Genomic DNA, 72089 nt, shown 5'->3' with positions numbered 1-72089 from the left:
ACGGGGACTGAGCCTACCTTTCCTCTGCTTCATGAATTCTGAACTCTGATTTTACTTTAATTCAATTCAAGGACAAATGTGATTAATTTTGGATATTGTGAAACTTGAATTTTATTTCATGCATAGTTAATTAGTTGTTAAAGTTTAAATTCCATAAGTATATGTTTGCAAGCATTCATCTGAAGTAGCACGCCAAGTTTTATGCCCAATGTGTTTTTCCGCTATTAACTGCTAAAAGATTTAAATGTATTTCAAAAAAAAAAATTCCACCAATTTCGGGTTATAAAAATTGGGGTGTTACACCCGGGGCCAAAGAAGATTTGGATCATCTCCGAGATGAAGGAGTTTGTGACAGATCCTTCCAGGGAACGTTCAGATCACCGCCAAGATGAAGGCGACTGCAATGAACCTTCCGACAAACCCTAAAAGATATTTGATTTCTGCTATCATCCAGAGATTTTAACCAATGAACCAATATCATCAAGCATAATTCTTGAGAAAGAAAAAGAAGGATCAGAGCATCTCCAAGATGAAGGAGTTTGTGACGTACCCTTCTCCGAAAAAGAGAGACAAGTCAGGACATCTCCAAAATGAAGGATGATGTAATAAGCTCCTCGCCAAAACCCAAGAAAGCTCCATGACTCAAAAGTGTGCAAAAAGATCATCATGGAAAAACCTCCAGGATATCAAACTGCCCGAAACTGTCAGGAATCATCTTTATCTATGCAAAATTCTTTTATCAATATCTTTTCATTCGATTGCTTTTATGAAGCTAAAAATATTTCCTCTTTTTTCATATCTAGGAAATTGATGTCTTTCTTGAAGAAACTCAACAGTAACAAAATTTGAGTTTGATTCTTGATTCTACAGAGTTAGCCCAATTGGAGTTAATACTCTAGGTAGAAAGAGATGATATTCTCATACATATATGCATAATTCCATTATTTTGAATCAACTACAATTTTTGGCACCTTATTAGCAATATTTTCTTGTTATTCCAACATGAAGCAAGAACTTGATGTTCGTCTTGACATATCCTGATGTCATCCCTCATTAGGACTGAAAAGTCCTTTCCTTTCGTTTGATCTGAGCGCTCTCAAATCTGCACACTTCCCTGTGTTCCCCACTATCCTGCCATAGGCAGTCCCCGCTCAGGATAAGGGTTAAACCTGAACTTTCTGCAAAAGGTTTGTTATTGTCAAAAGCTATTTCAGTCTTAGCAATGAGGCACCCCTTTATCAACCCATTTTTAAGCTTTAGGGACCCCCATTTTCATCCTTTTGCAAACCCCTCTTGGACTTGTTGTGCAAAGTCTAGAGGTTCCATCACAGTTTCCTCGCTCTTCAAGGATTTTGTATCCATTCAGGCTAAGGATTAAACCTGTTACCTCACTCCTCAAGGTATCACCCAACCTTCTGCAAGAGGTCGTCTATTTTTAAAAAGCTGATTTAGTCTCAGCAATAAGGCGCCCAAGATCATCCCTTTTCCAAGCTTTAGGGAACCCCATTTTTTTTCTTCTCGCAAACCCCTTTCGGATTTGTTCGTCCAAACTCCGAAGGTCCCATCATGGTTTCTTCATTCGAGGATTCTGTATGGTCGTCCCTTTCAGGATAAGGGTTAAGCCTGAACCTCGCTTCACGAGGTACTTTCCATTCAGGTTAGGGTTAAACCTGAGTCTCATTTCGACTAGATATCCTTTCTAGTCTCACCACAGTTTCTTCATTTGAGGATTCTGTGTGGTTCCCCACACTCAGGTTAAGGGTTAAACCTGAATCTCATTTTGGCGATGTATTTCTTTCTGTCTCATCACGGTTTCTTCGTTCGAGAATTTCGTATGGTCATCCCTTTCAGGATAAGGGTTAAGCCTGAACCTCGCTCCTCGAGGTATCGTTCCTGTTAGGTTAAGGGTTAAGCATGAACCTCGCTCCACGAGGTACCCTCTGTTCAGATTTAGGTAAAACCTGAGCCTTGTTTTGACGAGGCAATCCTCCCAGTCCCATCAGAGTCTTCCTCATCAAAGAAATTCATACATTTTATATCCACCCAGGAAGGATCATACTTACGCTTCATCTCACGAGGTGTTTTTCTCAAAAATGTCCAATCAAGGTCCGCTTATACTCCTTTCCTCATTCAATTCATCATGATATATCTTCGTCCCATCCAGGTTAAGGGCCAAACCTGAGTCATTCCAAAAGTTTGATCTTGTCTCACCCATGAGACTTGACCAAAATTCTTATCTTTCATCATTTCGGGAGCTTCACCCAAAGTTCCATCATGATTTCCTCACTTTTGTTATCTAGTCATATTATTTTCAAGGATTTTGTCTCCCCAAAAACCATTCAGGATAAGGTTTTTAAGCCTGAGAAACCATGTTTTTCAAAACAATTCTTCCACACCCAGTTCAGATCTGCTGACTGGGGCATTCTTCAAAATTTGGAGTGTTTTTCTTTGCCACTAAGCTCGGCTTTCAACCGGCTTAGTAGCAAAGCGGGGCATCTGTGAACACCCCAAAATTTTCAAAATGTTATAAAAAATCCCTTTTTGTCCCTGACCCCTATTTTTTGAGTAAATCGAGTCATTCTCACTCGAAATTCCAGTTTATTTCTCAAATTTACTGAAATCAAATCAATTTTCTATATTTGATCTGGTTTCGGATTCAGATCCAATATCAAAATCCAAATCCAAATCTGAGCCTCGTTTCCCAAATGCTCAAATTAAAATTACAAAAATACCAAAATAATTTCAGAAAGGCTCAAACAGTCCATCCGGTGTTCGTCTGGATCCACTGCCTCACTTTTATCAGTTTAAGGTCAAAAACTCAAATATCTCTTCAAATTCCGGATCAAAAACTCATTTTCTGAAGAAATTTTCCAAAGAATAGCCTTGAATTCTTGAAAATTCCTTCTTTTATAAATATTTTTTAAATTCTTACAAAAATATATCAAAATACTTTGTTTTCTCATAAATTTTAGAGTCTTATTTCAAAAATAACAAAAAAAATAAAAAAATAAAATAATAATATACCAAGAAAACAAACTTGAAACTAAGTTTATGGAGTGGTTGAATAATAATATACCAAGAAGGGAAGTTTCACATCTCACTGATGCAGAAGTACAAAAAGAACGTGAAACTAAGTTTATGGAGTGGTTGAAATAACTGGTAAGGACGCTCACATAAATTGTGTACTTGTAAACAATATTAAGTTACTTAATTGGTTGTGATCACAATCATTGTTTATGTTTGTGTGTAGGTCCGCCATGGTAATGTTAAAGATCAAGAAATATGTGATTTACAAAAATGGTTCGACCAAAGTTGTGCAATGTTAAAATGGGTACATCATAAATGGTTATCGATTCTATACAAAAGATTACGGTATAAACAAATCAACGATGAATAGTGGCGTGTGTATCAAGGGTAGCAGCTACGGTGAAAATGAACATGATTACTATGGTGTTATAGAGGAAATGATGGAGTTGGCTTACTTAGGCATAAATAATAGGGTAACTTTATTCAAGTGTCATTGGTTTGATCCAACTACAATAAGAGTCGACAAAGTCTCAGGCATTGTGGAGGTGAATCATAAATCAAGGTTTGTAATATATGAACCATTCATATTAGCCTCGCAAGCTCAACAAGTTTATTATTTTTCATATCCGAGTACAAAAAAGTCAAATAGAAATGAATGGTGGGCAGTTTACAAGGTGAAATCCAAACTATACCCTGAGTATGATCAGTTACAGGAAGACAAGTTAACTGAAGAGAGTGATTACTATCAATCAAATGATATCTATGACTTCTCTTATGGTCACGATGTTGCGCATGATATGCATGTCATATCTCTATTGGTTGATGAAACATTCATAGAAGAATGTGAACCAAATGATATACCAAGTGGATGGGCAAACAATGAAGAAGAAGATAAAGAAGATGAAGAAGAAGAAGAATATGAAAGTCAAACAAGTGATGAGGAAGAATTCTCAAGCTAGTGAGCAAAATCTTATAATACAAACCTCTATTTGAATGTATTGTAATACTTGATGTGAATGATTTAAATTATTTAAATGTATTGTAATACTTGATGTGAATGATTTGAATGTATTGCAATACTTGATGTGAATGATTTGAATGTATTGCAATAATGTGAATGATTTGCAGGTATTCCAATGATTTGAATGATTCGAATGTATTGTAATACTTGATGTGAATGATTTGAATATATTGCAATACTTAATGTGAATTATATGAATGTATTGCAATGATGTGAATGATTTGCAGGTATTTCAATGATTTGAATGATTTGAATGTATTGCAATACTTGATGTGAATGATTTGAATGTATTGCAATACTTGATATGAATGATTTGAATGTATTGCAATGATGTGAATGATTTGCAAGTATTTTAATGATTTGAATGTATTGCAATACTTGATTTGAATTATTTGAATGTATTGAAATGTATTGCATTGATGTGAATGATTTGAAATAATTTGAATGTATTGCATGACATTTTTGATTTGTTAGAATATGATTTGTGGAGCTTACAATCGTCGTTCATCCAGTAGTAGCCAGGGTCAACCTTCATCTTCACGGGCTCCTTTGATAGGTATATCATTTAACTAATTGGATGCTTGATTAGTTAAAATGCGCATTCTAAGAATTTTTAACGTATTTTTTTACAGATGATGTTTCGCCTGTACATGACCCACCTACACCAGTTGATCATACAAGTCAGGAGCCAACACAAGATGCATAGTCTTCTAAGTGTTGCACAAGAAGACTCATTCGAATAGTGTATATCGATAATCAACCGTAAGTATTTCATTTTACTTATTGCATATCTTATAAATATTGTATATTGATATTTATTGTGTACCAATTCATGTGCAGCACGATGTTTGAGCCACAAGAAGTAGTACGCGATATTAAGAATTCACTACTTCAACATCTACCAGGACCGGTCGCTCAATAGAAAGAGTATCCAAAAGAGGTGATAGACAGATTGTGGTCCTCATTCACGGTATACAGTTGTTTGTCATAGTTAATGTGTTTCATATTTAATTTTTTGTTATAGTTATGTCTACTAACATTCAGAAAATATATATAGGTTTCGAATCGTCTCGCGACTATGATGGAGGAAAATGAAGCAAGAAAGGTGTGGCAAGTGGCTGTCAATCGATTTGCAGACATGCTGCACAATATGTAGACTGCAGCAAAAAAAGCATCTAGCGAAATAGATGATCCACTACAGTGGAAGGGCCATGGCCCAATTACTGTCAAGAAAGATTATTAGGAGGGAATGTGCTACAAGTGGGCGGGGGATGCATTTCGAAACCGCTCAGCGAAGGCTGCACAAAATCAAGCGAAAATGCCCGAAGCCCATCTACACACAGGTGGATTTAGGGCTTTTGAGAGCCACCTGAAGAAAATGGTAACTCATTAATATATATTGTCAATTTTATAAGTATTGTTGCAAACCTGTTAACTAAATCTTTTATCATTTCACTTCGCAGGAAGCAGAAAAAAGAGGCATTGTGTCATACAAGGATGTGTTTGTTGAAACACATAAACGTAAGTCCATGGGAGAATTCGTATCAGAGAAGGTGAGAACGACAACGATATGTATTTATTATATTAATAATCATTGTAATATACAAGTTATCATAAACATTGTAATTCTTAATTATTAATGCATACTTTAAACATTATTTTGTAGGAGGCATATGAGCAACAGATGGTAGAGCGATATGGCGATGACTCTACTCAGCATCCATCATTTGATCTTGCAATATGGGTGACCGCAGCAAGTGAACCCAAAAAGGGTCGTGTGTTCGGGTTTGGGAGTAATATGAACACCTCACCAGTCATTGCTTCCTCCAGTCACGGCTCACAGACTTCTCCCATCGACATCAACTCCAAGCATCCTATTTTTTTTGGTGACGATGTACACCAGATCGTTAAGGACACAATGCGTGACTACTTCCATGAAACAATTGTCGACGTTCTCTGAGATGAGCTCAATAGTTTTTTGTAGAACAGAGGAACTTCAATTGCAGGTGCCTCTCAGGTATGAAAGTTTCATGTGATATATTGCATGTTGTTAGATTTCATATAACTTTGATTGTCTTAACTTAGGTGCATTGAATATAATTTATTTCAGTATATTTTGTTTATCAATACCGACCTTTTATATAATATTTCAGTATAATATTTCTACTGCCTTTGAACACATATGAGCACGATAGAATCACATATACAGTTTTTTTACTACCTTAGAACACATATGAGCATGATAGAATAACATATATAGTTTTTTTACTGCCTTTAAACACACATGAGCATGATAGAATCACAAAAATAGTTTTTTTACTGCCTTTAGAATACATATGAGCATGATTAAATCACATATAAAGTTTTTTAACTGCCTTAGAACACATATGAGTATGGTAGAATCACATATACATTTTTTTGCCTGCCTTAGAATATATATGAGCATGATAGAATTACATATACATTTTTTTGATTGCCTTAGAGCATATATGAGCATGATAAAATCACATATACAGTTTTTTGACTGCCTTAAAGCACATATGAGCATGATAGAATCAAATATACAGTTTTTTTTTACTACCTTAAAGCACATATGAGCATGATATAACCACATATACAGTTTTTTGTCTGTTTTAGAACACATATGAGCATGATAGAATCACAAATACAGTTTTTTGACTACCTTAGAGCAAATATAAACATGATATAATCACATATACAGTTTTTTTCCTGCCTTAGAACACATATGAGCATGATAGAATCACATATACAGGTTTTTGACTGCCTTAGAGCACATATGAGCATGATAGAATTACATATACAGTTGTTTACTGCCTTTGAACACATATTAGCATGATAGAATCACAAAAACATTTTTTTGCCTGCCTTAGAACACATATGAGCATGATAGAATCACATATATAGTTTTTTGACTGCCTTAGAGCACATATGAGCATGATAGAATCACATATAAAGTTTTTTAGACTGCCATAGAAAACATATGAGCATGATATAATCACATATTCAGGTTTTTGCCTGCCTTAGAACACATATGAGCATGATAAAATCACATATATAGTTTTTTGACTGCCTTAGAGCACATATGAACATGGTAGAATCACATATAGAGTTTTTTTTACTGCCTTAGAACACATATGAGCATGATATAATCACATATTCAGTTTTTTTTCTGCTTTAGAACACATATAAGCATGATAGAATCACATATACAGTTTTTTGACTGCCTTAGAGCACATATGAGTATGGTAGAATCACATATAAAGTTTTTTGACTGCCTTAGAGCACATATGAGCATGATAGAATCACATATACAGTTTTTTTTACTGTCTTACAACACATATGAGCATGATATAATCACATATACAGTTTTTTGTCTGCCTTAGAACACATATGAGCATGATAGAATCACATATAAACTTTTTTTACTGCCTTAGAACACATATGAGCATGGTAGAATCACACTTAGAGTTTTTTTGACTGCCTTAGAACGCATATGAGCATGATAGAATCACATATACAATTTTTTTGACTGCCTTACAACACATATGAGCATGATATAATCACATATACAGTTTTTTGCCTGCCTTAGAACACATATGAGCATGATAGAATCACATATAAACTTTTTTTACTGCCTTAGAACACATATGAGCATGGTAGAATCACACTTAGAGTTTTTTTGACTGCCTTAGAATGCATATGAGCATGATATAATCACATATATAGTTTTTTGTCTGCCTTTAACACATATGAGCATGATAGAATCACAAAAACAGTTTTTGCCTGCCTTAGAACACATATGAGCATGATAGAATCACATATATAGTTTTTTGACTGCCTTAGCACATATGAGCATGATAGAATCACATATATAGTCTTTTTACTACCTTAGAACACATATGACGATGATAGAATCACATATAGTGTAAGACCCACAATTTTTCAGTTTAAACTCTGAATAAATTCTTGAGGCATTTTCCAGTGAAAAATAACATTTTTACCGTAAAGCGAATCGAACCGATTTCGGCGACCCAAATATACTTAGGATATTTGTATCTTCACGAATATATGCTCAAACACTCTGGAAGCCATAACTTCCTACCTGAACGAAATCAAGAGATTCATACGAGCCAACTTTCTTAGTTGCATCAATATGAAGATAATGACCTACTTAGAATTTTTTGGAAAAAAAATGCCGAAAACTTGACTTTTTTGCGGGACCCGTGAAAATATCTATGGGACCCACAAAAATATTTCTCAGAAAATATTCTAGAATATTCTAGAATATTCCAGAGCCTTCCAGCACCTTCCAGGGGATATTCTATGGAATATTCCTTCTGGATAAGATCAAACAGTCAGATGGATAAGATCGAAAGGAATTTCTGAAAAAGCTATGGACTAAAATTGAAATTCTGAAACTTGGGGCCCAAGTTTCAGAATCTGTAAATAGGGGTGCTCTTTCTCTCTAAAAATTGCCACCCCCCCTTCTCTCTAGCCCTTTCTCTCTCTAGAACCTCCCCTACCTAGCCTAGTAGGTCTGAGCCTGCCTGATCTGGTCTTAGCCTGCCTGACCTGATCCTAACCCACCTGACCTAGGTCTGAACCTACCTGACCTAGCTCAAACCCAGTTGACTTGACTTAAACCTGGTTTGGTTCAAAGTCAAAGTCCAAGTCCTTTTTCGTCTGAAGTCCGGAGTTGATCCTTTTCAAAGTCGAGCCTCGTTCGAAGCATCGAAGCACCCCGGAGTCATTTTTTTCTCAAATCGAAGTAAGTTCACTTCATTGATCCATCTCTCTCAAGTATTTGATTGTTTGTATATAGTATATACTTTCTGAAGTAGTATCTTGCTTTAGTTCTTGATTGCGCCCTTTTTGGACACTTTGGTGTTCACCCGCTCGTCTCATAACTATCGTCGAATATATATGTTTGAATACGCAGTATATGCATTCTTCAAAATAGTATCTCGCCTTAGTTTTTGGTTGATCCCTTCATAACACTTCGGTGTTCACCCGCTCACCTCGTAACTATCGTTGGATGCAGATCTAGGTGTATATTTGTTGATTCTGCTGACGCGTCCTATATCGCACAGGCTATGTAATTTACCTTTGTCGTCACGTCGTATGATGCCAAGGCTTCCTGTTTTCTTCACTTCCAATTACTGCACTTACGATTACGCATTTACTTAGGCCGTCGTGTTGAAAGACACCAAGGCTTCTGCTTTCTGCAAATATATACGTAGAATATTTCGTTCGGTTAAACACCCCAAACAATAGTATATGTCTTCCTTTACGCCGCCGCTGTATAAAGCACAAGCTTCTACTTATACTACATATATGGCACGTAAATGAGCGTTCAAATGAAGATCAAACTCCAAATCACCCATGTGATTTCCTTACCGCTCTTCGTTCAAGATTCTGCTTGACGAATGAAGCCCCTATTAAAAAGGCTTCGCTTTTGGCAAAATGCTCTTTTTGTAAAGACTAAGTCAATTACGTATGTTCTGGCTATGGCCCAAGGTTCCTGCAACCTTGATAGATACAAAGTATGCACAACAGTGCGCATCCATTTCCCAAGTTAAGCGTAGCGATTTCCCACCAAAGAGGAGAGATGCCGCTGAAATGGATAAAAGAAACGCCGCTTTCTCCGTTAAATAGATGAAGTGCTACTGAAATTTCTGAAGAAGCCAAGAATGACTCAAAAAGGACGTAGCAGGATACTCTGTCATACTGCGGAGTGCTACCCAGTTCATGGAATGCCTTCTACAACGTAGAAGGCTTCGTCACACCACTGCCGATAGAGCAGAGGAGGTGCTGACAAAATGGTTGGCAGAAGAGCTGCCGGAACCAGTTGAACGGCATAATGATGTCTATTGATGGAACGATGCCAGAACGGCTCGTATCTCTGTGCCTACAAGGGCACCTTGCTCGTAAGGGTCACTGAGTCGGAGTAGAGGTTGCGCCTTGACTAGGTTTGGACTCGTTGCGTAAAAATATGCCGAGTAGCCGATCTATTTAGATTGAGTCATATGCATGCTCATTGAGAATGGTTAAGCAACCAGACTCGTAAGAGCTGAAGAGCCAGAGTGTGTTGTTTCCACCCAAAAAAGGTGTGAAGCTCGTGGTGGTCGTGAAAGTGCACTAGGATCGAGGCAACGAGCACTAGAGGGGGGGTGAATAGTGCTTTTAAAACTTTCTGCGGAATATTGAAGGATTTTGCAAATCTCAAAGCAAACACACAAAGAACACAAGATTTTATCCTGGTTCGGTCAAACCCAACCTACATCCAGTCCCCAAGCAAAACCTGCTTGAGATTTTCCACTATCAACCTTGTAAACTACAAGATCACACAGACCATAACCGGTCCCACTTTCAGTAACAATCCCACTGAAAGCAAACAACTCCTTTACACGAAGGAGTCCTTCTTTTTACACAAAAGAAATAACAACTTACAATACAACCTATGAGCCTTCCTTTTGAATGCAAATGAGATGCAATTGGCTTTTGAGGTTGTTGAAACACTCTACTCACGAATTCACTATCTCTCAAAGTGATTTGAGTGAAAAACTGAAGTGAAAATATCACGTGAGTGAGAAAATCAATACTTGACTGAATAATAGTGAAAAGCAAGATTCAAATTGATTGAATTGTTCTTTTTTGAGTGTAAAATGCACTCATATTTATAGTTAAAAGATTCCATACGTTGAGAGTATGAAAGGGTGTCAAAACGGTCCATTTCGAACGATCAAAACGTTTGAAAAATGAAAAGACATGCCTTTTTGAAGTTTCAGGAAAACGGCAAAATTAGTCGACTGAAACATTAGTTAGTCGACTAATAGTTAGTTATTAGTAGACTGACAGTTATCGTCGGTCGACTGATCTGTTAATCGAGCCATTTGAAAATTTGAACTTTTGAAACTTAGTCGACTGGAGAAAAGTTAGTCGACTGATAATATCATCAGTAGACTGAAAAACCTTTTAGTCGACTGCTGCTAAAAACTTCTGAAAAACAAACATTATGTTCAGTCGACTGATAAAACCATTAGTCGACTGCTGCTAATTTTCCAGAAAACAGACATTCTGTCCAGTCGACTGATAAAACCTTCGGTCGACTAATTTGACAAGAATGACTTTTTAGAAAATATGGCACGAAAGGATTAGTCGACTGATAAGTCTATTGGTCGACTAATAAACATGAAATTTTAAGAAAAGAGTTTTCTAAAAAGATTTTCAAAAGAGTTTCTTTTAGAAAAGTTTTTCTAAAGACTTTTAAGGTGAAATGCAACCTAAATATGCACTCTAAGTAAGGCTCTTACAAGAATCTAAGACTTTTAATGAATTAAACATTTGCACACTAGTCTTCAAGGATTCTTCACTGAATTCTTCAATTTCTTCATAGCCTTAGCTGAAATGCAGTTGATTCCACTTGCTCATCATCAAAACCTTGTACTTGAAGTATCATGTATGGCTTCATTGTCGTAACAATCTCCCCCTTTTTGATGATGACAAACTTAATCAAAGATGAAGCATTTAGATGCATAGATGGAGATTTTACTCCCCCTATCAATATGCTGCAAAACATTAAAAGTTAGCACATTTAAAGCACATATATCACATATTGATTGGTTTGCATTTCCATTCATCATTTCTTCATGCATTTAGAAATACATTCATTCAAAGCATTTAGAAATACATTCTTTTTCTCTTAATTTTGCATTTCTCATGCAAGATCTCCTGTAATGTAATTGCTATCATCTTTTTCTCAAGATCTCCTTGCAATTTCAAAGTAATGCTATCTTTATCTTTTTCTCCCCCTTTGTCAGAATAAAAAAGAGTAAGGGCAAAAATAGCATAAGCAGAAATAGAGATAAGTTTAAAATATTACAACCCATAAAGTAAGTTTTTCAAAGATCAAAGATCAGAAAAGAGTGTTTAGCAAATCCTTAATGGCAGTTACATCCTTCTGAATTGAAGCAAGTTGTTGAGTCACATCTTCATGAAAGGTGTGTTGATGCAGCTCCAAAGCTTCCAGTCTCTGCATAACTTCATCATGGTCTTGATTTGTCGAAAATTTCTTTCTTTTTGCATAAGATGAAGGTGTCGCAGAAGGTGAAGGTTCAGAAATAGATGGTTCATTAGGATCAGATGGTTCAGTTTGATCAACATTTAAGGGAGGCAGATATTTAATTTTCATTCTTTTAAAAATTGTTTGATCAAAGAACTCTTTTTGCTCAATGTATTTTTCATTTGTTAAAGGAACTTTGAAATGTCTAAAAATACGGGTTAAATGACAACCATAAGGAAGAAATGGTTTTTGTTTCCACAAGTTTGTAAAATACACATTGGCAGTGGCCAAAATAATTAAAAAAGTAACAATTCTGTAAACTGAGCCAAAATAATCAAAAGTATCATAAAAAAGAGGATTTCGGAGTAATCTGAGTGAAAAACCATGTCTTGAAGAAGGTGTAGGAGGAGGGAACCTAAACCTTTTGCAGATGCAAACTTCGTACGAGGCATGATAAAAAATAGAGTTACCAAAAACAATGACGACTTCCAAATGATTTCTGTCAGAAGTATAACGCTGTCCGGCGATGTGAAACAGAACCAGAGGAGGATACAATGGCTGACGGTGAGTGAGAAGTCAGCCACAAGGGGATTCCGGCAATGCACTGTCACACAAGAGAGTTCCGGCGTCTCCCTGTTACGGTAAGAAAATCTCGGCGATGATGGAGTCGAACGACACTCCGAGGGTTTTTCGGAAGAGAGAGAGGCAAGAGAGAAAGAGGGGTTTAAGGGTTTCGTTTTTAAGAAAAACGAAAAGGTACGAAGTGAAACGATGCCTCTTTTGTTTTTTAAAAAAAAAACGGGTTTTAAAACAAATCCAAGGGGTGTCGGGTCCCTTCACTTAAATTTTTTTTAAAATAATTTAGTCGACTAAAACTTTATCGGTCAACTAAAAAGTGCGACTTATTCTAAAAATATCAACAGTCGACTAGAAATATATCGGTCGACTAATATGGTGCGATACATTCCAAAATTTAAAACATCAGTCGACTAGAATTTTATCGCTCGACTAATATAGTGCGATTTTGAGATTTTGTTCAAAAAACAACATTTTTATAAATCCAAAAATGAGCAAATACCTAGTTCTCTCCTAATTCTCATAAAATCTTCATTTTTAAGAGGTTTAGTGAAGATATCGGCATGTTGTTCTTTAGTGGAAATAAAATTTAACGAAATATCTCCTTTTAACACATGATCTCTTAAAAAATGATGTCTAACTTCAATATGCTTAGTTCTTGAGTGCTGAATAGGATTTTTCGAAAGATTTATAGCACTAGTGTTATCACAATAAATAGTTGTTGTGGAGTAATTCAAACCAAAATCTTTTAAGGTCTGTTTCATCCAAAGTACTTGTGAACATGCTAAACTAGCCGCTATATATTCAGCTTCAGTTGTTGAGAGTGATACTGAATTTTGCTTTTTACTAAACCAAGAGACTACGGAATTTCCCAAGAAATGACAAGTTCCACTAGTACTCTTGCGATCAGATTTACTTCCTGCAAAATCTGCATCACTATATGAAACTAAATCAAAGGAAGATGATTTTGGGTAAAACAAACCGAAATCTGAAGTATCTTTCAAATAACGAAGAATTTGTTTTACTGCAGTTAAATGAGATTCCTTTGGATAAGCTTGAAATCTTGCACACATACAAACACTAAACATAATATCAGGTCGACTAGCAGTTAAGTATAATAGAGATCCGATCATACCTCTGTAGAGCTTAGTATCTACACTTTTACCATTTTCATCTTTATCAAGAGAAGTAGTTGTACTCATAGGATTCCTTCTTGATTTTGATGAGTCCATCCCAAATCTCTTGAGAAGTTTTTTTGTATACTTACCCTGATTGATGAAGATTCCTTCTTCAGTTTGCTTTATTTGAAGTCCAAGGAAGTAGTTTAATTCGCCCATCAAGCTCATTTCAAACTCTTCCTGCATAGCCTTAGCAAATTCTTTACAAAGAGAATCATTAGTAGAACCAAATATTATGTCATCAACATAAATTTGCACAATAAGAATATCTGAATTAAAATGTTTAATAAATAAAGTAGAGTCTACCCGACCAATGGAAAAACCATATTGTTCTAGAAAATTTCGTAGTCTTTCATACCACGCTCTTGGTGCTTGTTTGAGTCCATACAAAGCTCTTTTCAATTTGTAGACTTTTTCTGGATATTTCTCATTTTCAAAGTCTGGAGGTTGCTCTACATAAACTTCTTCATTGATGTGTCCATTTAAAAATGCACTCTTAACATCAATTTGATATAACTTGAAGTTCATGTAACTAGCAAAAGCAAGCATCATACGAATTGACTCTAATCGAGCCACTGGTGCATAGGTTTCATCAAAATCTATGCCTTCTTCTTGATTATAGCCTTGTACCACTAGCCTTGCTTTGTTACGAATGACTTCACCATTTTCATCCAGCTTATTTCGGAAGACCCATCTTGTTCCAATTACTGGATGATCCTTTGGTCTATCAACTAGATCCCAAACATCATTCATAGTAAATTGGTTAAGTTCTTCAGACATGGCTAAAAGCCAAAATTCATCATCACATGCCTCATTGATATTCTTTGGTTCTAACTTAGATATGAAAGCAACATTTGCAATATATTTTTCTAACTGCCTTCTAGTTTGGACACCACTCTTTATTTCACCAATAACTTGCTCATGTGGATGATTAGGAACTTCTTTCCAAACCGGTTGAAGAGGAATATTTTCTTGAGAAGTACTCTCTATCAAGGGTTCTTCTTGAAGTATTGCTTCTTCTTCTTCGCTTAGAGGAATAACCTGCTCACAATTCTCATCAAATGCAACATGTAGAGATTCTTCAATACAAGATGTTCTTTTATTGAAAATACGATATGCTTTACTTCTAGAAGAATATCCAAGAAATATTGATTCATCTGATTTTGAATCAAACTTATCAAGATTATCTTTGGTATTTAACAAGAAACATTTACTACCAAAAATTTTGAAATATGAGATCTTTGGTATACGATCATAATACAATTCAAAACATGTTTTATGAAAAATTGGTCGAATAAGAACACGATTTAAGACATAACATGCTGTATTAATTGCTTCAGCCCAAAAATATTTTGGTAAATTTTTATCTTGAAGCATGGTTCTAGCACATTCTTGCAAGGTTCTATTCTTTCTTTCAACAACTCCATTTTGTGGAGCCGCTCTAGGAAAAGCAAAGTTGTGAGATATACCATGTAAATCACAAAACTTTAGAAAAGATTCATTTTCAAATTCACCACCATGATCACTACGAATTTTAATAATAGATGTAGATTTTTCATTTGTAATTCTTCTACAAAGTTTAGAAAATTCTGAAAAGGCATCATTTTTGCTTTTTAGAAAAATCACCCATATAAACCGAGAATAATCATCTACTATAACAAAAGCATACTTGCTACCATTCAAACTTTGAATTCTAGATGGTCCAAAAAGATCTAAATGTAAAAGTTCAAGAGGACGTTTTGTTGAAACTATATCTTTAGCTTTAAAAGAACTCTTGATTTGTTTACCCCTTTGACAAGCATCACATAAGTGATCCTTTTTATATGGTATTCTAGGTAGGCCTTTTACAAGATCATTCTTGGATAATTTTGAAATAATTTTAAAATTAACATGTCCAAGTCTCTTTTGCCATAACCATTGAATTTCATTTGAAACAATAAGACATTTTTCATTAAAAGAGGGTAATTCATTTAGATATAGTTCATACACATTGTTTCTTCTTTTACCTTTAAAAATGATCTTTTTAGATTGAAAATCAGAAATTAAGCATAAATCATTTTCAAAAGAAACATGAAAACCTTTATCACATAATTGACTAATAGATATTAAATTATGCATTAAACCATCTACTAAAAGAACATTTTCTATCAAGGGAAATTTTGGATTACCAATATTACCAATACCTATCACTTTTCCCTTGTTATTGTCACCAAAGGTGACGGTTCCTCCATCCTTATTTTGGAGGGTTGAAAATAACTCCGGCCTTCCAGTCATATGTTTGGAATAGCCGCTGTCCAATATCCATTTGCTCCTTATGTTGTGTAACTACAATAAAATCAGAAAACAGAGCATTTGACCCCTTTCTATTTTCGGGTCCATGAGAGTTAGTCTTAGGAACCCATATCCATTTGGATTTTGGTTTCCTTTGATAATAAATATTCTTTCTATAAAAGGATTTAGAATAAACATGTCTAGAATAATCATTTCTAGATGCATTTCTATTAGAACTAGAAAGTTTAGTTTTATGAACAAAAGGTTGAGAATAATGTCTTTGATTTTTCACCACATAGTTTGGTCTATTTTGAGTATCAAAGAAGCTATATCCCAATCCGGTTTTATTAACCGAGCATCTTTGAGAACCAAAAAGTTTTTCTAGATTCTCTTGACCATTCGTGAATTTGGTCACTATTGAAAGAAGATCATTTGACTTTTCTTTAAGACTAAATATTTCATTTTGTAAGAGATTGGTTCTAACTCCAATTTCTTTTATCTCAAGTGCTTGGCAAGAATTTTCCTTCTTGAGATCTTCTATTTCTTGAAGTAACACTTTATTTTGAGAGTCAAGAGTTAAATTTTCAGTTTTTAACTCTTTATTTTTAGAACTAAGACTCTTAAATTTAGCATATAAATCATTAAATGCTTCAAATAACTCATCATAGTCAAATTGACTTACCGAATCTTCTTGTGCTACAAAACACATGTTGGCGACTTCTTCATTTGATTCTTCATCAGAAGAGGAGTCACTATCATCCCAACATGCTTGAAATGCCTTTTTCTTCTTGAATTGGTCCTTGGGCTTGAATTTGAGAAGAGGACAATCTTTCTTGATATGTCCTGCCTTTTTGCAGTTAAAGCACTTTACTTCATTGGGAATGGAAGAATCTGCTTTCTTTGTCTTTCTTTGAAATCTTCCCTTTTTGATGAATCTTCTGAATTGCCTTGTGATGAGGGCAATATCTTCATCTTCATCTTTTTTAGAATCTTCTGAGTCAGAAGTAGCCTTAAAAGCAAGAGATTTCTTTTTAGGCTCTTCTTCTTGTCTGTCTTGAAGTTGGACCTCATATGCCATTAGGTTACCAACTAAGTCTTCAAGAGTGAGAGTATTGAGATCATTTGCTTCTTTAATAGCAGTGGTTTTTCTCTCCCATTCAGGAGTTAAACACCTTAGAATCTTTCTGACTAAATCCACTTGTGAATATTCTTTTCCAAAGGATTTCAAAGTGTTAGTTATATCGGTCATTCTAGTTACCATGTCCGATATAGATTCATTTTGCTTCATTTTGAACAATTCAAATTTATGAACTAAAGAAGCAATTTTAGATTCCTTTACCTTTGACGTACCTTCGTGTGTTACGAGAAGAGTATGCCAGATTTCATTAGCTGTAGAGCATTGAGAGATGCGATTGAACTCTACCTTGTCAACGCCACAATATAAGGCATTCATTGCCTTGGCATTAAGTGAAGCAGTCTTCTTTTCTTCATCGGTCCATCAGCTGAAATCAGTTGATGGAGTTTGGTACTTTTCTGAAACAACTCTCCAGATATCGAGATCCATGGATTGCAGGAATATTGTCATTCTTACTTTCCAGTATCCATAGTTTGTTCCATCAAAGAGAGGAGGACGAACAAAGGAGCTTCCTTCTTTGTGCTGAGATGTTGTAGTTGCCATGCTAGATGATGGTCAAATCAAAGTAATAGCAAACCTGTGCTCTGATACCAAATGAAAGTGCACTAGGATCGAGGCAACGAGCACTAGAGGGGGGGTGAATAGTGCTTTTAAAACTTTCTGCGGAATATTGAAGGATTTTGCAAATCTCAAAGCAAACACACAAAGAACACAAGATTTTATCCTGGTTCGGTCAAACCCGACCTACATTCAGTCCCCAAGCAAAACCCGCTTGAGATTTTCCACTATCAACCTTGTAAACTACAAGATCACACAGACCATAACCGGTCCCACTTTCAGTAACAATCCCACTGAAAGCAAACAACTCCTTTACACGAAGGAGTCCTTCTTTTTACACAAAAGAAATAACAACTTACAATACAACCTATGAGCCTTCCTTTTGAATGCAAATGAGATGCAATTGGCTTTTGAGGTTGTTGAAACACTCTACTCACGAATTCACTATCTCTCAAAGTGATTTGAGTGAAAAACTGAAGTAAAAATATCACGTGAGTGAGAAAATCAATACTTGACTTAATAAGAGTGAAAAGCAAGATTCAAATCGATTGAATTGTTCCTTTTTGAGTGTAAAATGCACTCATATTTATAGTTAAAAGATTCCATACATTGAGAGTATGAAAGGGTGTCAAAACGGTCCATTTCGAACGATCAAAACGTTTGAAAAATGAAAAGACACGCCTTTTTGAAGTTTTAGGAAAACGGCAAAATTAGTCGACTAAAACATCAGTTAGTCGACTAATAGTTAGTTATTAGTAGACTGACAGTTATCGTCGGTCGACTGATCTGTTAATCGAGTCGTTTGAAAATCTGAACTTTTGAAACTTAGTCGACTGGAGAAAAGTTAGTCGACTGATAATATCATCAGTAGACTGAAAAACCTTTTAGTCGACTGCTGCTAAAAACTTCTGAAAAACAAACATTCTGTTCAGTCGACTGATAAAACCATTAGTCGACTGCTGCTAATTTTCCAGAAAACAGACATTCTGTCCAGTCGACTGATAAAACCTTCGGTCGACTAATTTGACAAGAATGACTTTTTAGAAAATATGGCGCGAAAGGATTAGTCGACTGATAAGTCTATTGGTCGACTAATAAACATAAAATTTTAAGAAAAGAGTTTTCTAAAAAGATTTTCAAAAGAGTTTCTTTTAGAAAAGTTTTTCTAAAGACTTTTAAGGTGAAATGCAACCTAAATATGCACTCTAAGTAAGGCTCTTACAAGAATCTAAGACTTTTAATGAATTAAACATTTGCACACTAGTCTTCAAGGATTCTTCACTGAATTCTTCAATTTCTTCATAGCCTTAGCTGAAATGCAGTTGATTCCACTTGCTCATCATCAAAACCTTGTACTTGAAGTATCATGTATGGCTTCATTGTCGTAACAGGTCGTAGTGCCAAGAGCGGTGTTCTGCATGCATATGAATAAGACTTAAGGTTGCACATGCTTCGCGGTTGAAAATCGTGTTAGGGATACCCCCTCAGTTAATGACTGTGTTGGGGCAGACTGAATGGGGTCGGGTACATACTCCCGTAGTGCTGAAGCATGGGCTTCCTGAATGGCATGCTTATATTTGTCCAAATAATTGTAAGACTGGCAAACCCCTTCAGGAATTATGCTTACTGTGTAATGACAGTGATGGTACAGCCTTGAGTCACACATATTTTACTTTGAACCTGATAGAGTCCACGATGGCCTCAGTCACTCATGGTTTTTGGGGTCGTAGTTATCCTTAAGATCTAAGGATTGAACCCAACTACTGCAAGTAGAGGATGCATCCGAATATGAGCCTAGTAGGGTTCTCCCAGTTGAAACACACTGCCCTACTATGGATAGGGTCAACAGGCCTCTGGGGTATCTAAAATACATAGAATAATCAACCACCAGAACATCGCGTTGATGCCCGGACAATTGCTTCGCCTGCGTACCAAGGGTGGAAGAGGTTAAATATTGAAACAATGCATTAGCTTAGGTTCAGTGATGCTTGAATGTATGAGTGTATGGACGTTGTTGAGTCAGTCCTGCATAACCTTTGTGAAGGTGTCATGATCGGTATACGACTGGACCGACTGGGCAAAGACCCGTGTTGTATCCGCACGGCTAAGCGAAGCTTGAGGAGCTGTCCTTAGATGCGTGGGATACGGATGTGCCAAGTATGAAGACTTGAGCTAGACATCCCTTTGAGACCCGGAAGAGGTCATAGCTAAGTTGTGGAGACTTAAGCGGTTATTTAGATCAAAGCCCTGAAAAGACTTGCTCTAAGTCATGAAGACTTGAGCGGATGTTCAACTCATAGTCCTGAGGAGGCTCTTGCGATATACGCTAAGTCTTGGAGGCTTGAGCGTCGTTATTGCGAACTGCGACCCTAAGTGGTCATCGTATGTACTTGAGTTGAATGGATATGTGATTGCATGCTTACCAGACCATCAGTGGTTCTGACCCCGTTTAATGGGAATTTCAGGTGTTGGACCTACGTTGCGATATGCGGAGCAAGGCGGCATCGAGTTCCAGGGTTTCTCTAGACAGAGTTGTACTGCTTTTTTTATTGAACCTATACTGTTTTTCCAAGCAATAGTGTTGTAATAAACATGTAGTTTTCGATAAAATGGAACACTTTGGTGGTCAATGAGTTGCTTTGCCACATACTTGCAACATGCTCAAAGTTTTCTAAAACTGACCACTCATTATCGTTTGATTCTGCTGTTAAAAGTTTTTCTAAGTTCAACTGCAAAGAAAAAAAAAATCATGAAAATTTTAACTTAGCCTTGTTTTGAAAATTCGGGGCGTTACATATAGAGTATAATTTATTTCAATATATTTTGTTTATCAATACAGACCTTTCTTTTCTTGTGTAGATTGCTGGCGATAATCAGCGTAGTGGAGTTGAAGCGACAGATCAAGACAATGAACAAGAGGATGCACAAAATCTTGGTGATGATTAGATTCATGTGTTGAATATGTTCTACCTTCTTTTTGTTTCAAAAATATAAATGTTGAATTGTAAATAATTAGAACTTGCGAATTTTAAAGTGAATCGATTAATTGTTTTAGTTTCCTTTTATATGTATTTTGATGTGTACTTTATTTTTTATTCACAGGAAATATAAATTGTATAGGAAATATCAATTGTATCACGAGAAATTTTTTCTCGATATTTAATTTTCAATTTTTTTTTTATTTTTTTCCTTGTTTGCGATGGATTAGCGATGGAGATATCCGTCGCTAATCACTATTAGCGTTGAATGTAGCAACGGATTAGCGACAACTATAAATTTGTCGCCAAACCAAAGTCGACGTATAGTAACGACGGCCTTGCGATGGATGTTGGCATTCGTTATGCCGTCACAACTTAGCGACAGAACTGGCGACAGATACAATCTGTCGCTACTTAGCAATGGAATGGGAGACAGATATATTTCGTCATGAGTTAGCATCGAAAAGTTTACGATGGAAGATATTTGTCGCTAATCTGCCGCTAAGCCGTCGCTAAGCTGTTTAGCGATGGATTAGCGACGGATTTAGGTCATCGCTAATCCACAAGTTTCTTGTAGTGTTAGTGAATGGAACTGGCCAGGCTAAAGTCACCCCTGTATGTAAAACACGTCCTGTGTCATGGTCCTGATCTGAGAATGTCTGCCTGTGTCGTATCAGCAGGGCTAAGAAGTGATAACTTAAATGGTATATGCATTAATTTGGCATCGCATGCATCATCTAATTAAGAAAATATAATTTAAGATAAGAAAATATGCATGCATTGAAAGGGCTTCTGCATATGGTAAGTCATGCATATTAACTACTCATGCATTTTATGTTTCAAATATATGAATTAATGTTCCTTTGTTAAATATGTAAATCCTGAACATGCATGATTAGTTATATGATTCTTTAGTTAAATTCAATGTTAAACCATGAAATCTCTATTAAAATCTTTGCTTTGTAATTTTGTCTTACAAGCTTAGCATATTTAACTCTACCGAGACATGTGTGTCTGACCCTATATGGTTTAATATTTTTCAGATAATGAGGAGTAGCTTATATGCGAAGGCGGAAGGTTGTGATAGGAACTGACTACCTTTCCTCTGCTTCATGGATTCTGAACTCTGGTTTTACTTTAATTCAATTCAAGGACAAATGTGATTAATTTTGGATATTGTGGAACTTGATTTTATTTCATGCATGGTATAATTAGTTGTTAAATTTTAAATTCCACAATTACATGGTTGCAAGCATTCATATGTAGTAGCACGCCAAGTTTTATGCCAAATGTGTTTTTCCATTGTTAACTGCTAAAAGGTTTAAATGTATTTCAAAAAAAAAAAAAAATCTACCATTTTTTGGGTTATAAAAATCAGGGTGTTACAAACATGGTATCAGAGCATAAGGAAAGTATGGCTCAAAGCTCGTCCAACCGACCACCATCACTGTAAGTATGCTTCCATTTTTATTTGTTTTGATAATTTGTTGTAAAAATTATATGCCTATAATTATTTCTTATGATAAATGTGGCAAGAATCAGAACATAAATCTGATAGGGTCACATGAATAAGAATTTTTTATTTATGCTAAATTTATAGGCAATCTTAATCCATGTGTGTGTTTGTAGATGGCCAGACGACAACCCCCAGGTTGGACTGCTTAGAGGGACTTCATTTTTGAAGCCCTCACAAATCTGACAGCCTATTGTCAGAACCATGGCAGCAACGGGGGTAATGACAATGGCGCAGGCCATCAACATGATGGTTACATAGCGGCTCCAGTTGTCGCAACCAATGGAGCGTCATACAAGTGCTTCATGGAGTTGAGCCTTCCTGCTTTCACTGGTAAGGAGGATCCGGACGCGACGGAGGAATGGGTCCGTGCTATAGGCAAAATTTTTGAGATTCCCGCCGAGAGACAGGTTTCTTTTGCCACCTACCGGCTCCAGGGTGATGCCAAGAGCTGGTGGGAGACGGCCTGTGAGGTACACTACACGCCTGACTAGCGACGCACCCTCACATGGGAGGAGTTTACAGTGGTGTTCATGGACACCTACTTTCCCCAGTACGCACGTGATCGCAAGATGCAGGAAATTCTGGATCTTTGACAAGGGTCTATGAAGGTGGCGGAGTACACTACACGCTTCCGACACATAAAGAAGTATTGCCCACATGTTTATACCACCGACGAGGCGCAGACTAAGAAGTATGTGCATGGGTTACGTGATGGCCTGAGGACAAGAGTGTTGACCAGCCGTCCTCAAAACCTCAACCAAGCCATCGAGATGGCCACGATACTACAGGTGGGGAAAACTAGAACCTACTTTTTGGTTTTCCAAAAACAATCTCGATAAATCGTAACGATGTCTTTGTGATGTAGGATGACTGAGAGTCTTCTAAGAAGACTCAGCCTAGCCGTTTTGGCAAGTCGAAGGTCAATGGTAATAAGGCCCCTCGACCTGTTGCGGAGGGTAATAAGGCACCACCTGCAAAGAAGGCCAAGGGACAACAGGGTGTCACACAAGCGCCACAGTCTTATGCAGTATGTAAGCACTGCAACAAGAGGCATCCTGGAGTCTGCTACAGAGTCTAGGGTGCATGTCTCAGATGTGGGAAACAGGGCAACTTCATCAAAGACTACCCTATGAGACCAGCTCAGGAGGGAGTTTCCCTTGTTCCTAGAGGACCACAGCAGCCTCAGCTGCAGTGACCCCAACAGTCCCAGGCGCAAGGACAAAAGAAAGCTACTGGACGCATGTATGTGACTTCTGCAGAGGAGTTGCAAGAAGATGCCAAAATCATTGAAGGTACAATCCCTATTGCAAAGTTTGATGCTAAAGTTCTCTTTGCCACTGGTGCTACGCATTCTTTCGTGTTTGTACGTTTTGCCAAGTTGATTGGTGTCACACCGACTTCTTTGGGATACATTCTGGAAGTTATCACACCTTCGAGTGGTAGCTCTATAGCTCGTACCTATCTATCCAGAGTAGAGGTTATGATTGCAGAGCATAACCTCTCTGCCAACCTTATCCTTATGGATATGGTCGGTTATGATGTGATTCTTGGCATAGATTGGATGTACAAGCACTATGCTTGTATGCTTTGTCGTGAGCGACATATTTAATTTACTCACCCTGATCAGCCTATACTTGAGTACAAGGCATATAAAAAGAAGAGCAAAGGATGACTTATTTCAGCATTAAAGGCACATTGTTGTGTAAGAAAGGGGTGTGAGGCCTTTTTGGCCAGTGTTTTTCTGTTAGACCCCAGCACTACACCACTGAAGGACTTGGACGTAGTTTGAGAGTTTTCAGACATCTTCTTAGATGACCTGCCAGGCATACCGCCTACCAGAGAGGTGGATTTTGCGATAGAGTTGGTACCTGGAACGACCCTGATATCCAAAGCACCCTACCGTATGGCCCCAGCAGAGTTAGAGGTGCTGAAGAAGCAACTGCAAGAATTGATGGACAAAGGCTTTATTCGGCCTAGTGTTTCACCTTGGGGAGCTCCAGTGTTGTTTGTCAAAAAAAAGGATGTGTCAATGCGCATGTGCATTGACTACAGGATGTTGAATCAGGTAACAATAAGAAACAAATATCCTCTTCCTAGGATCGATGATTTGTTTGATCAACTCCGAAAGGCCAAGGTCTTCTCTAAGATTGATCTTCGATCGGAGTACCACCAACTGAAGATCAAAGAATCTGACGTACAAAAGACAGCATTCAAGATGTGGTACGACCATTACGAGTTCCTGGTGATTCCCTTCAGGTTAATCAATGCCCCTGCAACATTCATGGACCTGATGAATCAGATCTTTCAGCCTTACCTAGACCTTTTCGTGATCATATTTATAGATGATATCCTAATTTACTAAAAAAGCGAGGAAGATCACATAGAGCATTTGAGGATTGTCCTCAAGACACTTCGACAACATCAGCTATATGCTAAATTCTCGAAGTGCGAGTTTTGGCTAAATCAAGTTATGTTTTTGGGTCATGTAATCTCTAAAGATGGGGTGTCAGTTGACCCTGCCAAGGTGGAAGTAGTTATAGATTGGAGACAACCTAAGAGCGTATCAGATATATGTAGTTTGATCGGGCTTGTAGGCAATTATCATCGTTTCATCCAGGTTTTTTCGAAGATCGCTTCACCTATGACGAAGCTACTTCGTAAAGGAATTGAGTTTGTTTGGACTCAGCAGTGTGAAGAAAGATTCCAGGAGTTGAAGAAGAGGCTTAGTACAACCCCCATACTCACATTGCCTTCTGGGCAAGGAGGCTTTGTGATTTATAGTGATGCATCAGGTACTGGTTTGAGATGCGTATTGATGCAGCACGGCAAGGTGATCGCCTATGCATCGCGTCAGCTGAAAGTGCATGAGCGAAACTACCCCAATCACGACTTGGAGCTTGCTACAATAGTTTTTGCACTGAAGGTATGGCGGCATTATTTATACGGTGAGCAGTTTGAGGCCTTCTCGGATCATAAGAGCCTCAAATATATCTTCTCACAGAAGAATTTGAACATGAGGCAGAGATGATGGTTAGAAATTCTGAAAGATTATGATTTCTCAATTTCTTATCATCCAGGCAAAGCCAATGTAGTGGCTGATGCTTTGAGTAGAAAGGCTGGAAGCCTAACGAGTTTTATCAGCAGTGAGTGGAGATTACTCGAAGACCTGATAGATTAGAAGCCTTTTGGAGCAGAATCAAGTCAGATTCAGATCGCTAGCACGACAGTGCAGACAGAACTCATGGACCGGATCATCGCCCAACAGAAGGATAACCATGATTTCAATAAGATGATTGCAGCATGCAAGCAAGACTAGTCAGCATTGCACTTAGAGGAGGATGAAAGCATATGGTATGGCCAGAGGCTCTGGGTGGCCGCAGAGCCCCAATTGAGGAAAGAGTTATTGGATGAGGCGCATTGTACCGAGTTCACTATACATTGAGAGAGCACCAAGATGTATAAGAATCTTCAGAGGAATTACTGGTGGCCCGACATGAAGAGGGTCGTCGCTGAATACGTGTCAAGATACTTAATCTGCCAGCAGGTTAAGATAGAGCATCAGAGACCGGGTGGTATGATGCAATCGATTGAGATTCTGCACTGGAAGTGAGAAGACATTACCATGGACTTTGTGGTAGGTCTACCCAAGACACGCCAGCAGTATGACACCATTTGGGTGATTGTGGATTGCCTTACAAAGTCGGCACACTTCTTGCCGACCAGGGTGAATCAGACCTTGAAGAGCTTGGTTGATTTGTACGTCGATGAGATCGTCAGGTTACATGGGGTACCTGTGTCGATTATCTCAGATAGAGACCCTAGATTCACATCTAAGTTTTGGGGGCAACTTCAAAAAGCTTTGGGGACGAAGCTTAAGTTTAGTATGACTTTTCACCCCTAGACGGATGATCAGTCAGAGAGGACTATTCAGACACTCGAGGATATGTTGCGAGTGTGTGCTTTGGAGTGGAAAGGCGATTAAAGTAAGCACATGAAGCTAGTTGAGTTCACCTATAATAATAGTTATCATTCGAGTATCGACATGGCTCCGTACGAGGCATTGTACGGGTGACCCTGTAGGTCCCCTGTTTGTTGGAGCGAGGTTGGTGATCGAGTTGTCGAATCACCCATAGTTTTGCAGCATTATACGGATCAAGTACAATTGATTCGTAAAAGGCTTCAGACCGCACAGAGCCGTCAGAAGAGTTATGCAGATCCAAAGAGGCGAGAGGTTTCTTTTGAGGTTGGTAATCATGTGTTTGTCAGGGTATCGCTAACGAAGAGTGTATTTCGGTTCGGCAAGAAAGCAAAATTGAGAATGAGGTATGTAGGACCGTTCCTCATCCTTGAGAGGATAGGAGGCACCGCGTATAGATTGGCACTTCCCCTTCAGTTCTCTAACATCCACGATGTTTTTCACGTGTCGATGTTGAGGAAGTATGTGCCAGATCTCACTCATGTTATTCAGTATGACGAGGTCAAGGTTCAGAGAGATCTCACGTTTGAGGAACGCCCAATAGAGATAGTAGATCGATGAGAATAAGTATTGCGACATAAGACAATTCCACTTGTTAAAGTACGATAGCAGCACCATGGGCTTGAGGAGTGTTCTTGGGAGCCTGAGGCTAATATGAGAGCTAAATATCCACACTTGTTCGGTATGTAATGTTAACCAAATTTCGAGGATGAAATTTTCTTAAGGGGGGTTGGATGTAATATCCGAAAATTTCTAAGTTCTTTTTCTATAATATTATAAAATTCTTGAATTTTGTGCCAATATAAAATTCTAATTTCTTAAAAAAATGAATGTATGAGTATATTCGTAGGGTTTAGGAGGTTTAATCATGTTAAAATGTAGTAAATATAAACCCTACACGTTTTGAATATTAGAGAAAATCCAAAGTGATGACCAATTGAAAACGTTTCTCTTAAAAAGAAAAACTTGATTTTTCTTTAAGTAAATTTATTTAAATAATGTGAATTAACAAAAGTAGATTGAAAAAAATATACATATTAATATGCTTAATAAGTTGGAATTAGTTTATACTTAATGCCTTTACATTTTCACATGATTTGTGGTTATATAAAACAAAAACGATTTTAATTAGAATTTTACGGTGATTTAATTATAATTTAATAAAATAGATTTTTCTATAAATTAAACCCATTTTATTTGTTTAGTAGGAGCCCATAGGTGGGCCGTCCCATCCTATGTGGCATCTTACTTCAAGTTTTATTTTGAAAATAAAGGTATGGTGAATTTCAAGCTTATTTAAAGCTTGACTAGTCAAAAAGGGAGATTAAGGGCTCCCATGGGTTCTCATGTTTTGATCAAGGGCTGGGACTTATTCCATCCCATGACCTAACTTGAGAGGGGCTATAAATCCCTCTCCTAATTCACGTCCCCCTCATTTGTGCTGGATTTTTTTTAGAGCTTCTCTCTCCCCCAAAAACCCTCTTCTCTCTCTCCTTTCTTTCCCTTCCCTTTTCCCTTTTTCTTTAGGGTTTCTTTTGATTCTTGAGTGCAAGATCCAGACTTCAAGGGGTGTGTGGAGGTTATGTAAGGTCCCCACCTTGCTGGAAGAAGGAGTTGATCGGACGGATCATGCAAAAAGATTCATTAAGCCATCAAGAAACACATTTTTTCAACAAAAGGTAGGGTTTCTATGCTTTTCTTGCAAGAACGGAGTTCTTGGCATGGATCTCTATGCTTTTTCATGAGTTTAGAACATGATCAAACTCTCCTAACCATGAGTTTGACTCAGATATAATGATCCATAGCAAAAACATGTTTTCTCCTAAAGCAAACCCTTTTTGAAATTGGGTTTCTCATAAAAATCGGTTTCTCAGAAAATAGATTTGTGAAAATAGTTAGTATTCGATTTATGCCATGATTTTTTATGCAAATGTTGGTTTGGGTTGATAGAATATGTTATTATAGATATACTGTAAAAAAAAATTAGGGTTTTTTATGGTCAAAATTTAGGGATATTGTGATTTTAACAAAGATTAGGTTTCTTAGAAAAGAAAATGGTAAATTCATCAAGAAAGTAAAATTCGTGGGTTGATTCATGCAAGATTTTATAATTTATGATAGATTGTTATTTGTTTAACCCTCTGTGAATTTTATGGATTTTTTTGAATTTTATTTCATGTATTTTGCTTAAATTTTTTTAATTATTTCGGGATTCGGGTGACTCGGTTTGTTCACTCGAATGTAAATCTCGGAATTTCCTAGTCTCTGGCTTTACCTTCGTTCAGTAAAATGGTTGTTTCTTCCTCGTTCAGAGAAGTTTTAACAAACAGATTATTGCGTTGGATAGCTAACACAATTTTGCATCTACTATGAAAATTTTGGCTCGGTTCATGAACTGAGCACATCCCTGTGATAGTCGAAACAAAAACTGATAGGTCTATAGTAAAACATTCATAACTCCTTTATACGGAGGAGTTTTTATGAACAGTTTGTGGCTATAGACAGCTAACAAAATTTCTTAAATACTTTAGAAATTTCATCTCTATTCATAGAGCCAAATTTTTTTGTGAGTTCTGTACCAGTCGGGCAGAGTGAAGAAATCGGTAAAATTAGAGCAAATTCATAGAGCAAGGCTCAAAAGATGCATAGTTTATATGTCTTTATGCAATTTTTTGATTTAATTAACATGCATTATGTGAATGATTATGCAGGTCTGATTTTACGCAAATTTTATATGATTATGGCATGAATTGTTAATAAAAGTTTACACGGTTAAGATCAAGGATCTAAGGATCCAATGAATGCAAGTTATGTTTTAATTTCTGAAACTGTGTGGGCTATATGTATGCTTACTTATCATGATGATATGACTGTTTCATTGATGTGGATGTTCATATACATATTCTTTATTGGATTTGCTATGTACGTGTGCTATGTGGTGTGTAAAAATGAGTAAGATATTCATACCTCGCATGTACTAAAGTTCAGTTACAAGTCGTATTAAGTGAATCTTTAGACTGCTTTATAAAAATGCTTCCACAATCATAAAGTAGTTCAAGTTAATGTTGCATGAAAAGTAACATTGTAATCAAGTAATCATGTGACATTAAAACTCAAGGTACTTGTTGGGAGAGTAGCAAGTGATACACAACTTCGTGGGGCAAGTATGTTACGGGTACAAAAGTTTGCTCTTCCCCTCCCACGATTTTATGAGGAAAACCTTTGCATTAGACTGCAACGTAGAGGTTCTAGTACTCATAAAGAAAAACTGTTGCATCGGGTTGAAAGGTGTTGAGAATCTCTCTCGTATTAACGTCCCTCACCCCGTCTTAGTGAATGGACATGGCCAGGCTAAAGCCACCCCTGTATGTAAAGCATGTCCTGTGTCATGGTTATGATATGAGAATGTTTGCCTGTGTCATATCAGCAGGGCTAAGAAATGATAACTTAAATGGTGTGTGCATTAATTTGGCATTGCATGCATCATCTAAATAAGAAAATATAATTTAAGATAAGAAAATATGCATGCATTGAAAGGGCTTCTGCATATGGTAAGTCATGCATATTAATTGCTCATGCATTTTATGTTTCAAATGTATGAATTAATGTTCCTTTGTTAGATATGTAAATCCTAAACATGCATGATTAGTTGTATGATTCTTTAGTTAAATTCAATGTTAAACCATGAAATCTCTATTAAAATCCTTGCTTTATAATTCTGTCTTAGAAGCTTAGCATATTTAACTCTACTGAGACATGTGTGTCTGACCCTATATGGTTTAATATTTTTCAGGTAATGAGGTGTAGCTTATATGCGAAGGCGGAAGGTTGCGATGGGAACTTAGCCTACCTTTCCTCTGCTTCATGGATTCTGAACTCTGATTTTACTTTAATTCAATTCAAGGACAAATGTGATTAATTTTGGATATTGTGGAACTTGATTTTATTTCATGCATGATACAATTAGTTGTTAAATTTTAAATTCCACAATTACATGGTTGCAAGCATTCATATGTAGTAGCACGTCAAGTTTTATGCCCAATGTGTTTTTTTGTTGTTAACTGCTAAAAGGTTTAAATGTATTTCAAAAAAAAAAATCCACCATTTTTCGGGTTATAAAAATCAGGATGTTACATCTTTGGTCAGCATGTACTCGAGCACAGTCTCGAGCGTTTGGTCCAGCGGGGTGAATTTTCTATCATAGCATCATAGCTCCACCCTTCATGCTTTACTTTTTCTCAGGATTTTGGTCCCTACTCTAACTGTAGTGGTTTATTGTATTGAGGGATTGACTTTCCTTTCTGATAATTCTTGTGGGGATTTGAACCCCCTGCACCATAACAGAAGTCTCTGTTTTGCCCCTTGCGGTGATTCCATTTGTCATTTCTGACGGAGTGGGTGAAGTGAGCCTTCTTCTTTTACTCATTTTGACTGTTCTTATGTGAAGCCTTCATAGACTCCATTTTCCATGCTCAACTCGAGCCATTCGGCTCGCTTTATTAAGTCGATGAATGTTCTCGATGGTGCAGTAGAGATAAGGCCTCTCAGAGGCTATGAGAAATTACTTAAGATTATCCACAAAGTATGTCCCTCCGATATGGGATCTCTTATCTTATTACATGCTAACCTCCAGTGGTGAATAAAATCTCTGGCTTTCTTATTTTCCCTCTGCTTGAGGCCGCAGTGGTGACTAAGGGTGGGAAGTGCCTCAACATTAAACATAAATCTCTCAATGAAAAGATTCACCACTTTGTCAAACTCTTTCAGTTCGATGGGGTTAACATGCTCCGAATAACATTTTGTTGCCATACCCTTCAGACTGCGAGGGAAACAAAGGAAAAGTGCCCAATTATCTCGCTTGAATTTGGCGCATTCAGCAAAGAACATAGCCAGATGTGCCTTGGGGTCACTAGATCCATCAAATTTGATGAACTTTCTGGGGAGATTCTCAAGATTGTCATCATTATCCAAACTATAATAAAAGTCCTCACTGGTGAAGACTTTCTTGCCCTTGTCGTGGGCTTGCAGATCCTTAACCATTTTAACCACGTCCCTGAGTTGTGACTGCTCAAAATCATTGGCAGATTGTTCTCTGAACTTATGGGTTGACCCCTGCCTTTGAGTTATTTACAAAATGTCGGTTGTGTTTCAAATTCTTCATCCGTGCCCTCTACTGATTCATCTTCATCTGACATATCAGTATTCTGAATATGTTTCTTGGATAGCTTCAAAACTTTCTTGACTGCTCGACCTTTTGACTTTTGCTTGACCTGGGTCTTTTCTGTACTAGCTTCGGCTTGCTCCGCCAGCATCTTGCTCATCATCTTTTTAAACATGGCATACATTTGAGGATCAATGTCATCATCTTCTTGCTTCCTTTGACTTTTGACTGACCGTGGGGAATCCAGTTCCTCTTCTGAAGCCATTAAGTACTCAGCGGTCTTCTTTCCTGACCTTGTTTGGACCATTAGATTTTGCAAATGCTCTCTACGGGGCAAAGTTGATGGTTAGGCTTTGGAGAGAGATTTTGATTGAAAGAAAATATTTGCTGAGAATTTTGGTAGACAATTGAAAGAATATCCCATTACTAGGGATTGAGTCATCACTGGATTATGACAATTGTGTTGCCATTCCTTTACAAAAATAAACAACTGAAAATTATGCCTTGTTACCTAGGCGAGGTGGTCAAACCAAGAATGAAGAATTTGAAAGATTATTCATTGAAGGGAAAACTTGATTGCATTAATAATAAACTTGAGAAAGAGGGAGCAAACAGACAGTTTGCCACCACTCTTGATAATCAGCAGAGACACGAGGACCGGGAAAAAGAGGAAGAGTAATAAAAGAGTCTCAGCCATATCTGGCAGAATGGTATGTTCCGGACCACTATATTGATGTAAGGTCGAACTCTGGCACAACTCCTGATAGCAGCCGCATCTCCACGCACTTCTGTCTCTGGGAAAACTGTCGGACACACCGCTCCGGATGGTAGTAGGCACAGAAGAATGGGCCAAGTAGCTTAAACCGCTTGCCGTATGCATAGGTGTATCTAAGAGGTGATAGCTCTCGATCAAAGTAGTCTCACACCACTTCTTCCTGCGGATGATCAATTAGGAACCGGTACCATGCAATTGGAAGGAGCTCCTTACCGTTGTATCTGAACAAACTAGCTCTGGTCGGCACATGCTAGAGGAACCAGGACTGAAGTGCATAGGTACACCCCTCGACTAAGATGGACTCTCCAAGCACGAAGCAAGTCAACCCTCAGTAGAGAAAAGCAAGTGTGGCCATGGCTATCGAGAGGCGGCTGGATTGTCGACTTCCCCACCTTTGTAGGAGCTGAACTATTCTGACATCCACATAATTTTGTCCATCTGGGAAGAAAGCAAGTTCTATAGTGCACAGAACCATCGCATGTTGAATTCTCCCTCGAGCTGTTCTGGATAACGAGCTGACTTCTGCGAATGCCTCATACTGTCGGTAGATCTCGATCAGGTTCACATATTCATTTTCATTTTCCTCAATCAGTGACCAAGACCTATGCCTTATCATGCAAGCTAAAGCATCTTTGGGATCCAGACCCCTGACATTAATCAAAAAATGCTACTCCAATGGATCTCCAAGCTGACCGGATGGCTCAGGCAATCCCATGATCTCTGAAAACTCATCCATCAACAGGGTCATCTCGCCCCATGGGAACCAAAAAGTACAAGTGTGTGGGTTCCACCACTCTGCTAGTGCATGCATTAGATTGTCGTTGACTGTCAACTTTTCCACTGCGGATGCCAGTTCCAACCCGCAATCACTCAAGTGGTCCGGAAACATACAGGAGAAGTTCTTGAACCAAGTATAGTACCATCGGGGAAAGAAGGGTTCAGTGTTGAGAGTTCGATGCTCGGGAAGACTTTGTCGCCCCTCATAGGAGATGTAACCCTCTAGAAAGACAAAGTCAAGCTGACTAGATGCCATTGGACTGAAAGATAGGAAGATTGGAATTAGACTTAGGAAAAATACAAAAATTTTGAAAATTGCGGGCAGGATAAAATGAAAAGCTGAAAATTCGAGGTCCAGAGTTACGGAAGAATGGAAAATCACTTGGAGTTTTGAGATAAAACAGATAGTTTGGAAAATCATCCAGGGTTTTAAAAAAAAAGAGATATTTCTATAAAAGATGGAAAATGAGGTATTTTGGAAAATTGTCCAGTGTTTTATAAAAATTGGGAAAATATGGGAAAATGAATTCAATCATATTCTGCACAAACAATTATGTACATACAACATTCCCTAAGAAGCTTACTCTAAATGCATCAATTTTGAAAGAGCTGTAGGACCCTAATCCTGACTCTAGGCTCAGATCAGCTGTGTCCAATCATGCTATGCCGATATACTCGAGCGGAGGCTCGATGTACATGGCATAAAGATTCATCTCCGGTTCTAGGCTTGTGTTTTCCCAACATCCTTGAGCACCTGTCGATATACATTGGACGATGACCCTTGGTACATGGCATGGGGGTGTTAGCTCAAATAAGTGGCCCAATTGTGAGGCTCTATCCCGAACTATGGTTCTGGAAAAGAACCCAGCAACGTGAAGACCGAGTAGACATAGGTGGGGTGGTTTTTGAAATATAAACACATGCAAGCAAACAGAGGGCTCTAAAACCTAAAGAGATAGAGTTTTGAAAATTTTAAAGAAACAAACATTGTGTTCATATAAATCCTAGATTGAGGAGTGTTGTATTTCAGACCTAAGTCTATGTGAACATAGATAATTCTCCTCAATTGGTCCTACCAAACCATGCCTAGTCTATAAGCAATTCATGTCAGTTGGGTTCAAGTCTAGGCTCTTAGGTTCATATGATATCAGAAAGTAAAGTTGGCATTTCATAGAACACGATTTTGATAATTGAGCTAAGTCAAAGCACACAGTTGATCAGGCAAAGATAGGTCCCATCACGGTCGCCAAACCTGTTATCATTGCAAAAAAATTTTCCCTCCCTCTGCGAGAGAGAGAGAGAAATGATTCGGCGAGTCAAACTCGACCAAAGTTTTGAAAATGGTTTTGAAAATTACTCTCTTCCATTTTGAAAATTTGCAGAAAAATTTTGTGGAATGCGATCCGCCTGTCGGTACAAGGTTCGACCGTTCCTGGTGCCTTTACCAGGGGTAATCGAACCAAGGATCAATTGTGTGCTTTAACTTGACTCAAATGCCTAAATCACGTTCTATTTTCCTAGAATGCATAGAGAATCAGGCATGTGCTATGGAATTTTGAAAAGATACAAGTTTAAGAAATATGATGTTTGCTTTGGAAAATTTGATGTACTTGGAAAATGTTTGAGAAATACTTGGGAAAATCATTGAATTTCATTGAAAATCAGAAATTGCATTGGAAAATGAATCTTGAATAAAAAATGGGTTCTCAAGAAAACTTGAACTTTGACAAAATTGATTTTGAGATTTGGACTACTTTTCTGAGAAAATTGATTGATTTGAGAATTCTGAGAAAAATCAATTTCATAAATAGTTCAAGGACTTTGAGAAAACCGATTTTTGGGATTTGAAAATGAAATTGAGAATGTGGAAATCTTGGGAAATCATGATTTGAACTTGTAAAATACTTGGAATCTCATTTGAAAACTCAAAGTTTTTTAGAAAATCAAATCCTGAGAAAGACTTAGAAAGTTCTGAGAAAATCGATTTCTCTGAAATGGAATTGGGAAATGAGTTTGAAAATGATGCAAATTGAATAAATGAATATGAATTTGAAAGATAATTCTTTGAGGAATTGAGAAAATCCTTTTGAGCTTTGAGAAATGCAGTGCATTTATGAAATTAGCCTAAGAGTGTAGGTTGAATGTGGCTAGTACGAAGATCACAAATCTGGGTTTTCTTCGTATTCTGACTATAGCCATAAATACAAATGCCACCAAGTTTGTGAACTCCCTAAGAGCTTGTGTACGTGCCATTCGTGTCAACCATAGTGATTTTGGAAAATGTGCATGAATGATACATCAGATATTGAAATTTACAGAATTAAACTATCTGCAATGCAATCCTATTCTATGCAGGAAATGTAAATCTTATTCCAAATTATTACATCTGATATGACATTGAATTAAATAAATGAAAAGAGATAAAATAACTAAATCTTCTTTTTGAATGTTCCTGTAAAACTAGAAAACAATTTAGCACAGAAATATAGGAAACATCTAGATTTATCCAAAAATATTAAGAATTATCATATATTTTTCAGATATAAACTTAATTCATACCTCTCTGATATAAACATAAATGATGAAATTGGATTGGAAATACAAAAATGATACTTGGAAATTCAAAATTGGAGTAAAAATGACCAAAATACCCGTGATAACCTTGAAATCAGGGTTTTCTAAAAGAATTTTTATTAAATTTGGAAATTTGAGAATCAAATGAAATAAAATAAAATAAAATATGATGCAATATGATGATATGCATGAAAATTTAGAAAATTAAAGATTGGAATTTCAAAATTGATGTCTAAATGACCAAAATGCTCCTGATAGCAAGACTATGGCCTTGAAACCAGAGTTTTCTTAAATAAATTTTGTAAAAAGTTGAAATGTGAAATGCAAATAATATTAAAATTAACCCTAATATGATGCTATATGCTTATTCACATGATAAAAACCCTAAAATGGCAAAAATATCACAAAACAGTGAATTTCGCCTGTTTTTCGCCTGAGTTTCGCCTTTGATTTTAAAAATAAACTACCCAAAATGCAAATGAGCTTGGAATTGGCTCAAATTTAGTATGGACACCTAGACTAACCCTAAAAACATAATAGAACTCGAAAATATATTTTTTTGATATTTTTTTATATAAAAATCAACTAAAAATCTTAAAAATCAAGATTTTTCCTAAAACTCTAAATTTAAACTAAATTTTGGGTACTAAACTACCATAGAAATCCCCAAAATTTTATGGGGTGACAAAGGACAATTAGGCAAAGATTTTGTCCTTTTACAGATTTTGGTTTTGACCTATGGTCGCAGCTTAACAGCTCCGGCAAGTCGGATCGTAATCCGGTGACTCTAGGATTTAGGGCAGACGGACAGGTTTTTGGAAAAATTATGATAAAAATATCAAATAGTGAATAAAATGACTGAAATTTTGGGAGAATGTCCCTGACAAACAGAAGAACAGTTCTTTTTTTTACTGTCTCTATATTGTACCTACGGATTGGATGGACATAGAGGTTTATCAGACCTCTAATTCTGATAAAATCTATCTAATAGGGATTTAATTAAGAAACTTATAAAATCTGGAAAGCTAGAAATTCAAACCCTAAAAATTCTTAAATTCTGGGAAATGATAAAGGAGTTCACTAAGAACAACTCCACTGTTGAAAGTTTTGACATTCGACCTACGGATTGAAGCATCACAGCCGATTAGGGTCGGTCTAGACCCTGACAAGCAGAAATCGAGATTTTCACAGAGGCATGGGAAATTCGATTTTTAGCAAAGGCTAAATCATTATGGAAAAATCCATAAAAATACTGGAAATGATAGGATCTAGCATAAATCTATAGTATGTTTTAGAGTAGGATTTGGATCTCCCATGGAGGAGATCTCGGGTCTTCAAGTATGCTAAATGAGGATCTGGATTTTTCACAGGGTTCAAAACCTGATGTAGCATCCAATTTATTTGATGGGGTTTTGAAACCCAAATCGATCCAAACTTTTGACAGGACATCAAGAACATATAACCACAACTATCATGCAATTTTTCAGAATTTTTGAATGAAAATATTCACATAAAATCATAGCTTGACTTTACGTAAACATGAAAAACTATGGACTCTAAGCTAAATATTAATAAATCTATGTAACATGGACAAAATGACTATGAAATAATGGAATTAACCTATTGTGAACCACTGTGAAAGAAATACAACTATAGTAGTTCTTGATGAACTACTACAGAAAAGAAGGGCCACAGTGGTTCATTGTGAACCACTGTGAAAGAAATACAACTATAGTAGCTCTTGATGAACTACTATAGAAAAGAAGGGCCACAGTGGTTAATTGTGATCCACTATGAAAAATAACAACTATAGTAGTTCCTCATGAACTACTATAGAAAAGAAGGGCCACAGTGGTTCATTGTGAACTTGTGATCATTATAAAAATTCTTCTCTTTTCCTCTTTTCCTTCTCTTTGCCTTTCTAGCATCTATTCCCTTTTGAAGGGGAATAAAAGATAGAAAAGAAGAGAGAAAAAAAAAGGAAGAAGGAAGAGGAACTCTTTTGCAAAGGTCTCACTTGACCTTAGAAAGATTTTGAAAATTTTACTCGCCTCCGTTTTGAAAGTTTGCGGGAAAAATGGAGAGACGGGATTCGGTACGAGGTTCAACTGTTCCTGGCACCTTTACCAGGGGTAATCAAACCAAGGATTGAATTTATGCCTTTTGATTTACCTAAATATCATCTAAGAATTTATTCTAAGTCTAAATGCATAAAGAATCATGCTTGTGCAATGTAAATACAGAAATGTATGTTTTTTTTTTTCAGAAAATAGTTTGGAAATTTAGGATTTTTCAAGTGATTCTAAAATAATGGAGTGAAGAAATGATTCAAAGGGTTGAAGTTGATTTGAAAAAGTTAGATTTTGAATATAACTCAAAATTTGAAATAGATCTGGAAGGTGAGACTTGAAATTCCAAGTCTTGGAATAATCAGAATTTTGGAAAGATAAGTCTTCAGATGAAGAGAAAAGGAATTTAGAATTGGAATTTTGAAATAAGAATGAATTTTCAAAGTTATAATGGACTTTGGATTTGAATCGCTTTTTAAGAATCGATTTTGAAAAGGAATTTTTGAATTCAGAACATAAAACAGGATTTGACTTTGAATTTAGACTTGAAAAATAGATTTGAAATTGGCTTTGAGAATTGGAAATGGAACTGGATTTTAAATTTGGAATAGAATTTGATCTGAAATCTAGAATCCTGGATGGATTTGAATCTGAAATCTGAATCCTCAATCGGATTGGATCTGAAGTCTGGAATCTAAAATGGAGTTGAATTCGAAATCTGGAATCCTAAATGGAACTGGATCCGAAGTCTGGAATCCAAAATGGAGTTTGAATCCGAAATCTGGAATCCTAAATGGAATTGGATCAGAAGTCTGGAATCCAAAATGGAGTTGGATCCAAAATCTGGAATCCTAAATGGAATTGGATCCGAAGTCTGGAATCCAAAATGGGAGTTGGATCCGAAGTCTGGAATCTTAAATAGAATTGGATCTGAAGTCTGGAATCCAAGATGGAGTTGAATCTGAAACCTAGAATCCTAGATGGGGACTGGATTTGGAGTCTGAAATCCAAAATGAAGTTGGGTTCTAAATCTAGAATCCAAGATGGAATTAGATTTTTGATAATCCAAATGGGACTTTGAGGATGGATCTGGATTTTAGAAATCCAGATTTGAATTTAAAAGTGGCTTTAAACTTTAGAAAAAAAATCAAATTTTGAGATTCAGAATCAATCTCAAAACCTTGATTTTGAATTGAGAATCAAGACTCAATCTTTGGATGGAACTTTGGAGATTTTGAAAAATAAAGAATAAACTTGATTTTAAACTTGAGTTTTGAAATCAGGAGATGAATCTGGGAATTGAACTTTGAAAATTTGATCCAAAATGCTAAATTGAATTTGAATTTGAATTTGAATTTGAATTTGAATCCTGGAAATGAAAATGAATTTGAATTTTCAAAGTTGAATTGAATTTTGAAACTGGATTTAGATTGAAAATTGAATTTAGAATATAGGAATGAATTTGAAATATCAAAGTCAAATTGGACTTTGAAATTGAAGTTTTAAATTTTAAAATGAGATAGAAAGATGAATTTGAATTTATAAATTTGAAGATTGATTTGAGAAAAAAAAAATGTATTTGAAGACACATCTCAAAGTCACTTGGATTTCGAAAAAGAATGAAAAGAATTTTGGAAATATGATGTAATTCTATCCTAAATGATGAATGAATTAAAAGAATTTGAAAAGCATATTTTATTCTTTAAATGAATTGAAATAAGATTGAAGATATATTACATTCCTGACTATAGTCATTGAATGTATTATATAATAATCTATATTTGAATTCAGATAAAGAATGAAACATATTTTGGTGCTTTTATAAAGTTTAAAATGAAATTAACTCTCAATATATCATGATTATGGCCATTGATATATATCTTGAGTTAATTTTAAGTTAAACTCTGATAAAGGAAGAAAATATTTCAAAAATATGATGATTTTTTAAAAGGATTCAGTGTGGATCCAATGTTATTCCATAAAAGATGAAAATCCTAAGTTTTGTTCACATCTTCACTATGGCCATTGATGCAAATCATCAACTTAGGATTTAATCACCTTTTATTAGAATGGTGAATGTGCCATTCGTGTTTCCTATTCGTGAATTTTTGAAAAAAAGAGAAAATTATATGAAAACAAACAATTTCTAGAAGATACATATGCTCATACATTCTAATCTAGGAGTTGGGAAGTAAAGTTTCTCATTTATCTCTAACTATTACAACTTGAATTGGATTTTAAAATTACAAGAGTCTCTAACTCTATGAAATGAAATAGCAATTTTCCATGCATTCCTTGCAAAACAGAGTTAGTATCAAGAGGTTTTGACAAGTAGGAGAGGAAAGAATGAAATATCATATTGAATGTGATGAGTTGCTCATGCCTAGGCCAAGAGGGATGCAACACACCATTAATACAGGTATTGGAAGAGTGTATTGGGCCTACCATATATGATATCCTGAGATAGTGGGAGATGGGTACTAACATCTATGAATGGCATCTTCAAACTTAATTAGGATCTATGTTTGATGTGTCTTCCCAATGGAGTATAATGTCTGCATGAAGCTTCAACCATTGCTATGTGAAGGCAACCGAAGGGTGTATGTGCCATGGGTAGTGAAGTGGAAGTGCAAGATGGAAGCTGGTCCTGGTAGATATGACAGTGTGCAGGGGTATAGCCATTGGAGTTTGTAATAGGAATTGGTGGCAGTAAAAGGTGGTTGACAAATGAATGGCAGGCCACATAGGTGTTGTAGGTGACCAGCACCTCCGGATGCCTGAGAGTGATGTCACAACAGTGCCTAAGCACTGTTGTAAATACTAAAGAAGGGAGAAATGCAACAGATGTGGAAATGCATGTTCTGTTGCATGATGATGAGGTGTTGGTGACAGCCGATGAGTGATATTATAATGTAAATGAATAATGATGATTGCAGGAAATATGCATATACAGAGAGATATTAAGAAAGTGCATGTGTTGATAATGAAACAAGATATTATTAACGAAATCAATAAAATGTTGAAAATAAATTGAAGGTGATATGGCTCAGAATATAACAAATATGGATTGTGCATGGGGTCTTTCACAACAAACAAGAGTTTCACAGAGGCATCCCAACAGTAAAAGAAAATTTTCTAATAGCAGAGAAATTTTTTTTTACATCAAATATGGTGAAATGCAGTTAGTGTCTAAGTGATGAGGGAAAATGTGAATGATAAGTGCATTTGTGGAAGGAGTGTAGGAGGTGTTGCCACAGGAGCAACAGTTGACAATGTGCAGTATGCATTCGTATACAGTGTACAGAGAGTGATTGATGAGGAATATTGAATGTAAAGATGCAGGTGACAGTAGATGGATCCATATTAACTGCTATGCAAATTAACATTCTAATGCAATGGCATGCATGCTAAAGATTCAAACTAATATGCAGAGATTAATGAAAACATCACACAACGCATATATGAACTTTAAACTAAGGATAACATATGCAAATGGCTCATACCTAACCACGATAACCATTGAAATGAAGGGGCATTTATTCAGATCAACAATAATTTACAGGAATGCAAATGGTGTAATATTGAATGCTAATGCCAACCTATTGGTGATACCATATGGGGGGGGGTATATGATCCATACGAATGGTAAACAGACACGCCATGAACATGATAGATGCAAATGGAATAATATGCTAAGAAAATAACGATGCCAATCAGATTGATGGAACAAGATGATGTAGATAAGCAACAAAAAATCTGAAAGACGTGAAACAGTAAACCCTACCTGAAAAGATATCAGACACCATAAAAATGCAAAGAAACAAGGGGTAATTAAATGGAGGGGATTCAGTAAGCCCTAAAATGCGATTAGAGGGACCAGCGAAGGTAAACCAGAACAGAGATTCAAGTATATCAACAAATAAATAAATAAATAAACAAAATAAAACAATGGATTCAGAATTATCAAAGTGGGAAATCGTGTATATGGAGAATCACTACTTAACAGAAAATGAATCAAAGAAATGAAAACCAAAATGTTGGTAGGAAAATTGAGGCAACAGAATGAGATCGGAAAATAAAATCAATAGTAGATTAGAGAGCAATATAAACAACAAAACAAACTAAAAGAGGAAAAATAATAACAGTAAAAACAAAAAAAAAGGTGTCAGAATGAGATCATTCCGTTGATATTGCGTTGAGGTAGGTCGATTTGCTATAAATAGATCAACCTTGTCGCAGATGCTTCAAAAAAAAAAGGGGGGGGGGGGGGTAAAATGCGAAAATCAAAAAGGAAGAATCTGAATCAGCGGTGGAAGAAATCCTTATCGTGGCTATTACTGGAAGTCGGGTTTCCTTTGCTCGATCAAAGAGAATCCAAGGGGAGAAAATTAGAAGCAGAGGGGGAAGTAGGAAGAAGATCGAGAAGAAGATGCGATGGTGAAGACCGGTCGTGATGGATGCCAGAAGGGGGGGGGGGAAATGCGAGAAGGGGGCTGGGGTGAGAGCGGATGATCTGAGAAGGCTCTGCGACTCCCTTTTTATAACGAAAAACCATTAGAAAGTTTTCAAATTGGGTCCAAGAATTTTTTGAGAGTTTTCAAAATAGCTGTCTTTTCAGAAGTTATTCTCAAAGGAGTGGATTTCACAAAACTTGATTTTTAAAAAGGGGCTTTAAAAGGCCATTTTTTTTATTTTCTTTTCTATATATATATTTTTTGTTCTTTCTCTTTTACAATTTCTACATTTTTTGTATTTTTGAAATAAAACTCTAAAATCTAAGGGAAAATATGGGACTTTAAAACTATTTTTGTAATTTTTGAGAAATATTTACAAAAGAAGGGTTTTTTGAGAATTCAGGTTTGATTTTTGGAAATTTCTTCAGAAAACGGGTTTGGATCTGGGTTTTGAGGAAATATTCGAGTTTTGGACCTCAAATCAAGAAATACAAAGCCATGGATCTAAATGGACACCGGATCGATTGTCTGAGCCTTTCAGAAATTATGTTTGGCATTTTTGTAATTTTAGTTTAAAAATTGGATAACGAGACTCAGATTTGGATTCTGGCGCTGAATCCGGCTCCGAAATAGAGTCAGATATAGAAAATGGATTTGATTCTATTAAAATCCAAGAAATAACTGGAATTTAGATTGAAGATGACTCAATTTACTCAGAAAATGGGAGCCAAGGGTAAAAAGGAGGATATTTACAAAAATTTAAAAAATTTGGGGTGTTCACAGATGCCCCTTTTTGCTACTAAGTCAGTTGAAAGCCGGGCTTAGTGGCAAAGAACATACTCCAAATTTTGAAAAATGCCCCAATCAACAAATCTGAACTGGGTGTGGAAGAAATGTCACTTTCAGGCTTAACACCTTATCCTGAATGGCTTTGGAGAGACGAGATCTTCGAAAATGATATGACCAAATAACAGAAAGTGAGGAAATCGTGATGGGACTTTAGGTGAAGATCCTGGAATGATGAAAGATAAGAATTTTGATCAAGTCTCATGAGTGAGACAAGATCAACTTTTTTGAATGACTCAAGTTTAGCCCTTAACCTGGATGGGATAAAGATATATCAAGACAAATTGAATGAGGGAAGGAACACATGAGGGCCTTGATGGGATATTTTTGAGAAAAATGCCTTATGAGATGAAGCTCAAGAACAATCCTTTCCTAGATGGATATGAAGAGCATGGATTCCCCGATGGGGAAAACCATGATGGGACTGAGAGAACTACCTCGTCGGAATGAGAAACCTCATCGAAACGAGACTTAGGTTTAACCCAAACCTGAAAGGAAGATACCTCGTGGCACGAGGTTCAGGTTTAACCCTTAACCTGAAAGGGATGATACCTCAGGGAGCGAGGTTCAGGCTTAACCCTTAACCTGAAAGGGACAACCAAATGGAATCCTCGAACGAAGAAACCATGATGGGACCTTCAGAGTTTGAACGAACAGATCCGAAAGGGGTTTACGAAAGGAGGAAAATGGGGTTCCCTAAAGCTTTGGAAAAGGGATGATATGGGGTGCCTCATTGCTGAGACTGAAATCAGCTTTAAAAATCAATGACCTCTCACAGAAAAGTACATGTTTGACCCTTAACCTGAGCAAATACAATCATACGGAATTCTCGAATGAAGAAACCGTGATGGGACAGGAAGAGATACCTCTCCTGAATGAGGCAACTTTTTTTTAAAACAATGTCAGTTTGCATCAAAATGGATATTGAGTATTTATTTCATTTTTGGATAACTAGAAAATTTTGCCAATAAGATAAAAATTTGTATTTGACTCAAATGCTTGGAAATGTGCACATATGTGCAAAAGACGTTCCCTCTTTTACCTAGAGTATTTCCTTCAACGAGGTTAACTCCTCAGTTTTAAGAGTCAAATTCAAATTTTAGCGCTGATGATTTTCTTCAAGGAAGCTATCCATTTTCCTAATATGAGAAGAGAAGAAATACTCTTAATTTAATAAAAGCAAGTAGTGAAAAGATATTGATAAAAGAATTTTGCATAAGAAAAGATGACTTCTGGCAATTTTGGCAGTTTGATATCTGAGTGTTTTCCCATGATGATCCTTTTGCACTCTTTTGAGTCATTGAGTTTTCTCGGGTTTTTACATCATCCTTCATTTTGGAGATGTCTTGACTTTTCTTTTTCTATGAAGGGTACGTCACAAACTCCTTCATCTTGGAGATGCTCCGATCCTTCCTTTTTCTCAAGAATTATGTTGATGATATTGGCTCAAAAAATCTTTAGATGATAGCAGAAATCAAATATCCTTTAGGGTTTGTCGGGAGGTCTTCTTTGGCCTTGGGGGTCTAGCTCACACATTCGTCTTCAACTTGACGACAATTGAGAGATCCCGTTTGCAGATATTTGATTGCAGCTTAAACGGCTGAGGAGATATGGATGGAGTGGATTCTTTTTATAGCTCAGGATATTTCCACTGCCTGATTGTCAGATAGTCATATTTAAACATGCATCATAGCAATGATCAATATCGATTCGCTTTTGGCTTTTCAACATCATTGAATATTTCTTTCGCTAATCATATCGAGGATATTTCTTACATCCTTTTGGTTGATCAACAGGGAAAAGATTTGAATTTTATCCCTTTTTACAAAAAGCTTCACTTTTTGGAAAGAATACTAGAGGTAGTCTGAGGTGATTCTTTGTGCAGTAAGAATATTGGAATCAACAAATATTTTTAGCAAATTGGCAAAGTTTTCGAGAATCCATTATGAAATAATCACTCAATATAGATTTTGATAGGACCTTGAGCTGAAATTTGGAATAAATAATATAAAAATGAGGTTTTAGAAATCCTTACCAGTAGAAACTGGATTTTGTTTTGACGGACCAGCTCAAAAGCAGGATTTAATTGGTGGACCAGCTCGAAAGCAGGATTTGTTTGACCGACCAACTTGAAAGCGGGATTTTGTTTGACCGATGTTCTCATCGCAAAAGTTTTTCCCCTCCCTCTGCGACAGTGAGAGAACGATTCTGCGAGTCAAACGCGACCAAAGTTTTGAAAATTGATTTTGAAAATTACTCGCCTCCGTTTTGAAAATTTGCGGGAAAATTCTGTGGAATGGGATCTGCTTGTCAGTACGAGGTTCAACCGTTCCTGGTGCCTTTACCAGGGGTAATAGAACCAAGGATCAATTATGCGCTTTGACTAAGTTAAATTATCTAAATTATGCTCTATTTTCCTAGAATGCACAAAGAATCAAGCATGTGCTATGAAATTTTAAAAATAATGCAAGTTTGAAAAATATGATGTTTGCTATGGAAAATTGAAATGTGCTTGGAAAATGCTTGAGAAATACTTGGGAAAATCATTGAACTTCATTAGAAATCAGAAATTAGCATTGGAAAATGAATTCTCAGGAAAACTTGAACTTTGAGAAAATTGATTTTGAGCTTTGAATTTCTTTTCTGAGGAAATAGAATTGAGAATTCTGAGAAAATCAGGAAGTTCATGGGAAAATGATTTTTGAAATGGAAACTGGATTCTTAGGAAAATGGGAAATCTGAGAAAATCGATTTTTGAAATTGGAATTGAGGATTCTGGATCAATTTTTGAAATAATTCAAGGAACTTTGGAAAAATCGATTTTGGGATTTGAAAAGGAAATTGAGAATGTGGAAATCTTGGGAAATCATGATTTTGAACTTGGGAAATACTTTGAAATCTCATTCAAAGTTATGAGAAAATCAAATCTTGGGAAGGACTTAGAAATTTTGGGAAAATTGATTTTTCTGAAATTGAAATTGGAGAATGAATTTGAAAATAATGCAATTTGAATGATATGAATGAATTTGAAAGAGAATTTCATTGAGAAATCCTTTTGAGTTTTTGAGAAATGCAGTGCATTTTTGAAGTTAGCCTAAGAGTGTAGGTTGAATGTGGCTAATACGAAAATCATAAATCTTGGTTTTCTTTGTATTCTGACTATGGCCATAAATATGAATCCCACCAAGTTCATAAACTTCGTAAGAGCTTGTGCACGTGCCATTCATGTCAACCATAGTGAATTTTGGAAAAATGTGCATGAATGATGCATCAGATATCAGAATTTGCAGAAATTAAACTATATGCAATGCAGTTCTATTCTAAGAAGAAATGTAAATTCTTATTCCAAATTATTACATCTTTACATGGAATAAAAATAAAAGAATAAAAGTTAAGTCTTCTTCTTGAATGTTTCTGCAAAACTAGAAAACAATGTTAGCACAAAAATGTAGGTTTTTCTAAATTTATCCAAAAATATTAGAAATTATCAGATATTATTCAAATATAAACCCAAATTCATACCCCCTTTGATCTAAACATGAAAAATAATGAATAAAATTTTAAAATAAACTTGGAAATTCGAAATTGGGGTCAAAATGACCAAAATACCCCTGATGACCATGAAATCAGGGTTTTCTGAAAGAATTTTTATAAATTTAGAAATTTGAAAATCAAATAAAATAAATCAAATACAATATGCTGAAATATGATGATATGCATAAAAATTTAGAAAATTAAAGTTTGAAATTTTGAAATTGTGGTCAAAATGACCAAAATGCCCCTGACAACAAGACTATGGCCTTGAAACTAGGGTTTTCTGAAATTTTTTTTGCAAAAATGAGAAATTGAAATACAAATGACATTGAAACTAACACTAATATGACATGACATGCTTATTTACATGATAAAAACCATAAAATGGCAAAAATATCATAAAATATCAAGTTTGACTCGATTTTTGCCTCTAAATTTAAAAATAAACTAACATATAAAGAAAATGAACTTGAAATTGAGCCAAATTTGGCATGGACACCTAAACTAACCCTAAAAAACATAATGAAGCTCGAAAATCTATTTTTTTGTTATTTTTTTAATATGAAAAATAGCTAAAAATCCTAAAAAATCAAAATTTTGCCTAAAATGCTGATTCTAAATTAGATTTCGGATATCAAACTTCCATAAAAAGATTTCAAATTTTATGGGGTGATTGAGGACAGTAAGGCAAGGATTTTTTTCTTTTACATATTTTGGTTTTGACCTATGGTCGGATCTGGACAGCTCTAGCAAGTCGGATCGGAATCTGGCGACTCTAGGATTTAGGGCAAACAGACAGGTTTTGGGAGAAAATATGGAAAGAATAGCAGACAGATGTGAAAATGTCTGAAATTGTGAGAAAATGTCTCTGATAAACAGAGGAAGTTTTCTTCTTTTTTCAGAATTGGGATTCGGGTTATGGTTTGGAAATGAGCACACTGTTATCAGAGACCTGGATCTCTGGAATTTCTGGATATTGGAATCTGTCAGACAGAAAATATAATTTCAAGAAAAATACTTGGGCAGTCCCAAAAATTCTCAAATTTAGGGAAATGACAAAGGAATGGGTTAGAAACAACTTTCATGTTGAAAGTTTTGGCATTCAAGCTACGGGTTGAGCGTACACAACACATTAGTGTTGGTCTATACCCTGACAAAGAAAAATCGAGGTTTTCCGAGAGGTATGAAAAAATTGATTTTTTACAGAGACCAATCTATTTATAAAAATCTCAAAATTTTCAGACAATTAATAGATTTCACTTTGAATCTACTGTAATTTTTAGGGGAGGATTCAGATCTCCCACAAGAGTGATCTAGGACCCTAAAGTCTGCTAAAATAGAATTTGGATTTTCCAGAGGGGTCAAAAACAGGATATGATTTTGGATTTTTAAAACAGGGTTGCATGTGTCAAACCAATCTGTATTTTTTACAGAGAATTCGTAACAAACAAGTACAATTAAAACAAAAATTTTAGAATTTAACATGACTATCTCTTATATGAAATAATGACTACATGATGCATATTGATGATAACCCTACAAAATACTAGATGCATTTTAATGAAACTGATGTAGTTTGTAACCAGAAACCCACAAATCAAACTAAACACCATGCCTATAGTATACATCTAAACATAAAAAGAAGATAATAAGGGACATACGAATCATAAATTTTTAATGTGGCTATGGATTGAAGTGATCTGATCCATTCATCGGATGGGTCTTCTTCCCTCACACAACCTTTCATCTAAAAAAAAAATGAGCTCATATGTTGTATTTATAACATTGATAATAATAACAAATAAAACAAAGAAATCATTGCTCTTACCTTGAGAGGGAAGCTTGGTTGGAACCGGTTGAAGGTTAAAGGAGGCTGCGACTACGCCTAGGGCTAACTACACCAAAGGGAGGTAGCCGCTACGTGAGGAAGAGCCTTAGAAGGCTGGACTTGTTGAAGGTGGGTGTTATAATGGAGATGCTGGCTGCAATGAATGTAGTTGTGACTTGAAGAAGATGGTCACCAGCTGGGTGTGAAGGAGGTGTTGTAGGGGGTGAAGCCGAGTTGAAGGTGAACTGTTGAGCGTCTCTTGCTGCAAAGAAGATGCTTGCAGTGATGGCTTGTGTGAAGGTATAGATGGCTGCACCTTGTAGCTGGGGTGACTGCTGCTATGTTGTGGAGCTGCAATGGCTGGAACCCAAGTTGAAGGGGCTGTTGTGTTGAGGAGGTGAAGAGAAAGAGGGAGAAAGAGAGAGCCAAGGGAGAGAGGCGTGAAAGGGAGAGGAGATCCACAATGTGTTTTTTTTATGTTGATAACTTAGGAAAAATAATCCCTTTCTCTAAGTTTTTAGTAGATTTAATGAGAGGGGAGTTGTAGAGTGGGATGTTTAAGTATGGGAGGTTAGACAATGGGAATTGGAAAGAAAAAGGGAGGGAAAAGAAAGAAGGAAAGAAAGGGAAGAGAAGGAAGAAGAGAAAAGGAAAGAAAAGAAGGAGGAGGGAGAAGAGGCTTACATGAGTGGGCTGGAGAGGGGAAAGAAGGAAGAAAGAGGAAGAAAAAGAAGAAAGAAAAAGAAAAGAAAGAAGAAGAAGAAAGGGAAGAAAAAGAAAAAGAAAAGAAAAGAAAAAAGAAGAAGAAAAAGGAAAAGGGGGAAGGAAAAAAGAAAGAAAGAGGAAGGGAGAGGGGGCTGGTTGACCCCCTTGTGGGTCCCACATCCTCTCATAAAATAAAATAAAAAAATAAAAAAAATGAAAAAAATGAAAGAAATCAAAAAGAAAAGAAGAAGATAAATTCCTTTTTTTTAAATGAGAATAAAGGAGCCATCTCAGAGTGGGCTCTTTTTCCAAATTTGAAATTCATTTTAAAGATTAGAGGGGTAAAATAGTCTTTTAAAAAAATTTCCAGACGAAACAAGCTATTTTTGGCAGTTTTTGAAACGTGCTCAGAATTTGAAGTTCAATACACTGTTGCGAAGCAAATCCAGTGTAGAATTTGAAAATTTGAGTTTGAAAGAAATTCAGATTATTTTTCTTGGGAAAACATTTTCAAATTTAGAATCTTGGGGGTAAAAATATCAATTTTGAAAACCCAGGGTTTGAAATTGATTTCTGAAAACTTTTAAAACTCAATCTGGATTAAAATTTATAAAACTGGAGTTCTGGACTTTGAAAATGAAATGAAATGTGATGAAATGTTATGAAATGCTGAGAAACGATATGAAATGTCATGCAAAATGTAGACCCTAAATGAAGAATTTTGGATATTAGACCCCGATTGGCAGTTGTACTAGTTCAAAAAGTGTTAAAATTGACAAAATTTGCGAAATGATTCAAGAAATGGTTTTCATACTCCACTGAGCTAGAGTGACACTGAAAATTAGGGTTTGAGCTGAATTGAACTGAAATGAGCTGGATTGAGCTAGGTTTTAGAGTTTCAGAACTCAAATGAATTGACAAGACACAAACTCAACTGACCTTTCCGATTAAATTTTCAAGAAAAGCTGCCATTTTTAGAGAAATGGTACAAAATGGTCACTGGAGTGAAGTGAATTACAAATTTGAGCTGGGTTTGAGCTGAAACAAAGGTCAATAATACTGACATGAATTAAAATCGAAGCTCAAACACTAGCTCAATCGATCAGACTGAGCTCAGTTTCAGCTGAAAGAGCCGAAACAAGCTAAAATGGGCTCCTGGACACTTGGACATAGTTTTGAACTGAAACTGGAGCACTTGAACGCTTGGTGAGCTCAAGCTAGACTCTGAGGAACATGACTGACTTGGAGACAACTGGCTTGGATTTGAGTGAGAAATGAGCTCATTTCTGAAGAAATGATCCTATTTTGGCAGGAATGGTCAGAAATGAAAATGGTTTATTCATTGTGAGCTCGGGTGAGCTTGAGATGACTGATATTCTAACTATTCTGAACTGACCAATGAGCTTGGTTGACACCCACTGACTGGAGTTCGGGATGACTTAGGGGCAAAATGGTAATTTTCTAAGTGAAAATGGGTAAAGTGGTGATTTTCTGAAATTGACTCGGGGTTTGACTCCTACACCGACCTGATAGGGTTGGCACTACACGAGGAGGATTGTTTGAGAATGGATAAGGAGAATTTGGGGTGTTTACAGATGCCCCTCTTTGCTACTAAGTCGTCTTGAGGACGAGCTTAGTGACAAAGAAAAACACACCAAATTTGGGCAATAAAAATGCCTCAGTTAGAAGGATCTGACTGGATATGAAGAAATTAGCCCTGATGAAAATGGTAGATATGAAATAGAGAATGAGGAAGAAAAATTTACTTCAAAAGAAGTGAGACTTAGGTTTTTGCCCTTAACCTGGATGGGACGGGAAATTCCTCATGTAGAAACAAGGCTCGGGTTTGACCCTTAACCTGACCGGAAAATGAAATACCTCATCAAAATGAGGCTCAGGTTTAACCCTTAACCTGATGTTATCATCGCAAAAAATTTCCCCTCCCTTGCGAGAGAGAAACGAATATCGCGAGTCAAACTCGACCAAAGTTTTGAAAATGGTTTTGAAAATTAACTCGCCTCTGTTTTGAAAATTTGTGGGAAAATTCCGTGGAATGGGATCCGACTATCGGTACGAGGTTCAACCGTTCCTGACACCTTTATCATGGGTCATTCAACCAAGGATCAATTATGTGCTTTAACTTGACTTAAATATCTAAATTATGCTCTATTTTTCCTAGAATGCATAGGGAATCACGCTTGTGCTATGAAATTTTGAAAATAATGCAATGTTTGAGAAAAAATGATGTTTGCTTTGGAAAGTTTGAAATATGCTTGAAAATTGATTGAAAAAGTGCTTGAAAATTGAATTCTTGGGAAAATCATTGAATTTCATTGGAAGTCAGTAATTTGCATTGGAAAGTGATTTCTCAGGAAAATTTGAACTTTAGAAAATTGATTTTGAAATTTGGAATTGCTTTTCTGAGAAAATGGATTTGAGAATTCTGAGAAAATTTAAGAAATTCATTGGAAAATGACTTTTGAAATGAAAAATGGATTCTCAGGAAACTTGGTTCTCAGGAAAATGGGAAATCTGAGAAAATCGATCTTTTTGAAAACTTGAGACTTTGAAATTTGAGAATTTTAAAACATTGGAAAATCTTGGTTTGAACTTGGGAAATGCTTTGAAATCTCTTTTGAAAACTCAGGATTTTGAGAAAATCGGATCCTGAGAAAGACTTGGAAATTCTTGAGGAAACTGAATTTTCTGAAATTGAAATTGGAAAATGAATTTGAGAATAATGCAATTTGAATGATATGAATGAATGAATATGAATTTGAAAAGGGAATTTCAACTGACGAATTGGGAAATCCTTTTAAAACTTTGAGAAATGTAGTGCATTTTGAAGTTAGCCTAAGTGTGTAGGCTGAATGTGGCTAATACGAAGATCATAAACCTTGGTTTTCTTCGTATTCTGACTATGGCCATAAATATGAATCCCATCGAGTTTATAAACTCCATAAGAGCTTGTGCACGTGCCATTCGTTTAAACCATAGTGAATTTGAAATAATGTGTATGTTTGCATAAATCAAACTATATGCAATGCAGCCCCATTCTAAGCAGAAATGTAACTCTTATTCCAAATATTATATTAATTTTTTACATTGAATTGAATAAAATAAATAAATAAAATAACTAAGTCTTCTTCTTGAATGTTCCTGCAAAACTAGAAAACATTGTTAGCACAGAAATGTAGGTTTATTTGAATTTATCTGAAAATATTGGAAATTATCGGATATTATTTAGATATAAACCCAAATTCATACCCTCTTTGATATAAACATGAAAAATAATGAAGAAATTTCGAAAATAAACTTGAAAATTAGAAATTTGGGTCAAAATGACCAAAATACCCCTGATGACCTTGAAATCAGGGTTTTCTGAAAGATTTTTTTGTAAATTTTGGAATTTTGAAAATCAAATGAAATAAATCAAATACAATATGATGAAATATGATGATATGCATGAAAATTTATGAAATTAAATATTAAAATTTCGAAATTTAGGTCAAAATGACCAAAATACCCTTGATAACAAGACTATGGCCTTGAAACCAGAGTTTTCTGAAATAAATTTTGCAAAATTGAAAAATGTGAAATGCAAATGAGGTTGAAATTAACCCTAATATGATTCTACATGCTTATGTACATGATAAAAACCCTAAAATGGCAAAAATAACATAAAATATCAAATTTAATCTGATTTTCGCCTGATTTTTGCTTCTGAATTTAAAGATAAACTAGCACATGGAGCAAATGAAGTTGGAATTAAACCCAATTTGGCATGGACACCTACAATAACCCTAGAAACATAATGGAGCTCGAAAATCTATTTTTTTGTATTTTTAAATATGGAAATTCAAATAAAAACCCTAAATTTTGTGATTTTTGCCTAAAATGTTGATTCTAAAGGGGATTTTGGATATCAAACTTCTATAAAAATTTCCCAAATTTTATGGGGTGATATAGGACAGTAGGGCAATGATTGTTTCCTTTTACACTTTCTGGTTTTGACCTATGGTCGGAGCAGTGCCACTCCGGCAAGTCGGATCGGAATCCGGCGACTCTAGGATTTTGGGGAAACAGACAGCTTTCGGTAGAAAATATGGGAAAAATAGTAAACAGATGGGAAAAAGTCTGAAATTGTGGGAAAATTTCTCTGACAAACAGAGAAAAATTTAGTCTTTTTACACTATTGGTAATAAGGTTACGGTTTGGAAAAAGGGCACACTGTTATCAGAGACCCGAATCTCTGAAATTTTTCGATATTGAAATCTGTCAGATAGAAAATAAAATTTTGAGAAAAATACTGAAACAGTTCCAAAAATTCCCCCATTTGGGTAAATGTCAGGACAACATGTTAGAAACAACTTTTGTGTTGAAAGGTTTTGAAGAAGAGCTATGGATTGGACGGACTTGATGCGTTAAAGTCTGTCTATACCCTGATGAAGAAAAATCAAGATTTTCCCAGAGGTTTAAGAAATACGGTTTTTTACATAGGTCAAAACTAATTGGAAAAAATTCAAAATTTCCATATCATTAGTAGATTTAATTATGAATCCACTGTGATTTTTAAAAGACAATCCGGATCTCTCACAAGGGTGATGCCGGAGGTTCTTTTCTGCTAAAGCAGAAATTGAAAATTCAGAGAAGTCAAAAACCCAAATTGGAATTTGATTTTTAAAACAAAGTTGTAGAGTCCAACTCAATAGGGGTTTTTTACAGGGAATCACAAACACATATATGCATCTACCACAAAAGATTCAAGATTTATTGATAGGAATTTAAGCAAGAAATGACAAGTGGACTATGCACATCGACTAAGACACTAGAAAATTATCAAATAAAACTATATTGCATAAGTAAAATGACTATGAAATAATACAACTAAGTTAATGCAACATAGAAGATACGTGAAACACGAAAATGAAACAAAAATCAACAGGGGGCATGATGTATTTTGATATTGGCTTTTGCAAGGAGGGATCCGATCCATGCATCGGATGGATCACCTCTTTACGTAACCATAACATGAAAACCTTTGTTTCATGTTACTTAAATCCATAGATTAAAAAAAGATTTAGCAAGATGGATCCAGTTTTAAACTGGTTTTACATTAGATTCCTCCCTCTCAAAGAGAATAGCACTGAAATTTAACTAAATAAATAAACAAAAATCGTTAAAGGGAAAGAGCATATTGACTTACCTTGGGTTTATGCTTGAAACGGCTGGAGAGGAGTTGCAATTGAAGGGTTACTGTGGTGACTGCTATGTTGTGGTTCGTGGCTGCAACCAAGGGGGTTTGCCCCTTTGTTGATGGGCTGGAGAAGATGGCAGATGGAGCTGCCAAGGAGGGTGATGACTGGGCGTGAAGGGTGGTGCGCCGGCTGGGGCTAACTGAAGGTGGAGGCCTGCAGTTGGAGCTGGGGATGTTGGTTGTGTTGGTGTTGAGGAAGACATTGGAGACGGCTGTGTGTTGCTGCAATGAGAGGTGGCTGGCGGCTGAAACTTATCTTGTGTGATGGCTGCTGGCTGAAGCAAGATGAAGATGTTGTGTGCTGCTGCAAGGAGAGGTGGTGAAGGCTACTGGTGGAGTTTGTTGAAGGCTGAAGGTATAAAGGCTGCTGCAAGGAGAGGTTGGTGGCTGAACCGATGGTGAGGATGATGGCTGGATTGGTACCAAGTTTGAAGCTGCTATTGATGGAGGAAGGGTGTTGTAACGTGGATGACTATGGCAACAAAGAAAAGAGAGAGCTAAAGGGAGAGAGAGAGAGAGAGGGAGAAAGAAAGACGTGAGATGGGGTCTCCTTTGGGGCAGCTGTTCTTTTTCTTTTTGATAACTTAGATTTTAATCCATTAAAACCTAAGTTGCTAATAATAGCAGCTAACTTTTTTTTTGTCTACAGCCATACGTGAATGGCTAGAGTCTTATGACCTTGGAAGAGATGGAAAGGAGGTAAGGAAGAATGGGGAAAGAAGGAAGGGAAGGAAAAGGAAAGAAGAGGGAAAGAAGGAAAAGGAAAGAAGGGGGAAGAAAGGAGAGGGAAAGAGGAAGGAGAAGAAGGCTGGAAAAATGACACACGTGAGTGGTGGGAGAGGAAAGAAAGAAAGAAAGAAAGAAAAAGGAAGAAGAAAGAAAGAAAGAAGGAAAGAAAAAAATAGAAAAAAAAAAATGGAGGAAAAACAAGAAAGGAAGTGGGCTGGAAGGTGGGCTAGGGTGGTCGACCCCCTTGTGGGTCCCACCTTAGGAAGAATAAAATAATTAAAAAATAAAATAAAACAAACAAAAAATAAAGAAAAAGATATTTTTTTTTCTTTTCTTATAAATTAAAACAAGAAAATGCAAATGGATGGGCCATCTCAGAGTGGGTCCAAATTCCACTTTTGAAATTCATTTTGACGATTAAAGGGGTAAAATAGTCTTTTCAAAAAATATCCAGACGAAACGAGCTATTTTTGGTAGTTTTTGAAACGAGCTCGGATTTTGAAGTTTAATACCTCGTTGCGAAGCAAATCTAGTGTAGAATTTGAAAAATTAATTTTGAAAGAAATCCAGATTGTTTTTCTCGAGAAAATATTTCCAAACGAAATGAGCTATTTTTGGTAGTTTTTGAAACAAGCTCGGATTTTGAGGTTCAATACTCCGTTGTGAAGCAAATCCAGTGTAGAATTTGAAAATTTAATTTTGAAAGAAATTCAGATTATTTTTCTCGAGAAAATATTTCCAAATTTAGAATCTCGGGGGTAAAAATGTCAATTTTGAAAAACCCGGGGTTTGAAATTGATTTCTGAAAGCTTTTGAAACTTGATCTGGATTGAAATTTATAAAACTAGAGTTCTGGACTTCGAAAATGAAATGAAATGAAATGTGATGAAATGTTATGAAATGCTGAGAAATGATATGAAATAATGGGAAATGACATGCGAAATGCTAATCCTAAATGAAGAATTTTGGATTTAAAACCCCGATTGGCAGCTATACCGGTTTAAAAAGCATTAAAATTGATAAAATTTGCAAAATAGCTCAAGAAATGGTTTTCGGGACTCTACTGGGTAAGAGTGACACTGAAATTTGGGGTTTGAGCTGGATTGAACTAAGATGAGCTAGACTGAGCTGGGTTCTAGAGTTTCAGAACTCCAATGAGCTAACAATGATATTGACTCAACCGACCTTTCCGACTGAATTTTCAAGAAAAGCTGCCATTTTTATAAAAATGGTACAGAATGATCACTGAAGCGAAGTGAATTACGAACCTAAGCTGGGTTCGAGCTAGAACAAAGGTCAGTAATACTGACATGAACTAAAATTGAAGCTCAAACACTAGCTCAATTGACTGAACTTAGCTCAGTTTTCAGCTGAAAGAGCTGAAATGGACTAAACCGGGCTCTTGTACACCTAGAAATGGTTTTGAACTGAAACTCGAGCGCTTGAACTATTGATGAGCTCAGGCTAGACTCTGGGGAATATGACTGACTTGGAGACAATTGACTTGGATTTGAGTGAGAAATGAACTCATTTCTGAAGAAATGATCCCATTTTGGCAGGAATTGTCAGAAATGAAAATGGTCTGTTCATTGTGAGCTCAGATGAGCTTGAGATGACTGATATTCTAACTGTCCTGAACTGACCGATGAGCTTGGTTGACTCCGACTGACTAGGGTCCGGGATGACCTAGGGGTAAAATGGTATTTTTCCTAATAAAAATGGGTAAAATGGTGATTTTCTAAAACTGACTCGAGGTTTGACTCCTACATTGACCTAACAGGGTTGACACTGCACGAGGGGTGTTGTTTGAGAATGGATGAGGAAAATTTGGGGTGTTTACAGATGCCCCTCTTTGCTACTAAGCCAGCTTGAGGACGAGCTTAGTGGCAAAGAAAAACACACCAAATTTTGGCTATAAAAATGCCCCAGTTAGAATAATCTGACTGGATATGAAGAAATTAGCCTTGATGAGAATGATAGATATGAAGTGGAAAAATTTGCTTCGAAGAAGTGGAGATTCAGGTTTTGCCCTTAACCTGGATGGGACAGGAAATACCTCGTGTAGAAACGAGGCTTAGGTTTGACCCTTAACATGACCGGGAGATGAAATACCTCATCAAAATGAGGCTCAGTTTTAACCCTTAACCTGATCTGGAAATGAAATACCTCATCAAAATGAGGCTCAGGTTTGTATCCTTATCCTGATCAGGAAGATAGAAAATGGTAAGTTGGATGGTGAATAAGACAAAATTTTTTTTTTTTTGAAGAAGAATAAGGCGACTCTTTCAACAACGCGAAAGATGAATTCTTTGGACAACGCGAAAGATGAAAAAGGCGATCCAAAGGAACAAGGCGATTCTTTCAACAACGCGAAAGATGACAAGGCGATCCATAGGAGCAAGGCGATTCTTTTGACAACGCAAAAAATGGATTCTTTTGACAACGTGAAAGATAGCAAAGGCGATCCAAAGGAACAAGGCGATTCTTTCAACAACACGAAAGATGACAAGTCGATCCAAAAGAGCAAGGTGATTCTTTCAACAACGCGAAAGATGACAAGGCGATCCAAAAGAGCAAGGCGATTCTTTTGACAACGCAAAAGATGGATTCTTTCGACAACGCGAAAGATGGCAAAGGCGATCCAAAGGAACAAGGTGATTCTTTCAACAACGCGAAAGATGACAAGGCGATCCAAAGGAGCAAGGCGATTCTTTTGACAATGCAAAAGATGGATTCTTTCGACAACGCAAAAGATGGCAAAGGCGATCCAAAGGAACAAGGCGATTCTTTCAACAACGCGAAAGATGACAAGGCGATCCAAAGGAGCAAGGCAATTCTTTTGACAACGCAAAAGATGGATTCTTTCGACAACGCGAAAGATGGCAAAGGCGATCCATAGGAATAAGGCGATTCTTTCAACAACTCGAAAGATGACAAGTCTATCCAATAGAGTAAGGCGATTCTTTTGACAACGCAAAAGAGGGATTCTTTCGACAATGCGAAAGATAGCAAAGGCGATCCAAAGGAACAAGGCGATTCTTTCAACAACGTGAAAGACGACAAGGCGATCCAAAGGAGCAAGGCGATTCTTTTGACAACGCAAAAGATGGATTCTTTCGATAACGCGAAAGATAACAAAAGTTATCATTTCAGAGAAAAGGCTAATCTTTCAACAACGCGAAAGATGATAAAGGTTACTCTCTCAAGGAGGTAAAAGGTGATACCAGGATGTGTCAAGATGGACATCGAGCTCTTCACTTCATGTCAAGATAGTACGAAAATATTGCCAAAATGTTAAAAATTGTTTGTTGATTCAAAATAATTGGAAATAATGCACATTGGTTTGAAAGTATTCCCTCATTAAACCTGAAGTATTACCTACGACTGAGCTTAACTCCATAGAATCAAGATTCGAATTCAAATTTCTTGCAATTGACTTTCTTTCAAGGGAGCTATCAATTTCCTTGATATGAACAGAAAAGCGAGTATTCTTGATATTGTGAAAGCAATTGGTGAAAGAATATTGATAGTAGAATTTCACAAATTTAAAGAAGATTCTTTGGCAAATTTGGCAGTCTGATATTCTGGGATTCTTTTCTCATGATGATCTTTCTGCCCACTTTTTTTTTTGACAGAATTGGTGCTCTCTTGGGTTTTTGGGGATTATATCATCCTTTATTTTGGAGATGTCCTGACTTTTCTCTCTCTTTTTTTTGGGGAAGGGTACGTCACAAACTCCATCTCAGAGATGCTCCGATCCTTTATTTTTTATTTTTTATTTTTTTAAGGGATTATATTGGCAGTTATTGGCTCATTGATTGGAAATCTCTTGGTGATAGGAGAAATTAAATATCCTTTAGGGTTTGTCGAGAGGCTCATCGCATCTGCCTTCATCTCGACAGTGCTTTGGACTTTCCCTGGAAGGATTCATCACAAACTCCTTCATCTTGGAGATGATCTAAATCTTCTTTGGCCCCGGGGGTCTAACTCGCATAATGCGTCTTCATCTTGACGACAATTGAGAGATCCCTTTTGCAGATATTTAATTGCAACTTAGGTGATTAAGGCGATATAGGGATTGAGTGGATTTTTCTGTATCACCTAGGATATTTCGACTGATTTATTTTTCAAGAATTATCTTTAAAAATGTGCCATTGACTGCGATCAATACCAATCACTTATGGCTTTGCAACAACATTGAATTTCCTTTGCTGGCCATATCGAGGATTTATTCTCCATCCTTTTGGTTGGCCAATAGAAAGATTTGAATTTTGAATCCTTTCTCGCGAAAGTTTTGTTCTTTCGAAAGTAATACTGAAGGTATTCTGAGGTAATGTTTTTGTGCAATAAAAATTTTGAAATCAACAAATATTTAATGACAAATTGGCAAAATTTTCTTGAAATCCTTTGTGAAAGCGAGCATTTGAAGCACAACACAACGCATCCATGACAGAAATTTTTTTCTCCTTTCTCCAAAGAAGAAGATTCAGAATTTGAAATAGGAATTACTCATCTCTTCCCTAAAGAGGAGGTGTTTGCAAAATGAACTTTCGAAGAAAAATTAAGTTTTCGTCAAGACTTCCTAACATTAGGCTTCTCTTATGGAAAGGGGGCCGACAATGGTGAGGTTGGTGAATTGGTCATGAGGGAACGAGTCCATCACACTCTCCTTGAAAAGCGGGTCCTTCATGATGAAATGGCCTAGTTTGAAATTGCGGTCACAAGGAAAGCGAACTTCCGTCGAAGCTCTCCCTGAACTAAGGGTTCCTTGCATGAAATTGGAATTTTGTTTTGCAAACGGTTCACATAGACACGAGTCTCTTCAAACTCTCCCTGAAAAGGGGCTAGGTGAACAAAGGATAGCATGCGAAAAGAACGATCTCCCTTGAACTCTCCCTATAAAAAGGGTCTATCGCAAGAGGAAATGACTAAAATTGGTATTGGGTGACCAAAAGGGTCGAAATTAGAATTTGAAATTTTGAAATCTTAAAATTTGATATTTGAAATTTGGAATTTAGAAATTGATATTTGGAAATTGAAAATTGATTGACCCGAAGGTCGAAATTGGTTGACTTGAGGCCGAAATTGAGAATTAGTTTACTGGGAATAATATGGGTTCAATAGGAATTCAGCCTAAGAACGACATTGGTTCTATTGAGAACGACATTGGTTCACTGGGAATGACATGGGTTCAATAGGGATTCAGCCTAAGAACTATCAATTCCATAGGAATTTAATCTAGGGATCACATTGGTTCAGTAGGGGTTCGACCTACGAACTATCAATTCCATAGGGATTTAACCTAAGGACCATAGTTTAAGAAGGAAGGATTCAACTTGTGAGCTTTGAATGGACCAGGTGCTAAACTGGGTTTTGAGGGAAGATTCGAATCGGAATTCAAATCTTCAAGGAAAAACTAAATGAATTGGGTTTTGAAAGAAAATTTAAGTCGAAACTTGGATCTTTTAGACCAATTACTAAATTGTAGAAAAGTTTGAGTAGAAGTTCAAACCTTTAAAGGAAAGCCAAGCGAATTGGATTTGAAAGAAAATTTGAGTCGAAACTCTAATTTTATAGACCGATTCCAGGCATTTGAATTGGATTTGGAAGAAAATTTGAGTCAGAACTCTAATTTTCTAGACCAATTGTAGGACATTTGAATTGGATTTGGAAGAAAATTTGAGTCGAAACTCTAATCTTCTGGACCAATTCTAGGACATTTGAATTGGATTTGGAAGAAAATTCGAGTCGGAACTCTAATTTTCTAGACCAATTCAGAAGGGAAAGAAATTTGAGTTGAAACTTGAATCCCAGAGGAAAGAAAATTCGAGTCGGAACTCGAATCCCGCAAGAAGACTAGACCAACATGGATTAGGTTTGAAAACACTAACCAGTAAAACCAGATTTTAGAAAATTTGACCAATAAAAAATGGTTTTTGAAAGTCCGACCAATAACAATTGGATTTTGAAAGATGTACCAGTGTGAATACCGGATTTTGGAAATGAACCAGTATAACTACTGAATTTTGAAAATGGATCAGTACGAATACTGTTTTTGGAAGAATTACCAGCACGAACACTGGATTTTGAAGAATTACCAGTACAAACACTGGATTTCGAAAATTTTACCAGCACGAACACTGGATTTTGAAAATCTTACCAGCACGAACACTGGATTTTTTTAAAATTTACCAGCACAAACACTGGATTTAGAAAATTTTACCAGCATGAACACTGGATTTAGAAAATTTTACCCAACTGATTCTGATGAGAGATTTTCAGTCTTCATCCTCACGATGACTTAGACAACTGTCGGGGTCTCAGGATTTATCCCTTATCCTGAATGGGTAGTTCAGGTTTATCCCTTAACCTGAAGGGGAAGTGAATTTGATGTAAATGAATGCATGTAAATGCAAATGAATGCAAATGTATGCAAAATGATGTAAATGAATGCACATGCATGCAAAATGAGAGATTTGTTTGATCCGTCTACATACAAAATGTTTTAAAGACAAATTTTAAAATAATGCCCTAGTGTGATAGAGGAAAGAGATTCTGGATAAAAGGAAGATAATTGATGTTCGAAGAATGCTCTATGAAGGTAACAAAGCAACTGACTTTTGATTGATTCAGGAGAGACTCTGAAAAATATCACTTCTCGCAGAAGGACATGGTACAGAGAAGAAGAACAAGCTTATGAGGAAAATTGATAATTTTATTGATAAAGAAAAAAAAAATGATAAATCAAGGAAAGATAGACATGATTACATCATCCTTTGAAGGCAAAATAAGAAGTGGGAAAATGCTACCATTGTCAGCTTTTTGAGTAATCAAGGAAAGATGGCTAGTCCTTCTTTTCATCTTCAACGAGGAGATTCTTATCAATGCAATCATGAACGATGCTCTTGAAGACAAAACAGTGGTCAGTATCGTGCCCTACTGCCCGATGGAATTTGCAGAACTGGTTCATGAACCTTCCCATGATCGTGGGAGGATCTGTGGCTCTTGGGAGCTTTACCATTTCTTTGGTCAACATATATTCGAGGATTTCATCAAGAGGTTGCTCAAGAGGAGTAAACTGACGATCGTCACCCCAACCATCCTGTTTTATCTTTTCTTTCTGCTGACTCAATTTTTCATTCTTTGAAGACTTTTCTTTCTGACCTGCATGATTGCTCTTGCTATTTTTGTAGTCGTTGCGACCGACATTGGCAGAGAAGGCAAAATTTTCCTTCTTCTTTGAATCTTGATTATTCTTAATGAGGGTGATGCCATCATAGACCCCATTCTTTATTCCCATCTCGAGCCACTCGGCCCGTTCAGTAAGCTCAATGAAAGATTTGGAAGGCGAGGTGGAGATAAGACCTCTCAAAGGTTGTGAAATTTTTTTTAGAATAATCTGGAGTGCATGCTCCTCTAAGATGGGATTTCTCATTTTATTGCAAGTGCCTCTCCATCTGCGGATGAAGTTTCTGGCTTTCTCATTATCTCTTTACTTTGTATTATAGAGATGGTTTAGCGTCGGCAGCGCTTTAGTGTTGAGAAAGAATCGTTCAATGAACAGATTAACTACTTTATCGAATTCCTTCAACTCGATGGGATTGATATGTAACAGAGTACCACTTGGCGGCGGTGCCCTCCAGACTGTAAGGAAAACATCTGAACAAAGCATGATTGTCTCTCTTGAATCGATTACACTCCGCAAAGAACATAGTCAGGTGAGTCTTGGGATCGCCAGTCCCATCAAATTTGACAAATTTACGGGAGAGATCTTCTAGGCTATCATCCTCATCTAAACCATCATAGAAATCTTCGCTTGTAAAAATCCTTTTGCCCTTGTCGCGGGCTTGCAGATCCTTAACCATTTTGACCACATCTTTGAGTTGTGACAGGTCAAAGTTATTAGCAGACTGATCTTTTAGCTTATTGGCTGACCCCTGTCCCTGTGTCATCTTCTGAAAAGCTTGTTGAGCCTCACACTCTTCATTGGTGTCACCTCCTGATTTTGCTTCATCAGATGTATCCTCATGTTGGATACACTTCTTGGATATCTTCAGTTGTTTCTTCAATGTTCGGCCCTTGATCTTTTTCTTGATAGGAATCTTGTCAGAACTGGCCCTTGTTTGCTTTGCCATCATCTTATTCATCATTTTTTGAAACATGGCATACATCTGGGGATCAACATCATCATTGGCTTGTTGACTTTGGTTCCTAGCAGATCGCGGAGAATCCATCTCTTGCTCGCTGCTACTGTTAGGGTGCTGAAGCGACACTGTTTTCTTCTTGGATCTGGTTTGAGCCATTCCACAATGCCGAAACTCTCTGTAGGACAAATAGGATGATTAGAATGAGGGGAAATTCTTGAGGGCAATGACTTGGAGAATAGAAGGAAAATAATGGATGAAGATCTAAAATTGGGTTGACAATTTGAAGGATATCCCTTTACCAGAGATGAGATTATTGTTGGGATTGCGACAATTGCATTGTTATTCCGTGAGAGGAAATAAACAACCGAGATATGCCTTGTTACCTAGGCGAGGCCGTTAACCATGAAGAAAAAGATATTTTTGAAGGAATATAACAAAGTAATGCATGATTGGTAATGATCTTCCCTATGAACTTGGTAGATTATCTGAGAAGGAAGGCAAAAAGATTTTTTTTTTTTTAGGGAAAAGCATTCATCACAAAGGGCATATTGCATGAGAGTTCAAAAAAATAATCTTATGAAGAAAATGACCTCCAAATATAAGGAAAACTGATGATTTTATTGATGTCTTGGAGGAAGGATGACAAATTTAAAGAAAGCAACTGGAGACTACATTTATTCAGAGAAGCAAAAAGCAGAAATGATGGAAATGAGAAAGCATTGGCATTTGTCATCTTCATGAATGATCAAGGAAAGGCTCAGTCAGAACGGCCGACTGGTCTTTGTCTTTAACAGGGAGATTCTTGTCAACATAGTCTTGAACGATATTTTTGAAGACAAAGCATCGCTCAATATCATGCCCTGTAGCTCGATGGAATTTGCAGAAGCGATCTTTCCATTTCCCTAGGGCGACCGAAGGATTAGCAATTCTTGGAAGCTTAATCATTCCTTTGCTCAGCATGTATTCAAGGATCTTTTCGAGGGGTTGATCTAGAGGAGTGAGCTTGCGGTCACGCTCCCAACCTTCATGCTTTGGCTTCTTTTGACTGCTTGCTTTCTGCTGGGAGCAGGATTGAAGGAATTTGGTTAGGATAGCCGGTTGGTCTACTATTTTGTTTTCCCCCAGAATATTCTTATCCATATGATCCTGAACGATATTCTTGAGGACAAAACAATTTTCTGTATCGTGTCCTATTGCACGGTGAAACTTGCAAAATTGCTCTTTGAATCTGCCCATAATTGATGGGGGATCGACGACCTTTGGTAAATGAACCATGCCTTTTATGAGCAAGTTTTCTAAAACAGTCTCGAGCTTCAGGTCCAGAGGGGTGAACTTTCGATCAGTGTTCCAGTCTTTGTGTTTTGGTTTTTCCTGCTCTTTCCCTTGATGCTGGGGACTGGACTGGAGGGGTCGGGCATTCTGACTGTCCATTTTATCCTTTTGACCTGCGTGGTCCTTTCTGCCTGTATTCGGGTTTCCTAATCTGACAGTATGATTTTTCCTGCCACCTCTTTTGCTTTTGCCATTGTTGTTGCCCTTGATGTTCACAGAGAATGTGATTGGTGTCATCTCCTTGACTGGCTCCTTTTTTATGCTTGACTCGGGTAGCTTCAATAGCATCTTTGTCATCATTTTTTGAAACATCCTGTACATGACTGGATCAATCTCATCTTCACTTGTCTTGTCCTGCTTCTTGACTGGCCTCGAAGAACTCATCTCTTCGACACTGCTTGGTGTTGTTCTCTTTCCCAACCTTGTTTGAACTGTGGCGAAATGCCAATGCTTTCTGCAAAATAAAGGAATGGTTCAAACTGAAGAATTTTTTAGAGAAATTGAGATGATGCAAGAGATATCTAAGGACTTGGAAAGAGACGAAAATCTTACAGACCTGGAGAAAAGAAGTTTGACAAGATTTGAATATTTGAAAAATTGCAGGCAGGATCAAAATAAGGTTAGAAATTTGAAGTCCAGAGGAAAGGTAGGAAAATGAAAACTGCCTGGACTTTTGAGGAAAAATATGAGGTTTTGAAAATTATCCAGGGTTTTGATAAAATTGTTGAAAAAAAATAAATGAAATTTGGAAAATGATGTAAAAGGGAAACAAAAGGGAAATGAGAAAATAAAAGAAGAATGCATTCAATCATATCATGCACAAAAAATTATGCACATACATCATTCCCTAAGAAGCTGACTCTAAATGCACTGATTTTAAAAGAGCTGTAGGACCCTAATCCTGACTTTAGGCTCAGATCAACTATGTCGAATCATGCTATGCCGATATACTCGAGCCGAGGCTCGATGTACGTGGCATAAAAATTCATCTTCGGGTCTAGGCTTGTGTTTTCCCAACATCCTTGAGCGTCTGCCGATATACGTTGGACTATAGCCCTTGGTACATGGCAGGGAGGCGTTAGCCCAAATAAGTGGCCCAGTTGTGAGGCTCTATCCCGAACTATGGTTCTAGAAGAGAGCCCAGCAATGTGAAGACCGGGTAGACATAGGTGGGGTGCTTTTTTGAAAACATGAGCACATGCAGGCAAACAGAGGGCTCTAAGTCCTAAAGAGATAGAATTTTGATTTTTTTTTTGAAGAAGCAAACATTGTTTTCATATAATTCCTAGATTGAGGAGTGTTGTATTTTAGACCTAAGTCTAAGTGAGCATGAATAATTCTCTTCAATATGGTCCTACCAAACCATGCCTAGTCTACATGCAATCCATGTCAGCTGGGTTCAAGTCTAAGCTCCTAGGCTCACATGATATCAGAAATTAAAGCTGACATTCCATAGAGCACAATTTTGATAATTCAGCTAAGTTAGAGCACATAATTGATTAGGCGAAGACAGGTCTCATCACGGTCGGCAAACCTGTTATCATCACAAAATTTTCCCCCTCCCTTGCGAGAGAGAAACGAATTTCGCGAGTCAAACTCGACCAAAGTTTTGAAAATGGTTTTGAAAATTAACTCACCTCCGTTTTGAAAATTTACGGGAAAATTCCGTGGAATGGGAACCGCCTGTTGGAACGAGGTTCAATCGTTCCTGGCGCCTTTACCAGGGGTAATTGAACCAAGGATCAATTATGTGCTTTAACTTGACTTAAATATCTAAATTATGCTCTATTTTTCCTAGAATGCACAGAGAATCAGGCTTGTGCTATGAAATTTTGAAAATAATGCAATGTTTGAGAAAAAAATGATGGTTGCTTTGGAAAGTTTGAAATATGCTTTAAAATTGAATTCCTGGGAAAATCATTGAATTTCATTGGAAGTCAGAAATTTGCATTGGAAAGTGATTTCTCAGGAAAATTTGAACTTTAGAAAACCAATTTTGAAATTTGGAATTGCTTTTCTGAGAAAATGGATTTGAGAATTCTGAGAAAATCTGAGAAATTCATTGGAAAATGACTTTTGAAATGAAAAATGGATTCTCAGGAAACTGGGTTCTCAGGAAAATTGGAAATCTGAGAAAATCGATCTTTTTGAAAACTTGAGACTTTGAAATTTGAGAATTTTAAAACATTGGACAATCTTGGTTTGAACTTGGGAAATGCTTTGAAATCTCTTTTGAAAACTCAGGATTTTGAGAAAATCAGATCCTGAGAAAGACTTGAAAATTCTTGAGAAAACTGAATTTTCTGAAATTGAAATTGGAAAATGAATTTGAGAATAATGCAATTTGAATGACATAAATGAATGAATATGAATTTGAAAAGGGAATTTCAATTGAGGAATTGGGAAATCCTTTTAAAACTTTGAGAAATGCAGTGCATTTTGAAGTTAGCCTAAGTGTGTAGGCTGAATGTAGCTAATACGAAGATCATAAATCTTGGTTTTCTTCGTATTCTGACTATGGCCATAAATAGGAATCCCATAGAGTTTATAAACTCCATAAGAGCTTGTGCACATGCCATTCATGTAAACCATAGTGAATTTGAAATAATGTGCATGAATCATACATCACATATTGAAATTTGCATAAATTATACTGTATGCAATGCAGCCCTATTTTAAGCAGAAATGTAACTCTTATTCCAAATATTATATTAATTTTTTACATTGAATTGAATAAAATAAAGAAAAAAAATAACTAAGTCTTCTTCTTGAATGTTCCTGCAAAACTAGAAAACAATGTTAGCACAGAAATGTAGGTTTATCTGAATTTATCCGAAAATATTGGAAATTATCGGATATTATTCAGATATAAACCCAAATTCATACCCCTTTGATATAAACATGAGAAATAATAAAGAAATTTCGAAAATAAACTTGAAAATTCGAATTTGGGTCAAAATGACCAAAATACCCCTGATGACCTTGAAATCAAGGTTTTCTGAAAGAATTTTTTGTAAATTTTGGAATTTTGAAAATCAAATGAAATAAATCAAATACAATATGATGAAATATGATGATATTCATGAAAATTTATGAAATTAAAGATTAAAATTTCAAATTTTAGGTCAAAATGACCAAAATAACCTTGATAACAAGACTATGGCCTTGAAACTAGAGTTTTCTGAAATAAATTTTGGAAAATTGAAAAATGTGAAATGCAAATGACATTGAAATTAACCCTAATATGATTCTACATGCTTATATATATGATAAAAACCCTAAAATGGCGAAAATAACATAAAATATCAAATTTAACCTAATTTTTGCCTGATTTTCGCTTCTGAATTTAAAGATAAACCAGCACATGGAGCAAATGAACTTGGAATTAAGCCAAATTTAGAATGGACACCTAAAATAACCGTAGAAACAGAATGGAGCTCCAAAATCTATTTTTTTGTATTTCTAAATATGGAAATTCAAATAAAAACCCTAAATTTTGTGATTTTTGCCTAAAATATTGATTCTAAAGGGGATTTCAGATATCAAACTTCTATAAAAATTTCCCAAATTTTATGGGGTGATATAGGACAGTAGGGAAAGGTTTTTTTCATTTTACACTTTCTGGTTTTGACCTATGGTCGGAGTAGTGCCACTCCGGCAAGTCGGATCGGAATTCGGCCACTCTAGGATTTAGGGGAAACAGACAGGTTTCTGTCGAAAATGTGGGAAAACTAGTAAACAGATGGGGAAAAGGCTAAAATTATGAGAAAATGTCTCTGACAAATAGGAAAATTTTTTGTCTTTTTACACCATTGAGATTCGGGTTACGGTTTGGAAAATGGCACACTGTTATCAGAGACCCGAATCTCTGAAATTTCTGGATATTGAAATCTGTTAGACAGAAAATAAAATTTCGGGAAAAACACTGAAATAGTTTTAAAATTCCCTACATTTTGGAAAATGATAGAAAAACATGTTAGTTACAACTTTTGTGTTGAAAGTTTTTGCAGACAGGCTATGGATTAGACGGACTTGATGCATTAGGGTCTGTCTATACCCTGACAAAGAAAAATCAAGATTTTCCCAAAGGTCTGAGAAATCCGATTTTTTACATAGACCAAAACTAATTGGAAAACTTCAAAATTTCCAGATCATTAGTAGATTCAATTATAAATTCACTGTGATTTTTGGAGGACAATCCGAATCTCTCACAAGGGTGATGCCGGAGGTTCTTTTCTGCTAAAGCAAAAATTGAAAATTCAGAGAAGTCAAAAACTCGAATTGGAACTTGATTTTTAAAACAAAGTTGTAGAGTCCAAATCAATATGGGTTTTTTACAAGGAATCACAAACACATATATGCATCTACCACAAAAGATTCAAGATTTATTGGCAGGAATTTAAGCATGAAATGACAAGTAAACTATGCACATGGACTAAGACACTAGAAAATTATCAAATAAAACTATATTGCATAAGTAAAATGACTATGAAATAATACAACTAAGTTAATGCAACATAGAAGATACGTGAAACACGAAAATGAAACAAAATTAACAGGGGGCATGATGTATTTTGATATTGGCTTTTGCAAGGAGGGATCTGATCCATGCATCGGATGGATCACCTCTTTACGTAACCATAACATGAAACCTTTGTTTCATGTTACTTAAATCCATAGATTAAAAAAATATTTAGCAAGATGGATCCAGTTTTAAACTAGTTTTACATTAGATTCCTCCCTCTCAAAGAGAATAGCACTGAAATTTAACTAAATAAATAAACAAAAATCGTTAAAGGGAAAGAGCATATTGACTTACCTTGGGTTTATGCTTGAAACGGCTGGAGAGGAGTTGCAATTGAAGGGTTACTGTGGTGACTGCTATGTTGTGGTTCGTGGCTGCAACCAAGGGGGTTTGCCCCTTTGTTGATGGGCTGGAGAAGATGGCAGATGGAGCTGCCAAGGAGGGTGATGACTGGGCGTGAAGGGTGGTGCGCCGGCTGGGGCTAACTGAAGATGGAGGCCTGCAGTTGGAGCTGGGGATGTTGGTTGTGTTGGTGTTGAGGAAGACATTGGAGACGGCTGTGTGTTGCTGCAATGAGAGGTGGCTGGCGGCTGAAACTTATCTTGTGTGATGGCTGCTGGCTGAAGCAAGATGAAGATGTTGTGTGCTGCTGCAAGGAGAGGTGGTGAAGGCTACTGGTGGAGTTTGTTGAAGGCTGAAGGTATAAAGGCTGCTGCAAGGAGAGGTTGGTGGCTGAACCGATGGTGAGGATGATGGCTGGATTGGTACCAAGTTTGAAGCTGCTATTGATGGAGGAAGGGTGTTGTAACGTGGATGACTATGGCAACAAAGAAAAGAGAGAGCTAAAGGGAGAGAGAGAGAGAGAGGGAGAAAGAAAGACGTGAGATGGGGTCTCCTTTGGGGCAGCTGTTCTTTTTCTTTTTGATAACTTAGATTTTAATCCATTAAAACCTAAGTTGCTAATAATAGCAGCTAACTTTTTTTTTGTCTACAGCCATACGTGAATGGCTAGAGTCTTATGACCTTGGAAGAGATGGAAAGGAGGTAAGGAAGAATGGGGAAAGAAGGAAGGGAAGGAAAAGGAAAGAAGAGGGAAAGAAGGAAAAGGAAAGAAGGGGGAAGAAAGGAGAGGGAAAGAGGAAGGAGAAGAAGGCTGAAAAAATGACATACGTGAGTGGTGGGAGAGGAAAGAAAGGAGGAAAGAAAGAAAGAAAAAGGAGGAAGAAAGAAAGAAAGAAGGAAAGAAAAAAAATAAAAATAAAAAAGAAAATGGAGGAAAAAGAAGAAAAGAAGTGGGCTGGAAGGTGGGCTAGGGTGGTCGACCCCCTTGTGGGTCCCACCTTAGGAAAAATAAAATAATGAAAAAAATAAAATAAAACAAACAAAAAATAAAGGAAAAGATAATTTGTTTTCTTTTCTTATAAATTAAAACAAGAAAATGCAAATGGATGGGCCATCTTAGAACGGGTCCAAATTCCACTTTTGAAATTCATTTTGACGATTAAAGGGGTAAAATAGTCTTTTCAGAAAATTTCCAGACGAAACAAGCTATTTTTGACAGTTTTTGAAACTAGCTCGAATTTTGAAGTTCAATACCTCGTTGCGAAACAAATCTAGTGTAGAATTTGAAAATTTAATTTTGAAAGAAATCCAGATTGTTTTTCTCGAGAAAATATTTCCAAACGAAACAAGCTATTTTTTGCAGTTTTTGAAACAAGCTCAGATTTTGAAGTTCAATACCCCGTTGCGAAGCAAATCCAGTGTTGAATTTGAAAATTTAATTTTGAAAGAAATCCAGATTGTTTTTCTAGAGAAAATATTTCCAAATTTAGAATCCCAGGGGTAAAAATGTTAATTCTGAAAAACTTGGGGTTTGAAATTGATTTCTGAAAGCTTTTGAAACTTGATCTGGATTGAAATTTATAAAACTAGAGTTCTGGACTTCGAAAATGAAATGTGATGAAATGTTATAAAATGCTGAGAAATGATATGAAATAATGAGAAATGACATGCAAAATGCTAACCCTAAATGAAGAATTTTGGATTTAAAACCCCGATTGGCAGCTATACTGGTTTAAAAAGCATTAAAATTGATAAAATTTGCAAAATAGCTCAAGAAATGGTTTTCGGGACTCTACTAGGTCAAAGTGACACTAAAAATTAGGGTTTGAGCTGGATTGAACTGAGATGAGCTAGACTGAGCTGGGTTTTAGAGTTTTAGAACTCCAATGAACTAACAATGATACTGACTCAACTGACCTTTCCGACTAAATTTTCAAGAAAAGCTGCCATTTTTAGAGAAATGGTACGGAATGATCACTGAAGCGAACTGAATTACGAACCTGAGTTGGGTTCGAGCTAGAACAAAGGTCAGTAATACTGACATGAACTAAAATCGAAGCTCAAACACTAGCTCAATTGATTGAACTTAGCTCAGTTTCAGCTGAAAGAGCTGAAATGGACTAAACCGGGCTCTTGGACACTTAGAAATGGTTTTGAACTGAAACTCGAGCGCTTGAACAATTAGTGGGCTCAGACTAGACTCTGGGGAATATGACTGACTATGAATGACTGACTTGGAGACAATTGACTTCGATTTGAGTGAGAAATGAGCTCATTTCTGAAGAAATGATCCCATTTTGGCAGGAATTGTCAGAAATGAAAATGGTTTGTTCATTGTGAGCTCAGATGAGCTTGAGATGACTGATATTCTAATTGTCCTGAACTGACCAATGAGCTTGGTTGACTCCGACTGACTGGGGTCCGGGATGACCTATGGGTAAAATGGTATTTTTCCTAATAAAAATGGGTAAAATGGTGATTTTCTAAAACTGACTCGGGGTTTGACTCCTACACTGACCTAACAGGGTTGGCACTGCACGAGGGGTGTTGTTTGAGAATGGATCAGGAAAATTTGGGGTGTTTACACCTGACCGGGAAATGAAATACCTCATCAGAGTGAGGCTCAGGTTTAACCCTTAACCTGACTGGGAAATGAAATACCTCATCAAAATGAGGCTCAGGTTTAACCTTTAACCTAACCGGGAATGAAATACC

The 72089-nt window shown here is 36.5% G+C and overlaps 1 protein-coding gene across 1 annotated transcript; it reads left to right on the top strand.

Annotated features, from left to right (window-relative positions):
- The first annotated feature begins 22645 nt into the window (after nucleotides 1-22645).
- LOC149813138 (uncharacterized) lies at nucleotides 22646-54414 on the top strand. The gene is made up of 5 exons (XM_089991066.1): nucleotides 22646-22813; nucleotides 22952-23131; nucleotides 23233-23370; nucleotides 24472-24599; nucleotides 54294-54414. Exons 1-5 carry the CDS (start codon nucleotides 22646-22648, stop codon nucleotides 54412-54414), a joined length of 735 nt encoding a protein of 244 aa, XP_089847192.1.
- Nucleotides 54415-72089: the final 17675 nt, after the last annotated feature.

This window comes from Nuphar pumila, chromosome 16 (assembly GCF_984573655.1).
Source record: "Nuphar pumila chromosome 16, dmNupPumi1.hap1.1, whole genome shotgun sequence".
Lineage (NCBI taxonomy): Eukaryota > Viridiplantae > Streptophyta > Magnoliopsida > Nymphaeales > Nymphaeaceae > Nuphar > Nuphar pumila.
The sequence above is the reverse complement of the archived record's forward strand: the minus strand, read 5'-3'. Positions and strand labels throughout refer to the sequence as shown.

Bases quoted from the DNA above. Each gene is read 5' to 3' on its own strand.
- LOC149813138 (XM_089991066.1), top strand. From the start codon at position 22,646: ATGGAGTTGAGCCTTCCTGCTTTCACTGGTAAGGAGGATCCGGACGCG. The intron at 22,814-22,951 runs GTACACTACACG...GGGTCTATGAAG, and splicing joins GGTGGGAGACGGCCTGTGAG to GTGGCGGAGTACACTACACG. The intron at 24,600-54,293 runs GTTAATCAATGC...TTGCAATTGAAG, and splicing joins TTCCTGGTGATTCCCTTCAG to GGTTACTGTGGTGACTGCTA.